Source organism: Nanorana parkeri, unplaced genomic scaffold (genome assembly GCF_000935625.1).
Source record: "Nanorana parkeri isolate BGI_ZX_2015 unplaced genomic scaffold, ASM93562v1 scaffold235, whole genome shotgun sequence".
NCBI classification, from domain to species: Eukaryota; Metazoa; Chordata; class Amphibia; order Anura; family Dicroglossidae; genus Nanorana; species Nanorana parkeri.
The window spans coordinates 158,479-219,990 of NW_017306503.1; the positions used below are offsets into that span (position 1 = coordinate 158,479).

The 61,512-nt window shown below is 42.7% G+C and overlaps 2 protein-coding genes across 2 annotated transcripts in view; both read right to left on the reverse strand.

Annotated features, from left to right (window-relative positions):
- LOC108786931 (interstitial collagenase-like) overlaps positions 1-4,944 on the reverse strand; it is an 8,475-nt gene extending 3,531 nt beyond the window's left edge. Inside the window, exons 1-3 of the mRNA XM_018556353.1 lie at positions 4,822-4,944; positions 3,210-3,430; positions 1-69 (exon numbers count right to left, since the gene is read on the reverse strand). The exon at positions 1-69 is cut by the window's left edge and continues 80 nt beyond it. Of these exons, the coding sequence (XP_018411855.1) occupies positions 1-69; positions 3,210-3,430; positions 4,822-4,944 (413 nt within the window). The remainder of the gene's footprint in view (positions 70-3,209; positions 3,431-4,821) is intronic.
- An 18,306-nt stretch (positions 4,945-23,250) lies between these two features.
- On the reverse strand, positions 23,251-60,693 carry LOC108786940 (matrix metalloproteinase-20-like). The gene is made up of 9 exons (XM_018556364.1): positions 60,455-60,693; positions 54,551-54,699; positions 53,090-53,215; positions 47,600-47,761; positions 46,177-46,303; positions 31,694-31,827; positions 29,700-29,856; positions 26,316-26,419; positions 23,251-23,351 (listed from the first exon to the last, which is right to left on the reverse strand). Exons 1-9 carry the CDS (start codon positions 60,676-60,678, stop codon positions 23,251-23,253), a joined length of 1,284 nt encoding a protein of 427 aa, XP_018411866.1. The 5' UTR covers positions 60,679-60,693.
- Positions 60,694-61,512: the final 819 nt, after the last annotated feature.

The following is a 61,512-nucleotide window of genomic DNA, read 5'->3' on the forward strand; positions in this document are numbered from 1 at the left end:
ACATCGAAAGCTCGCTTTATTGAGTCATCAACCACATTCATAGGCAGGTCAGGAGTGTGATTCAGGAATCTGCGCAAAAAAAGCAATGCAACAATAGAAATTTAGTAGCACATAATCAGGAACCTCAGCAAGATAAGGTAAAAAATACATATACAGTGTCTTTATACACACGCATTTATAAACAGGTCATATATCTATTGCACAAGAATATTGTAGCTATGAACTGATTGCTAAGGCAACACTTGTGTTTTAGCTTTCATCTAATTTAGCAGAATAATCCTGTTTATTAGCAGTTATACAAACCATGTCATGGTTTTAGACATTTCCTATTTACTTGCCCTGGTTAAAGGAAAAACAGTGTTTCCAGGTAGTGCAGAGATATACGGACCACCATGGCTAAGACTGTAACCACTTCCTGCTGTGTGCCTGTGGACTTCCCTATGTATTATCAGTTATCAGATATAATCACAATGGCAGTGTAATAGGAAGTAATGCTGTGCAAAGACCCAGCAACAGCACACCATAGATCCTGCATAGCCCACCTGAGACTCTCTATGGCGGCTCTGCAGGGTCCCAGGTGGGCTGGTCATCGGGGTCCCTTTCCCTGTACCTCCTCCCAACTCTTCTTACCTGCTGCTGCTGGGGCCTGGCCTCCTCCACCCTCTCTCTTGACACCTCTGCCATGCCGCCCCTGGTACAGCTGATACCCATGTAAGAGGCCCCCCAGTCTGCCCAGACCCATCACATGGGTAGCGGCCATACCCCCTGATGGCGGTGTTCTAGTTTGTGACTACGTTAGAATGTGTGACCGGTGACGTGGTCACACGTTTTATCGTAATCCCGCCCAGTTTTTTGGCGGTGGAATGTGTGACCACCAATAGATGAAGCATTCCAATGCTTTCTCAGCTGTTCCTGGGCAGATCGGTTCTCCTGCACATGCGCTTTGCGATGCCGATCTGCCCTGGAACAGCTGATCGGTCCTGAAATGTCACTTCTCTCCGACTCTGCGACTGCGGTCTCACGTCCCACCATACTCACAAAGTCGGATAGAAGTGACATTTCAGGACCGATCAGCTGTTCCAGGGCAGATCGGTTCTCCTGCACATGCGCTTTGCGATGCCGATCTGCCCTGGAACAGCTGAGAAAGCTTTGGCCCTGATGGTAATCATTTAATCAGATAAATAGATTATAATAGGGAACATTACAGATTAATGTTCCCCATTATAATCCACTTTCCTAAATAAATGAAATCGCAGCACACAACCCTCGGCATCCCCCACGCCCCCTCCCCTCGCTGTTTGGACTCACCCAGCCAGAGCATCACAGGATCGCAGCAAGAAGGTGTCGGTGTGCCTGTTACTGCCTGTTACTAGGGACACGGCCAGGAGTGAAGGTGTGTCACAGGACCCGCCCCCTTACTGAGAAGCCCGTCGGCAGTGCGGGGCCCCGGTTTTCTAACACCGGGACCCTGCACTGCCCCATTTTCCACTGGGGGGGTGCCCAGGCCCGCACCCTTCTGAGCCCCCCACAGCTTCAGGCCCCGGTGCGGCTGCACTGGCAGTATTTCCGCCCCTGTTACCGGTAAACCCCTTGAGATGGGCGCTGTAATGACTGAGTATGGCGCTGCTCTGATCAATGTAGGAAGCAAGATGTCACCAGCACATTGGAGAAATGTGTCCAAACAAAACATCTATTTATTGATGTATATTGTCACAAGAAGGGCAACATTTCAGGACCACGCAGTGTCCCTTCCTCAGGCTCACTATAAATTATACTTGCTCTTCTTGTGACAATATGCATCATTAAATAGATGTTTTGTTTTGGGGCCACAAAAATATTTTTAGTAGCGTGACAAAGGGTTAAAGCTTCTGACAATGCTTTTACTGAAGTCAGTATCTTCCTGTCTTAGTAACGTCCGCACTTCCTATTTCTTGCATTGGCAGAATAAATAAAGAAGGAGGAATCTCCCTAGTAGGGTCACAGACAACCTTACTTACATAACACATTAATGCATATATAGTTTTGTCAGGAAACTGATGATATTGTCATGCAAAAGTGATTCTTTTTAATGCATTCTATAGATAACAAACATAAAACTTAAAAATTGACTTTTTTTTTTGATCAGTGTTAGTTTAATAAAAATAGTGTTAGTGTACATAAAACATATAAATGTTATTCTATAATGTGTGCTGTTTAAAATGACTCCAAAATTATGATTGTGGTAGAAAGCACTGCAAACTTATTACAAATAAAATATATGCTTTTTTTCAATGTGACACTAAAAAAACCTAAACGATTAAAAAAAAAAAAAAGAAGTAAATAATAATAGTTAGAGAAATACAAATAAAATCAACATAATATGATAAATAGCTTTTTTGCTTGCCAGGTAGCTTTAATTAATATCATATACAGTTTGCATATCCCTTTGATCTGTGTAGATGAATGGAACAGAGTAAATACATAAGTAACAATGTTACTTTGTATCTCTAGCCCCCATTTAAATAGTGTTTATAAACAATGAACGGTCTGTTTTTTAACAGCAGAAGCTGTAATATCTCCTGTATTCACACAGCAACTCCCGGCTGCCATTTTGACAGTCAGTAATGCTAGCAAATGCAAAGGAGGAGCATCAGCTGGATAAAAGGACAGGGTGTATTATACATACCCTCTGTAATTTGATAAAGTTTTTTTGGGTGTGTGTAGCATGCCCAATGTCCACAACTGGTTAAAGTCAAACACAAGCTTTATGAGTCCCTCAATCACCTCACTATTTCCCCTTCTTCCTTTCATACTTAAAAAAGTTCTGTTATTCCAGTAGAATCCTGGCTGATCATGAAATGTTCAGGTTTCTCTTCCTCATTTTCTGGCTTTCCCTTGCCTCCAGGGATGGGCCATCCGTAATGCTGCAGAAAATGACGCTTAAGTTGTGATGCGTGAGTAGCAGACTCTGCAGCATTCTGCTATAAGGCTTAAAGGAAACAAGCTAAATAAAGCTGGACACCATTCAACCTGGAAGAAGACCAGCAGCCAGTGGAAGAGGAAAACATAGAGGACAAAACTGGAATGTATGTAGAGCGTGAGAAATACTTTGCAAACATGAATGAAGGATATTTTTTTTATATTCTAGAGTGAGATTTTAAACAATCAGAATCTTTCTTGAACTGGTATGACTTTAGCAGAAAGTATTCTATCATCCATGGGAATCCTACCTGTAGGTCAGGGAATTTAGTCTCCACGTTGGTCTTCCAGGGATACCAGTAATTTCTGCCAAGTCAGGCATGCCACATCTGGGAGTTTTCATCATCTTCATTGTTTTGGTGTCCAACCTCCCTGTTACACGCATTCCAAAGAATTTTTGCATTTCTCTCATCCTTTCTGCAAATGTATTTCTTGATTTGTTTTTTAATGTGTAGAAATTTTTTAGGTAAGCCTTGTCAAAAAGAGAAATTTTGATAACTTACAGCAGTAGCACAGTTGGTACCAGCTTATGTACCATAAAAATAAAAACCAATACATACAGTATGCAACATATGTATAAACAAACAATATAAAAAATATAATTTAATTATTATTATTATACAGTAAACCAGATCTAATCTCGAAATCCAGGTCCACATAAAGTAAACCTGTCACTTTGCCTTCAAGTGGGCCTTCTCACCCATCAGGTGTTATGGTGGCCATACAACATTTGCCAATTTAATTTTGTCCCCCTCATCTCCACCTTTTGAAATGACTTGGCTAATTGAACCACAAACAGCTTTTCGTGAATGCTGAGATGCAATGTAATTAAACAGAACATTTTACCTGGAATTCTTTATCTAACACCCCCCTGTTCTATTTTGAACAACTTTATCTGGTCCTCCAAAACCATCCCATATCCAACAAACCATTGCCTGTAGACTTAAAACATATGGAAGACCTGACCAGTTCTTTGAAATCAATGGATTCCAGGTTCTTTAATACTTGGTTTAATTGGATGGAGTAGTACTTTGCTGTAGCTGAGCCTAGCCGACCCGGCCTCTATTATGCCTATCTTTCCCAAGTAATAGGTCTCTAACTCCTCTACTATATCATCTACAACCAGTCCCTCCCTCCCTTCATAATTAACATCCCACAGTAGGGGACAATGTCATCCACTGTCTAGTTTGGCTTAAGTAAATCTGCCAATAAAAGCTGTACTTGTGAAGACGTTTGTAAAAATATATACCAATCAAGCAGAAACCCTCTGCCAAAGTCTCTTCTAAACAATTTGTGGGAGTGTCTACTATGTCTGTGCTCAGCAGTTGCTCCTGTTGTGTCCTATAGTGATGTAGGAGTTAGCACAGCACACAGTGGGGGGGGGTCATACTTTTTTGATTAATTAATCCAGATCAAACAAATATAAATTGCCTAGCAAGTATTTATTTACATTTGTACCCAAACACTCACAGCCATCATGTTTTCGAACAGCTGACTGCAACTCTAAGCTCAGCTTCCCTCAATGTCCAATACAAGATCACAAGGGACAGAGCAGTCTCCAGTAGCCTTCCATCTACTAGCTTAGGGGGGGGGGTGGCTTGCCTTGCTGTGCCTGTTTGTGGAGACACACACAGCTTAATAGCACACACTAGATTGGTTCCAAAGGATCCTGCAAGGAGCCACCCTATAATAGTATATCAGGGTCAGTGCTCAGGGGAGCAGCTGATTCTGCAGGAAACTAAAACTTATTAACATCAAAGAGCAGCATCCATTGTAAGTTATTTAATCAGCATTTAAAATAACTTAAAAACCTTTTGACTTTAATATTACTTACATTTTGCTAAACATACACAATAAACATACCTCCGCAAACTTGTGATCTTCAGGAGTCATGTTTCCTTCAGTTTTCATTGGTGGCATTGGCTTTCCAAGTATGCCATAGCAAAGTGAAAAGAGCATCAAGATTTTCACTTGGGTTTTCTGCATTGTGGCAGTCAGTGTACACAGCCTGTGCTACCTTTCACAGCTTCTTCATTTATAGTGGAGAGCAAGTCTGGCACGGGGCACATTTCACAATTTCCCAATCCTCTGAACCTCCTTCTTAATATTACATTTATTATCACATATCAGCTTGGATTGACCCATCTTGTTTGTTTTCATGTAGTTATCTTGTCTTTAGGAAACTTCCTTTTTTTTCATAATTCTGTTGGTTTACAAAACTGTATCTATTTGAAAATGTATCTCAATTGTTATATTTCCATGCAAATTAGCCAATAGGAATCTAGTTATGCATTCCTATGGTGTGTTTTTTTTTTTTTTACGGCAGCAGAACCACCCGGCCAATAGAAAATAGTTTTCTACTTTTTTTAACTATTTTTCTATTCTGCTTGGTTCCACAGAGGTGCCGAGCCAAATGCCGCTCAGCAGCATTCGGCTATTTACTCACTGCTGTTCGGCATCTATGAGAATAGACCATACAGCAGCGAGTAGCCTGCCGTAGGTTCGGCTTAGCCGATCCAGATGTTGGATAGGCTGAGTCGAACTCCTTCTGCACTTCGGGTCGACCGAACATGCTGAGCATGTTCGGCCGACCCGAAGCCACGCGAAGGCCCCCGATGTACGGCTGATTTCAGCTGATATACGGCTGGAATCAGCCGTACCAGCCTGAAGTGAATAGCCGAACAGCGTTCAGCTCACTTCGCTTGGGGTCTGTTAGTCACTCGGCTGCCTACGGCAGCTTAGTGAATAGACCCCTTAATGTTTCTAAAATCACTTTTCCGTTAACACTTTCCCTGCCACCAACATAAGGCATATAACTGAACAGAACAGCTGGCCAGGTCAGAATGCCTTACAGATTGTGAAAAATATGGCTCCTTTCCAGAGAGATCAGGTACTCACTTGTGGAGCAGCACTCTGATACCATAACAAAAACAACATTATTGACTTCAACAAGATACCCCTCAGTCCCTCTCAAGGTCTGCTGCGCTCTAACATGTTTCACCATAGGCAGGCTTAGAGGTGGAGCATCTCACAGGGATAGAGGTCTGTATGCATCTACTCTTGGTTCATTAAAACATCTGACCACAGTGTTTTCTGTATGTAGTGCCCCCATGACTTCTAGGGGCAGGAGGTGATGACATTTCACCTGAGGGATAAGTCCTTAGCCGCAAAGTGGGATGTACAAAGCAAAATTGGGTGCCAGTCACTTTAAGGATTTTATAATGCTTTATTCCATGAACAGCAAAACAGGGAGAGAGGGTTGGGGCTGCAGACATCGAGGATCAAAGAGAACTCGAGACTCACCGAATGCTTTCTAGCTTCACAGTGTGTAGGGCCTTTAAAAATGCGGTGACACTGTGTCAAAGAACTGTAGCTAGCTGGTTGGCAGACATTTTGAGATCTCACCTGGATGAGACACCAGATTTCTCTCTGAGGTCCAAGTCCATCCTAGCTTCTCCAGTACCTCTTATAGACAAATTCTTCCCTGGCTCTCCATTTCAGGAATAATTCCAGACCCCGGCTAGGTCCACACCTGACCACCGGTTGGCTTCAGGCCTGGTAAGACAGCACACAATAACGCACCTCTCCCAGGCAGGAGGCCCGGGGAAGAAAGAGGCTCTCACATGGTCAGACCCAAATATTTATGTCCTCGTCCCAGGATGCACCACTGACCATGAAACTCCTAGTGACTGGCTAGAGAGACACAGGCATCCATAGCATTTCACTATTGGTTGTTCTGCTCTGTGCAAAGGTTACACCCAGCAGCAGGCAGGTGCAATAAATAACAGAATCCTTCGAGCCAGATGAGCACAAACTATACAATCAGCTAGACTGAATGCAGTCCTAGCAAACTAGATTTAAGTAGTCACCCCACTAAGGGGAAAGTGGCTACACGTATAACCAATATTTATTAAAAAGTCGAAGTGTGAAAACCACTCACGGGACTCCAAACCGCTGCTGATGCGCAATACTGTATTTGTAGATGCACACTTTTTATTATGAGTGGTTTTAAAGCTTGTACTTTTTAATAAATATTGATTATATAGAAAGCACTAAGGTCAGATTAAAAAGTATAGAGATATCTGTCTCGATCTATAAGAGCTGTCAGAATGCCGGCAAAAGCCGGCATGTGTGTCAGCTCTGCTGTGACTTTCAGACACCCGATATTAAGGTATCGGGTGTCTGAAAAAGGTTAACCCTTTCATTAATGGATGCCTAGATAGTTAGACATCCATTACTGAATGGTAACCGCTGATTCTCAGCGGTTACCAGCCTTCTAGTGCAGCAAATAACTCGTCACGTACAGTGTACGTGAAGTCATTTGGTCCCTTTGTGGCAGGACGTACAGTGTACATCTCCCGTCACGAAGGGGTTAATGCAAGGATGCACAGCACAAGACTTTATTTGATTTGTTTATACAGATTATATGTATAACTTAATTTATATTTATATGATTTAGCACTGGTTATGTAATATTATAGCTAGGGTTTATTTTGCACTTGATATAGGCCCTTTTTGTACTGTTGATGTATTTAAAATTTTCAATGATGGAGTTTAGTATAGATCCTTTATCTGTAGCACCCCCCTTAAGCCCAGAAGCATGTGACGGACCCTGGAGGCAGGGTGGGCTGACATTTTACCTCAAGGTTAAATACTTAGATGGTTGTGGGATACGAGTTTCTAGTTGGGCGCCAGTCACTTTAAGAGATTTGAAAGATTTTATTTCTCCAGCAGCTCAAATGGGAGAGTGGCTAAGAGATACAGACACCTAGGATAGTACAGAGCTCCAGACTCACCGCACACTCTCATCTTCACATTGCAGAGAGCCTTTAAGACGCTTGTTGGGACACTGTGTGCGACAGAACTTTAGCTGGTTAGCAGACATAGCACCAAACTGCATGGACAAGACACCAGACTCCCTGCGAGGTCCAAGCCAAATTCCAGCTTCTCTGGCACCTCCTACAGCCAAAGTTCCTGCATGGTGCTCCTTCCCAGGAACATCTCCACTCCTTCTGGGAAACTCCCTCCAGCAAGGCAATACGAGTTAATGCCCCAACCTAGGTCTTACAGCATAGCACAGTTGGCTTCCCTAGTCATCAGACCTTGGAAGCCAGGATCAGCCTTGGAAGCACACACCTCCCCCAGGCAGGAGCCCGGAGAGGGAAGAGAGACTCACAAGGTCAGCCCTTGTTATTTATGTCCTACCCCAGCATCCACCACTGGCAATGAACCTCCTAGTGATTGGCCAGAGAGACACATATATTCATAACACAGCATTACTGAATTCTGCTTTATTGCCAGGTCACATTCAGCAGCGGGCAGAAGCATGTAATCTAAATGTAATGAGTCACCCCACTTAGGGCAAGGTGGTTACATACATTAGTGCAGAAACAATATATATGTAGAAGCCTAGGATAGTGATCTAGCAGATCTGTTTTCAGGATCAGAATATACAGAATCTGACAGTGATTCTTCTACAGAGGAATAATAGTATACTTCTATTAGACAGATAGAGCCTCCTGTTAGCCAAAATGAAGCCATGGAAGATGCAGCTGTAGCTATAGAAGTTGATTCTGCACCTGGATGGGAGAATGCTGCAGCTGGAGAACCTGAATGGAAGACTTCTGATTTTTATGGCCCCTAAATTCCAACTTTCATTGCAAATCCAGGAGTCAATGTTGTTATAGAGATCTTTAATGTACCTGATTTGTTTTATTTATTTCTAACTCAAGAAATTGTTAAAAAGATGGTTTTTGAGACAAACAGATTTGCTGAACACTATTTGTTCTAAACTCCCTTCCACCCAAGGGCTAACAATTGGCATTACACTAATGTCGCTGAACTTAAAAGATCCTGGGGCCTAATATTAGCAATATGGATTGTAAGCCTACCTTGCATATATTGGGACACCCATTCTGCACTAGCTGTCCCATTTTTCTCTTCCAATATATACTGAAACCACTATGAGCTACTGCACAGGCTTCTTCATTTCAATACCAATGAAAATGCAACATTCCCGGGCCAGCCCAGTCATAACAGGCTGCCCAAATTAGGTCTCCTTGTAGACAGCTTGTCTGATCATTTTGCAGAAGTGTTGCCCCCATCCAAATACATAGCAATTGATGAATCACTTCTGCTTTTCACATGACCTGTAGTCATTCACCAGTGCATTGCAAGCAGGTTTGCCCGCTATGTAATAACATTTTACAAATTATGTGAATGATACTCGGGTAACACCAAATTCTTCAGAATTTATGAGGGTAAAGGTAAAAAGATACAAGCCCCTGAATGCCCTGGAAACCTGGCAGCGGTGGTCTGCACACTGCCAGCTGACTGTGCCATGGATATAGCACAGTCCCCACTTCCCTGACACCACTGCACCCCTCCTCCACCAATTAACAGCCCCAGCACCCCTTTCCCTAGCACTTCCCACTACCCTGACACTCCAGCACCCCCCTAACCAATTAACACCCCCAGCACCCACCTACTGACACCCCCAACACCCTTCACCCACCACCTGAAATCCCCAGCACCCCTCCCCCACAACTTAACACCCCAAACACACACCAACTGACATCCCCAGCACCCCTCCCCCACCACTTAATACTCCGTCATCCTTCACCCACCACTTGGCATCCCTCCCTCACCACTTAATACCCCCAGCACCCTTCAACCACCAGCTGAGACTTCCAGCAACTCTCCCCCACCACTTAGCACCCCCAGCACATTTCACCTACCAGCTGACACCCCCAGCACCCTTCACCCACCACCTAGCTCTCCTCCCCACTTCCCTGACAACACACCAGCCTTTTCTCCCCTTTGTAAATTACACCCCATAACTGGGGGGAGGAGCCAGTGCTCACCGGGTCTCCACCACATCTTCAGCCGCTCCCCCCAGACATGGTAGGCACAGTCCCATCTCTGGTCATCTCCCTCCTCCACCTTCCAGAAGGGATCAGGGCAGAACAGCCCAAGGCAGAGTCCTGAGCCAGCCACAAAAGGAGTGATAACATACTTACACAAAATGCTGAACTGAAGACTGAACACAAGACTTACACAAAATGGCTCCTGCAGAGGAAACAGAAATTTCTGTATATTGGATGCCCATGTCCGCCTGACATGTTGTGTCTGGGTCTCAGGTGCTATTTAACTTGGGAACACAGCCTTCTATAACCAGACTTTCCAGGTCAATCCTGGACAGGTGGCAACCCTAGGAAAAAGGGGCCCAATAGATAAGCCAGTCTGAATGATAAGTTATAGCAAATACATGGCTGGTGTAGATAAAAGTGACCAGATTACTCAGTACTATGATACAACCTGTAAAAGCATGGCATGGTTCAAAAAATGCCATCAAAGTTGATTCAAGCAGCTGCTTATAATTCATTTGTGGTCTTTAAAAATGCAAATTCAGATTCAAACTTAAAGGGTTTCTAAACCCTCCATTTTATTTTGCATTTTTTTTCTTTTTTTTTTTTAACCCGCTTTAACAGCGGTTTAAACTGTTTTTGACGCGCGCTCCGGCCCGAGAATCCGAAACTGCTCAGGCGGCCGCAAAGCATCTTAGGCGTTGATTTTAATGTCACTTTAAAGTGACATTAACCCTTTCGCTGTTAAGCCCTCAGGACCCTATGTAATAGCCAGTTCACCAAACAGGTCCTCTTTATGGAGACATCAGGGGTCTCAAGACCTCTGATGTCACCTAGGGACCCCCACAGAAGCTGATGAAGCACAGATCTGCTCCATCAGCTTCTCTCCGGTGTTCTGCACCGGAGAGTGACACTGAATGCAGGAAGTGATGTAATATACATCACTTCCTGCATTCGGGGACAAGAAGAGAGATCAAAGGGATGATCAAGTAATGATCATCCCTTTGATCTCCTGTTAGAGCGTCGCCGTGCCGGTCCCAGCCGCACCGGCCACATCGGAACACGGGACCGGCAGCGGCGGCGAAGAGACGAGCAGGAGGAGGTACGGGGGGGGGGGCGGCACACACCCGCAGATCCTGCAAGCAATCGGGCGTCTCTAGATCGCTGGCTGTTTACATGCTGACGGTTTTCCCCCTGAGCGCCGCACACGAGAGGGGGGAGGGGCAGGACGTCTTAAGACGCCCTCCCGCTCTGAGCAGACGTCCATCTGGCCGTTCACAAACGGCCATGGACGTAAGGTGGTTAAAGTTTAACATTTGCTCTCTGTTAAACTTTTCTTACTTTTGATTGCAAACCTCAAAAATTAGATAAACCACAAAATAATATCCAATTTGAATGATACCTCCAACAGCTTCCAGATTCCAGCAGTGTGTGGCCATCGTTAGGAACATCCAATTATGTGTTATTTCCTTTCTAACCAAATTTTTTATTTTTTGAGATTTATAATCCAAAAGTTTTTTTTTTATGTTTGTATCGGTTTCAGTTTTGCAGTTCAAAGGTTTTGCAAACTGTATCATTATTTCATCAGCAGAAGGAAATTAAAGGAGAACTATGAGATGAGTGATTTCCACTCACCTCATAGTTCTAAGCCGACCTGTGACAATGAGACTGTCACAGGTCGGCTCAGTAGATCGGGAGGTGAGGGAACACATACCGGGTTCCCTCACCTCTCGATCCTGTCACGGCTCTCTGCCGTGACAGGGGGAGGGGCTGGATTCCCCTCTCCCCGCTCCGATCTGCCAGCGCTGACTGGCGGAACGGACGGGGGAGGGGGCGGGTACAGCTGGCTCTGCCTCTAGATAGGCAGAGCCAGCTGTCACTCACGCAGCTGGGCGGATCCCGTCATCTAAGTCGGGATCCGCTCCAGGTGCGGTGTCCCAGTATACCGCGAGCTGTAGCTCGCGGTATACTGAGCTTAGGGTACCGGGAGGACGCTAGTTTGTGTCCTCCCGTTACCCCAAGGAGAACTATGGGGAAAAACACTGACCCCATAGTTCTCCTTTAACATTCATTTATCTGGTATGCAAATAGAAAATGTACAACTTTATACTTGTTGCCATTTTATGTCTAACCTAAAACCAATAGGCATATTCCTTAATGTGCAGCTAATCAATTTAGTAAAACAACAAAAGTGACAACTAGACTGCATATGCGTGGCTTTACGTAACCATGTGTGGTAAGTACTAATGTAGCTTAATGTGAGTTTCATAAATTTGGGGATATTTGAGTATATCTTGCAGGAAAGAAATAGGAGGGGGCATTGACATAACCTCAAGAGAGGACACAGAGGTGCTGGCCCCTACATTTGTGGTACATGTGGTTTGATGGATGAAAAGCATTTGGAGGGTCCATTTACCATGATAAACTTGTAATTTGCTTGAAATTTGCAGTTGATGAAGATGTATCGTCCACCTGAATGGCAACTGCCCGAAAGTCCGGGCGTGGGTTGGCCCCCTACATAAGTGGTATGTGACAACTCAGCACGAATTGCCCTTTAAAATGTTGAATGTAACATGGTAGACCTTTCCTAGGGTGAGGGATTTATTAGCAAATGTACATTTTGGCCAAAATTGCAAATTTGCACGGAAATGGTGACAGACTACCATATGGTCTCTACTTTCGGGTTTGTACAGGTTTGTTGGGTGGAAAGAATTTTAGGGGTACTTTAACCATGCTGAACTCAACTTGTCTTTTTCCTAAAATTTGCAGATGAAAAGAAGATATGGTATCTACCAAAATGGTGATTCCACAAAGCCCTCATGTGGGTTTACCCCTACATATGTGGTGTGTAGCAACTTAGCACAAATTGCCCTCTGATGTTTTGATGTTAAGCGTTAAGTAGACCTGCAAATGTGCACTTTGGCCTTTTCTTGGCCAAAATTTCAAATTTGCACTAAACCGGTGGCAGACTAGCAGAGAATCTGTGAAGGTTCTGATTCATCCAGGTCATGGTATATCTGTAAAAAAATAAACCAAGGCAACTGGACTTGCTGTATTTTTCTTGAAGACATTTTGCTGGTCATCTGAATAGCTCTCTCAATTCAGAATGACTTCGGCAAAAATTCTCTGGGAATACATTTGGGGGGTCTATTCACAAAACTGCCGAAGGATCTAGCCGTAGCTTTGGCTGATCCTTCGGCTGATCCTCGACTGAGCCGAGGTGAAAGCCTAAGCTGGCCGGACGGCCAGGCCATTGGCCGGCTGACAGCCTGCTACTGACAGCTGGCCACTTGCAGAGACAGATTAGCGTCCCTGGTTACCAAGTAACCAGGGACGTTGATCTGTCATTACTCTCCCGGACGCTCTGTGAGTCCCCCGCTATTAGATAGCGGGTCCCGGACGCCCAGGAGAGAAACGTTTTCTCCCGGAAAGGTTTACTCTGCTCGATTGAGCAAACCTTTCCCTGCTCTGTTGTTTGTTTGTTTTTCTTCTGACATGGGAGGGGCCGTCAGTCAGAAAAAAAAAACAGCATAGGAATGTATAGCTACATTCCTATTGGCTATTTCACTTTGCAATAGCCAATAGCAAACTAGCTATTGCACCCGCCCACTGCTGCTGTCGATCAGCAGAGGGGACCTGAAGTTCTCCATCAGGTCCCCTTCTAGTGATTGACAGCAGCAGAGGGCGGGTGCAATAGCCAGCTTGCTATTGGATATTGCAAATTGAAATAGCCAATAGGAATCTAGCTATGTATTGCTATGCTGATTTTTTTTTTTATTATTCTGATGGCAGCAGCTGTCAGAATACTAAAAAAAAAAACTTGCAGATAGCAAAGAAGCTATTGCTTCCTCTGCTATCCACCATCATTTCAATCGTTTTCTATTTTTTTCTACTTGTTTTAACTGTTTTTCTATTCTGCTCAGTACTACAGAGGTACCGAGCAGAATAGCCATGCCAAATGCCGCTCGGCGGCATTCGGCTATTCACTCACTGCTGTTCGGCATCTATGAGAATAGGCCCGAAAAGCAGCAAGTAGCCTGCGGGAGGTTCAGCTCAGTCGATCCAAATGTTGGATCGGCTGAGTCAAACTTCTTCTGCACTTCGGGTCGGCCGAACATGCTGAGCATGTACGGCCGACCCGAAGCAAGCCGATGTATGGCTGATTTCAACCAATATACGGCTGAAATCAGCCGTACAAGCCTGAAGTGAATAGCCGAACAGCTTTCGGCTCACTTCACTTCGGGTCGGTTATTCCCTCGGCTGCCTACGGCAGTTTTGTGAATGGACCCTTTGGTGAATGTTGCTCCAATCAACATCTGTTAATCATAACCAGCATGGGGTCAGAGACTTCTCAGAGGTAAAGGGGGTGCGGCCCGCACTGGTGACACCAAAATGCCTGACAGTCATTTTGGTGTCACAACCTCATAAAAGTCGGGCACCCGGTCATGCACCAAGAGCCTGGCAACAGCATGAGAGAGAGGGGGGGACCGATGGCATACTTGATCCTGCTGGGTCAATATCCCCTCCTCTCTTTGCAGGCATCCACCACCAAGATGGCCGCCGGCTGTGAAGTACATCACCCCACATGCGTCATGACGTCAGACCATGGATATCATAACACATGCGCGGCGACCGCACCGGGTGACACCCACCATGTTGCACCGCTGCTTCCATTAGTCACTATGTTTGCCCTGATGAAGGGACCCTCCGTGGTTCCGAAACGTTGGCTCCTTAAAAACTGGTGACATGCTTCTTTGAAAAAAAGAACACTTGGATTTATCTCATCCTTTGAGGTGAGCCTCATTGTACAAACCTTTGCTTGAAGTTTCAGGCGGCACTTATGCTTACTAGACACTCCATCCTTAATGCAGTTCAGTAATGCTGAACCTGATAAAAATACCGGCTAACTGTTACAGATCTCCCTGCCCAGCTACCGCACCTATCACACATGTTTTCCTTCTTGTTATAAATCCAGTATATACATTGCCTTCCCTTTAATGAGGCAGTTTGAGGCTGTTGCCTCAGGCAACATCTCTTTGGGTCACATAGGAGGGTTGGCAGGCAGAGCGGCACGGCTTTTCTCTCTTAGCTAGGACAGTCAGTTTATACACAGGCTGCCAATGAGCTTTCTTATTAGACTGTCTAATATAATCTGCACACTTTATTAAATGCTGAGCAGCTGTACAGGTAGTAATCATGTCTGCCAATGTCTGGCTAAGTGGTAAACAATTTAGTAGAGGTAGTGCACCGGCTACCCCAAAGGCAGATGTATCAAAGTGTTGACTTCAACAACTCGTACTACAGACAACCCACTCTGATATGCACACCATGGATGAAATTTGGTGGAGCACAATTCCAGAATTTGTTGTCAGATGTAAAATATCATGGTGCATGTTCAGGAGAGTATATCTAAACCAAACATTTCTATAGTTTTAGATCAGGTAGGGAAACATTAAAACCCCTGTCAAGTTGTTGCTGTCTCATTAGGGACATTTTCCTTCAGAAACAAAGCACTTTCAATATGTAACAGCCCAACTAAGAGCAAAAAGAAGTTCATTGTTAGGATTTAACATATACTTTACAGGCTTGATGACCTTTTCTTCTCTATCCAAACAAGAAAACAAGTTTTCGCTTTAGGTACTCTTTAGGTTAATGACAGACAGGTCAGCATCTTCTGGCGTAAAAAGAATATTCAGTAGACATTGATGTTAACTCTTCTTATGTGAGGGCTGTGTGTACTATATAAGTAGCATAGTACTTTAATTTTGCTGCCAGAACCATTTTTGCACCCATGTAAATGCACATTTTAGGCCTGATGAGTACTTAAAACTCCTGAAATATACACTGCCTGGCCAAAAAGAAAAATTATATATAAATATGTTTTTATACTATAATTATTATTTTAAAAATAATAATCAAAACTTGTGAAAAAGGTGTTTTCTTTACGTTTTTTTTTCTGAACTTTTTCATATTTTATTCGAACTAAGTGAGGCGTTAGGTACACATGTTTGATATAATGATATAGCCCTATCTGTCCTCTAAAAAACAATATATAATATGTGTGGGTACATTTAGTAAGAAAGTATATTACTGCTGTGGAAGAATCACACAGCAAAAATGTAAAAAGTGTGTCAGTCATTTATGAACAGAAACTGAAAACTAGCTCAGTCATGAAGGGGTTAAGAAAAGAACCAAACAATGGCAACATAGCAAAACAAATAGGAGAATTCTTGGTAATCCTATTAAATCAATAATAAACTCATATGCAGATTGAATGTTGGCAATCAAGTTTATGATTAAATGACTAATATTTCAGAGCTGTTTAACTACTTCAGGGCCGGCCACAGTAAAAAAACGGCCGGCCGGGAGCTCTCTAGATCTGAGCGGGCGTCTTTAGACGTCCACTCAGACGCGCGCGCGAGCGGGAAATGGCAGATATTTAAAAAGAGGCAGCGATGCCTGTCAACATGCAAGCGATCCGCCGGCTGTAGAGCCGGCGGATCGCTTGTATGGGGTAACGATCGGTGCTCCCCATATCCCGCCGCCCCTCCCTCCGGTCCCCTCTCCTCTGCAAGAATGCGGAAGTGTTGTATAATACATCACTTCCGCATTCTTGTGTCACTCTCCAGCTTCAGAAGCTGGAAAGAAGCTGATGGAGCAGATCTGTGCTTCATCAGCTTCTCTTGGGGGGTCCTAGGTGACATTAGGGGTCTTGGAGACACCTGATGTCTCCATAAAGAGGACCTGCCACATATTGTGCTATCACATAGGGGGTTTTTATTAGCCCCCGTATGTGATAGCAATAAAGTTTAGTGGGGGGAAAAAAAGGAAAAAAAAATTAAAGTCCCCGCCTCCAAATTTAAAGTTACACATAAAAAAGAATAAACAAACAAAAAAATGTTTTAAAGTCCCCACCCATACATACACGCATGCAAACATGCGTCGGGGCGCATACGTGCAAAAAAGACGTCTGCGCCCATTACGCCGCACGTTATATATCGCCGCGAACGTCGGAGTGAGAGCAATAATTCTAGGGCCATCAATCACTGATAACACTAAACTGATGAGCGGTAAAAGCTTTTAAATTGTCGCCTATGGCCAATTTTGGGTATGGTAGTTTTCTGCGATTTCACAGGTGCGCACAATTTTAAAGCTTGACATGTTTGATGTCTATTTGCCCGACGTGACCCCAACTTTTATATTTTACCAAAAAACTGGGTAATAATAAATGTTTCCTAACATAATGTTAAAAAAATGTTCAGTAATTTTTCCTAATTTTAGTAAAAAATAAAAACCGTAGTGGTGTTTAAATACCACCAAAAGAAAGCTCTATCTGTCCCCAAAAAATGGTATAAAATTAATTTCAGTACAGCGTTGCATGACGGAATAAACATCAGTCAAAGTACCGCAGCTCTGAATACTGAAAAATGGCCTGGCCAGGAAGGGGGTCTAAACACCTGGTCTTCAAGCGGTTAAAAGGAAATAAAATCCTGCTACTTTTAACTAAGTAACACCCGTTGGGCAATATGAGGGCAAAAACTGTTATCTAAATAATGTCTGGAAATTTTTTTTGCTGAGCTGTTAGTGACCGACACAGCAGTTCCCAAAAATAAGACATGGGTTAATCACACTCACTGGTGAAATTTCGTATTAAAACGCGAAGTGCGCTATACAGAAGCATCACACACAAACCTGCTAACCTGTCATATGCACAAATCTGCATGCTATCAATACAACAGTTTAATATTATTATAATAAAGCAGAGGTGCACAATAACGCATGGCATCCAATTCAGAATTTACTTTTATTTATGTAATGCTTTTATATAGCCCACTTTAGAAAGTGATGGTAGAAAGACCATTAAAGACCATTTTTAAACTTCGCAACACCAGAAAAAAAATACAAATAGAATTATTAGGAAAATAAAATGACAAAACCTGAGGTAATCATAAAATGTTATATATACTATAATGTAAAAACACAGTAAAAATTTAGGATTTTTATTTTTAGGGATGAAGAGCGGCATTTTAATTTAAAGAGGACTTTCAACAACTGTAATAATTAACTATATGCACTCACTGGCCACTTTACTAGGTACACTTTGCTAGTACCGGGTTGGACACCCTTTTGCCTTCAGAACTGCCTTAATTCTTCATGGTATAGATTCAACAAGGTGTTTGAAACATTCCTCAGAGATCTTGGTCCATATTGACATGATAACATCACAGGCCCAAATGTGCGAAGAAAATATCCCCCACACCATTACACCACCACCAACCCCAGCCTGAACTGTTGATACAAGGCAGGATGGATCCATGCTTTTATGTTGTTTACACCAAGTTCTGACCCAACCATCTGAATGTCGCAGCTGAAATCGAGACTCATCAGACCAGGCAACGTTTTTCCAATCTTCTATTGTCCATTTATGGTGAGCCTGTGCGAATTGTAGCCTCAGTTTCCTGTTCTTAGCTGACGGGAGTGGCACTTGGTGTGGTCTTCTTCTGCTGTAGCCCATCTGATTCAAGGTTCAATGTGTTGTGTGTTCATAGTTACATAGTTACATAGTATTTGAGGTTGAATAAAGACATTAGTCCATCAAGTCCAACCTATTAGGATCTCATTCTAGGAGTACCCGTACCCCTGTATATTACGGTCCCTTAAGAAATCGTCCAAAAGTTTCTTGAACAACTCCACATTATTTGCTGAAATCACCGCCTGTGGCAGTGAGTTCCAGACCCTAACTGATCTTACTGTGAAGAACCCCCTTCGCCCCTTGTGCTGGAATTTTTTTTCCACCAATTTTAGGTGATGGCCTCTAGTTTTTGTAACGGAGTTAATTTTAAACAGTTTATCGCTAATGTTGCTACCACCATTAAACATTTTGTACATGGAAATCATATCCCCCCTTAATCTCCTCACCTCTAATGTGAACATGTTTAAATTTAGTAGCCTCGTCTCGTAGCTCTGGTCCTCCATACCCCTAATTAGTTTGGTTGCCCTTCGCTGGACTTTTTCCAACTCAAGGACATCTTTTCTTAGTACTGGTGACCAGAACTGGACCGCGTACTCCAGATGAGGTCGAACCAATGATCTATAAAGTGGCAAAATTATAGACTTGTCCCTGCAATACATCCCCTTTTTAATACAGGACAAGACCCTGCTAGCTTTGTTTACAGCAGCCTGGCACTGCAAACTACCTTTCAGTTTGTGGTCTACAATGACCCCCAAATCCTTCTCCATTTCTGACTTCCCCAGCGGCATACCCATAATTGTATAACCCATTTGTTTATTTTTAATTCCAAAGTGCATTACTTTGCATTTATCGACATTAAACCTCATCTGCCACATTAATGCCCACTCCCCTATTTTATCCAGGTCCTCCTGTAATGTTATAGTGTCTAAGTCCGTGTCTATTACCCTCCCTATTTTGGTGTCATCCGCAAACACGGAAATATCGCTGTTAACACCCTCCCCGATGTCATTAATAAATAAGTTGAACAATATGGGACCCAGCACAGAACCCTGAGGCACACCGCTCATTACATTAGCCCAGTCTGAAAAGGTGCCATTTACAGATAGCCTCTGGACACGTTCCCGTAGCCAGTTCTCTATCCACGTACACACCACCTCATCTATGCCCATATCCCTCAGCTTGTGTAGCAAGCGTTTGTGTGGTACCGTATCAAAAGCCTTTGAGAAATCCAGATATACCACATCTACCGGCTTACCTCCGTCCATATCTCTACTCACCCCCTCATAAAAAGTTAGCAGGTTAGTCAGGCAGGAACGGTCTTTCCTGAACCCGTGCTGATTGTCATTAACTATCCCGTTTTCCTGAACAAATTCTACCAGATAATCCTTTATTATGCCCTCTAGCATTTTACAAACTACCGATGTTAGACTGACTGGCCTATAGTTCCCAGGTTGGCACCTTGCCCCCTTTTTGAATATTGGGACTACCGTAGCCCTCCGCCAATCAGAGATGCTCTTCTGCATACCTCGGATGTAACAAGTTATTTGAGTTACTATTACCTTTCTATCATTTAGAACCATTCTCCTCTGACATCAACAAGGTATTTTTGTCCACACAACTGCCGCTAACTGGATATTTTCTCAGTATTTAAGATTAACGTCCCCCTTTCACACCTTTGTGGTGCACTGAGGTGCAAACCCATGTTAACTAGTGTTTCATTAAGGCGCAACACATGCGCAACACAGGTCTTTTGTTTTAGGGTGTTGGAGTGGGATTCAGAATGAATATATATATATTTATATTTATATTAGGGATGTCCCGATACCAGTACTAGCATCGGTATCTGGACCGATACAGGGCATTTTGACAAGTACTTGTCAAAATGACCCGATACATAGCGCCGAAGCTTGCGCTATGGTTTTTCTTTTTTTCCTTACGAGGCCGAGCGTCGAGTCACTGCTGCTCCAGTGGGTGGCGCTCCAGGTGGGGTCCTAATTTAGGTTTCCGGCGACTGCCCAGAGGACCCCACTCGGAGCACCGCCCACTGGAGCAGCAGTGACGCAACGCTCCTCTTCAGCTCAGCGCCGTCCTTCAGTGCCGGAGAGCAGCGGCGAGTCAGTGCTGGTCTGGTGGGCATCTCTGGGCCAGCTAAATTAGGACCCCACCTGGAGCAAGGGTGAGCACTATTAAGCATGGGATAAATGTAAATCTATGGTCTCCAGTGTATTAGCAGTGTGTACTCTATATGTGGCACATATAGAGTACACACTGCTAATACACTGGAGACCATAGATTTACAATTCTCCTCTGCTAACATGAATGGATTAAATGATCCATATGTAGCCCAGTACTATGGATCATTTAACCCATTCATGTTAGCATAGGATAATTGTAAATCTATTGTTGCAGTGCACTCTATATGTACATGTACTATGTACTACATATAGAATGCACTGCAACAATAGATTTACAATTATCCAATGCTAACATGAACAGGTTAAATGATCTGTAGTACAACTACATGTTATGTACATATTATGTACTATGGATCATTTAACCCATTCATGTTAGCAGTGCAGAATTGTAAATCTATAGCTGGAGCGCATTCTATATATAGTACATGTACAGATTCCCAATTTACTGCAGCAATAGATTTACAATGATCCCCTGCTAACATGAATGGGTTAAATGATCCGTAGTACAACTACATGTTATGTACTATTATGTACTATGGATCATGATTTAACCTATTCATGTTAGCAGGGAATAATTGTAACTCTATTACTGCAGTGTACGGGACATGTGTGCTGTATATGTACTATGGATCATGATTTAACCCATTCAGTTAGCAGGGCAGAATTGCGAGCGCCTCCCACAGGCTGAGCACCGAGACGCGATGCAGCGATCCTGCCCAGCGCCGACTACAAGAGGCACCGCGTGAGGCAACAGGGATCGGAGTGAAACTGTGAGTGAGGGAAGCTGGGACAGGGCTGGCTGTAAATCCATTGCTATAGTGTACTGGACGTGTGTAATGTATATGTAATACATATATACAGCACACACCTCCACTACACTACAGCAATAGATTTACAATTCTCCCCTGCTAACATGAATAGGTTAAATCATGATCCATAGTATATAACATGTAGTTGTACTATGGATCATTTAAAGTCACCTGTCCCTTTAAGAAAAAGGATTGGTAATTGGTATCATGGGAAGTACTTGTACTTGTACTTGGGCCTGAAAAAGTGCTATCGGGACATCCCTAATATATATATATATATATATATCACACATACATACACACACATACATACATACATACATATACACATACACATACATACACATACATACACACATATACATATACACATATATATACATATATATACACACACACACACACACACACACACACACGGAGATAAACCTTGCACCATGCTAGGTTTCATTTATCAGAATGCAATAAGACCTAGCAATACCTAATGATTTCATGTACTTTACCCCTCTGGGAAATAAGTAAAAATTTACATTTAAAATGCATACCAACCCATCTGATTAAGAAAATATTATAGGAGACACAAAGAGACTGGTTTACAATCACTGAGCATCCACAGATGAATACTTGGTTTTATGTATTATTGTTGCTGTGGTTTTGGAGAAATGAAAGGGTTGTAGGATTGTGGTCTTGGGCCATACTCAGATAACCCATAAAAACATCAGTTATATCCAATAAGAGGCAACTGTCACTTGAAAATGACAGTTCAATGTTAGAGAATTATTTTTTTTCAGGGAAATTCAGCAAGTAATTTGATTTTAAATGCCATGAGTGTTATTCACAAAGCTAGCCCAAGGATCAGCCGTAGCCTGTCGGAGGTTTTGGCTCCGCCGATCCAGATGTTGGATCGGCTGAGTCGAACTCCTCCTGCACTTCGGGTCGGCAAAACATGCAGAGCATGGCCGGCCGACCCGAAGCAAGCCGATGTATGGCTTATTTCAGCTGATGTACGGCTGAAATCAGCTGTACAAGCCTGAAGTGAATAGCCGAACAGCATTCGGCTCACTTCACTTCGGGTTGGTTATTCACACGGCTGCCTTTGGCAGCTTTGTGAATAACCCTGTATATTAAATGAACCAATTTGATTCTCATGTGCATCAGATAGCTGTGCGAGCGGCTTTGATGGTATAAATGATTTTTGATAGATTAACAAAGTTTTTTTAATATAATAGCCATGCTGTTTCTCATAACATAGTAGTAAAATTTAAAGAGAGACTATAAAACTTTGTCCGTTCAAGCCATAGTGACAATGTCTGCACATAGCCAAGCTCCTTACTGCAGCATCACTGCCTGTCTAAGCTCCGGTATCAACTGATGTCGGAGTTTGAACAAAGGGGATGAAGTCATAGCACCCCCCCTAGTGTTCGGTGAGGGTGAGGACCAGCATGGCTATTGCTTTAAAACCCCTCTTCTGCAGGGCTCCAGACCTGCAGGGAGGTTGTCAAGGAGCACAACTGGCTAAGTATGCATGCCATGGGGGTGGGCTTTGTGCAGACATTGTCAATATGCACTGAATGGGCAACAGTTTTTCTTTAAGAATATTCTAAAGAAAGGACAGTAAAGGTAAAATATAAATTGACAGTTACTTTAAAGGGGATACATATGGCCTTCACAAATACATAAATAAAAATATGCCATTGCTATATATACTCAGTTAGGATAAGATCCCAAAACTTGAACATATTTATTTTTGGTCTCATTTTGTGTTGTATATTTCCTGGCCATATATATTTCAAAATTGTTGAGTCACCAGCCCAGATATTTACAAAGTACTGGGTCTTGTTTACACTATATTGAGACCAGGTTTCTTTCTGTTGATGCAATTTTACATCTTTCATACAATTTCCTATGTTCTTGCAAATGCCTTTTGTAACAGCTTGTTTGGCTCTGACTCAACATCCAGTCCAGGAGCTGGATTTAGCAACATTGACCACATCTTCTTTCTCCATGTCGTACTTGTATGCTTTTGGGCCTGAGAAGAAGTAAATGAATCCTAAAAAGAGGAAGAAAAGAGTCATTAATCTAATATCCAATTGAAAGAACATTGTTGCAATTAAAAATGTTTAGGCATTCTCATGCTTATTTATTTTGTTTGTATTGGTATGACACAAAAAGTTGAGGAAAAAAAAAAAGCCAAACCTGACACATTTCACGCAAAACTCCAACAATTGAATGGACAAAATTATTGGCACCCTCACTTAATATTTAGTAGCACAGCCCTTGGAAAAATAACTGAAATCAATTGCTTCCTGTAACCATCAATGAGTTCCTTACACCTCTCTACGGGAACTGCTCCAAGTCTCTCAGAATGGAAGGGTTCCTTTTCACAACTGCTGTTTTGAGATCTCTCCACAGGCGCTCTATGGGATTCAAATCCGGACTCATTGCTGGATGGACAACAGTGTCAGTACAAATTAGTAAACTAAACGTGAGATTGTAGTTCATTACAGGAGTGAGCTTGGAGCAGTGGCTACTTTACAACACACACAGGGACCGTGGGGAGCAAAAGTGACCACCCTCCAGAAGGAAGAACAGTGTCAGCACCAATTCAGAGATGATTTGAGAATCTGCAGCCGAGTGATACACAAATATAGAGATACAGTTTTGTTAATAGTTAAGGTACTTGAATACAGTTTTAAGATTGACCTTCTGAGTTTAGTGTCACTTTAAACACACATGCAACAGGACTGGAAGACTTATTTGCATAATTATTCCGGTTTATGGACTGGAAAAGCCATTGAATCAGCATATCCATAACCAGACAACTAGGAGAATGGCAGTATATTATTCTCATTACAGGTTTCCTTGATTAAGTGTCAGGGTTAGGATTTAGAGAGTTTTCTTATTTAAACCAAAGGCTTTGGTTTTAGGAATTAGTTTAGTATTAAGTTTTAGGGTTAAGGTTTAGAAGTTAGAGTAAGGGCTAAGTATTAGGTTATGTGTGAAAGGGGTAACATGGTGGAAATGTACTTAGAAAAAAATGCTCAATCATGAGCAAGGAAAACTAACAGGGAAAATTCCCTTGCAAAGTGAACGGCCTATTTGCCAATTTTAATGAAGTTCCTACAGGTGAAACTCGAATAATTAGAATATGGTGCAAAGTTCATTTATTTCACTAATGCAACTTAAAAGGTGAAACCAATATATGAGATAGACTCATTACATGCAAAGCAAGATAGTTCAAGCCGTGATTTGTCATAATTGTGATGATTATGGCTTACAGCTCATGAAAACCCCAAGAACCCCAAATCCACAACCTCAAAAAAGTAGATTACATGCAATCAATAAAACAAGGATTGTACATAGAACAATATCGGACCTCTGAAAAGTACAAGCATGCATATGTACTCAGTACTTGGTTTGGGCCCCTTTTGCAGAACTTACTGCAATTACTTTTTTACTATTCTAATTATTCGAGTTTCACCTGTATGTTTGTCTGTTTCACGGGACTGTATATTTTACAATGAGTTCGTTTATTCACATTTTGTATTGTGTTAAACAGCATTATTTAAAGCTGAACTCCCTGCAAACAGTTAGTGTTATTCCACTGAGCGCAAATGCAAAATGAGTGTTACCACTGAACACCAATGCAAAATTAGTGTTACTACTGAACACCAATGCAAAATTAGTGTTACTACTGAACACCAATGCAAAATTAGTGTTACTACTGCTCACCAATGCAAATTTAAGGGGTTATTCACTATGGAGCCTAAGGATACATCTGTAGCTTCGGCTCTCTTCGGCCGCCTCTACCCTTCAGTTCAGTCAAACCGAAGGGCTGCTGTATGGGCTATTCACAATAGCCCGCACAGCAGCCAAGCGGCTCAGCGGAGCCGAAGGCATATGATTCAGCCCGGCTGAGCCTGAAGTGACAGCTAAAGCGCGGAGAAGGTCGGCTGAAGCCGACCGATCTCCACGCAAATAACAGCTGTAATGACAGTTGTAATGACAGATCAGCGTCCCCAAATGACCTGGGGACGCTGTTCTGTCATTAAACAATAACAACTGGGCAGAGCCGGGCGTGATGTCCTGGCTCCGCCCAGTTGCTATTCATTGGCCGGGACCTGCTAGAAGACTCTGGCAGGTGCTGGCCAATAGGAAACAGTTGGGCAGAGCTGGCTGTCACCACTAACTCCCACCCAATTGTTTTTATTTTTTTCTTCTTTAAAATATCTTTATTTATTTTAAAATGTTCCTATTTATTTACATTTGAAAAATAATTTTTCAACTTTTTTTTCTCACTTATTTTATATTCTGCTCAGTACCACAGAGGTACCGAGCAGAATAGCCACACCGAATGCTGCTTGGGGGCATTCGGCTATTCACTCACTGCCGTTCAGAGCCTATGAGAGTAGGGGCGAATGACAGCGAGTGAGCTGCCGGAACTTCGGCCAAGCCGATCCAGATGTTGGATCAGCTGAGTCGAAGTCCCTCTGCACTTCGGCTCTGCCGAACAGAGCATGTTCGGCTGACTGAAGGCAGCCGATGTACAGCTGATTTCAGCCGGTGTATGGCTGAAATCAGCCGTACTGAACCAGAGTGAATAGCTGAACGTCGTTCAGCTCACTTCACTTCGGCTTGGTTATTCACTCGACTGCCTTTGGCAGCTTTGTGAATAACCCCCTTAGTGTTACCAGTGAGCAACGATGCAAGATTAGTGTTACTACAAATTTAGTGGTTTTTTCATTATGTCATGCACATATTTAGTATACTGTACTGTTTGATATTTTTCCTAGTGTTTGTGTTAGTTATATCTACATATTGATTGCTTTATCTACAACTCACTGATGACACTAATGTACTGCAAGCTGTATTAACATTTATTCAAGAGTTCCTTCATTGTAAAAAGGTTGAGAAAGGCTAGAATAGATATTAAGCATGAGGTGGTTTTAATTTATTGTAAAATCAGTTTTAAATTCCCCTACAATATTTTATTTGATTTATTTGGGTCACTCACCATTTACTTCAACTGCTGCATCCACATTTCCCTCCACCCCAGAAAACTCATCGTCAATGCTTTTCGGGTAATCTTTCTCCATGACCTGGTTTGCTTCATCATAACTGCAGAGAGAGAAAAACACTTATATAACTGGAAACCATCTGAGTGGGCAACTTATTAAGTTACAGTGGAAGTATGAGCAAAATCAAAAGCTACAATATATGTCACAGTCCAGCAATAGAATGAACACAGACGTTTCTGTTCCAGAGTCCCCAATGCAACAAAGTTCTATTATCTGCCAATCCTACCAGTAGATTTGTTGATTTACTACTTCTTGTAATAGGGTGACAACATTGATTCGATTTGCAAAAATAAGAAAATTAGCTCTAAGACTTTGCACACCTTTAGTTATGATGCAATAGGAATATATTTGACTGTTTTAAACTGGACGTTTAGTTGGACCTTAATGAGCAAGTAGGCATTAGCCACTTATACTGATGATGTGGCGCATGCACTTATGGATGTGGTGTGTCAGGATTAGAAAGAATCTCTTTTATGGGCAGGGAAGGCCTCTGTGAACTCTGCATGCAGGAAGTGTCTGGTAAAAGGATATAATGGTTCAGTAATCTTTTAAGAGATAAAAAAAAATCTATATATGGAAAGGATATATTCAATTATATGAAGCACACAGTTTTTCATTGTTTGATCAAACCCGCAACCCCTGACTAATTTGTGTTTCTATTAATACTAAGTGGATTTGTGATTCTTAATCATATGAGGAAGTTGAAGAGCTTATTCGTGCATGTCTTCATCGTTTTAAAAAACAAATCATAATTTCAAAATGATTTGAAATTATTTTTGCAATTTTGGATAGAGTGTGCAAGGGATAGATCATCTGATAGATTACTATTGCTGTATTTGTCCCTATTGGAGATATACCTTTCATTTGCTGTCACAGAGACACAACAGAAGTTCAGAGATCTCTCCAAAGCAAGGAAGAAATCCTGTATTTGAACAAGTGTCCCCAACGGGAGATTCACCCTCTACTCTTGTTCTGACAACTATAACATTTTAGATTTCCCCTAACTTTCTGCCATGGGGGCAGTGGTTACCAGGAAAGAATACTGTATGAGAGTAAAATTGCTATATGGAGACACGGGAACTCTCTGTTCACTCTCACCTCTTTCACCCCTACATATCTAAAGGCATCATCATCACTACACAGGCTATCCCCCCTTCAGTCTATCATGAATGCAGCTGCCAGACTCCTTCACCTTACCAACCGCTCAGTGTCTGCATCCCCCCTCTGCCAATCCCTGCACTGGCTTCCAATTACCCAGAGGATAAAATTCAAAATATTAACAGTCACTTATAAAGCCATCCACAACTCTGCCCCCGGATATATCTCAGACCTTGTCTCAAAGTATTACCCTAACCGTCCCCTCCGCTCATCCATTGACCTCATGCTTTCCAGCTCCCTTGTCCACTCCTCCTATACTCGCCTCCAGTACTTCTCTAGAGTCTCTCCCATCCTCTGGAACTCTTTACCCCAACCTGTCCATCTATCTCCCACCTTGACTGCCTTTAGGCGTTCCCTAAAGACTCGTCTCTTCAGGGAAGCCTATCCCACCTCGACCTAACCACTGAACCTTCACATTCTCAAATAATTCATCCCCACACAGCTCCCTCCTTATGTATCATTTCCCCCTCCTCTTTCAGATTGTAAAGCGCTGCGCAAACTGTTGGCACTATATAAATCCTGTATAATAATAATCATCACCTCCATTGCCATGCAGGTACAGCTTTAGTTAGTCAGAGACTATTCTTTTAGATGACCTGGACTTTTGAAGGACTGTAAAAAATATTGACAACAGCTACTGTGTGTTGCTGCTATGATGGAGCACAGTTTGTTTTGTACTCCCTCTGCAGCATGTATTTTACATTGTTAAAAGCCAACTACACATTTAGAATTTTCTTTAAGTAGTTCCCCAGTAGATATGAGCTTTGGTTTGGTCCAAATATCCATATCTGATAATCAGGACATTATGAAGGGACAACTTAATAAGATAAAAGAATTCCAAGATGAGGCTAGATATATAGCTAAGGTGGAATTGAACCCCTTTAGTCCCTGTTCACACCTGGGTGTTTTGACGCTGAAAGCTTAAGCGTCAAAACACACAACACAAGAATTCCCATTCATTCCTATGGCCCCTGTTCACACCTGAGCGTTTAGCAGCAAGCTGTAAAAACGTTGAATGCTGGAAAAAGGTGCAGGAGCTTCTTTCAGGCAGATTCAGCGCGTTTGGGCTCCATTGATTTTAATGCCAAATGCGGCAAAAACGCGCATGTGGGGTTTTCTTCCAGGAGGGAGGAATGGGGGACAAAAGTGTGTAAGTTGGGCTGTAAATATTCCCTGATGAGATTTCCATAGGAGTTTATCTGTATTAGCAGAACCTTTTTATGTCAAATAATAACAAATCCCCTTTAGGGCCTTTGTTAACAAGCTTCAATGGACAAATGCAACATGCATTTGACATGAGCTTGAAAAGCTTCTGAGATCATTTGGAAACAATTATTTCAGGTGAAGCTGATCTGTATTTGACCTCCTTCTGATATCCATTTAACCCCTTTCAGCTGCTTTTGCATTCATTCAGGCTTTTATGGGGAGAGAAGCCTTTGAGAAGGGTATTAAGGCCCATAGACACTGACCCCTATAGTATATTGTATTGTTTGTTGCACATTGACATTGCCATGCTCAGGCACTTCTAGTTATTTCCTTTTGTGGAGCTTATAAGTATTTGCAATATGTGCATTTTCAGTGGACACAGCTCCATATTATTGAGTTCAGGTTTTTCTAGGGAAGGGTATTGTTAATCCTAAAGCATGAAAAGATATTATAGACAACTGTGCACTTACAACCTTGTGGCAACAGTTTGGGGACTGTGCCTCTGTGAACAAAGCCAGGTCCATAGAGGCATGGTTTGATAAGTTTGGTGTGTATCAATTTGAATGGCATGCATTCTTTGGATCACCACTGGGATGAATTTGAATTGGAACACCGACTGCAAACCAGATCTTCTTATACAACACCAGTGCCTGACCTCACAATTGCTCTTTTGGCTAAATTAATAGAAATTCCCACAGTCACACTCCAAAATGACATGGAAAGCTTTCTCAGAAGAGTGGAGGCTGTTATAGCCACAGAAGACTAAGGGACAACTCCATATTTTTGCCCATGGTTTTGGAATGGGATGTTCAACAAACTCATATAGGTGGTATCCACAAACCTTTGACCATATAATGTATATCCCATAAAAGGTCCATAATTGGTTAACCAGCCACTGAAATTAAAGAAATGCATTTGCAACTATCCAGAACATTTAATGTGTGTTGAAAATATACCTGTAGAAATCTTCTCCAACAAAGAAGAGTGTTTTCTTACTGTTCTTCAAGTGGACAGCAGCATCTACTTTCTGCACATTACTGGGAAATCCATAGTCATAGATTAACCTGGGAGGTCCTTGCATCTGGAGACCTCTTGTTGCCCAGAAATGGGGACCTGAGGAAGAGTTAAAACACATTTTAGATCACGGCTGGCTCCGCCTAGCTGTCAGAAGCAGGCTGTCGCTCGGCCAGCTTCGGCTTTCAGCACGGCTCAGCCAAACCAATGCATGTGCGTTCGGCTCGGCTGAGCCGCTCGGCCACGATCAGGAGCTGTACGGGCTATTGTGAATAGCCCGTACAGCACCCCTTCGGTTCTACTGAACCGAAGGGGTCCTGGGGCCGAAGCTAGCCAAAGGATCGGCCGAAGCTACGGCCAGATCCTTCGGCAGCTTCGTGAATAGACCCCCAAGTCCTCAGTAGTATCTAAACTCGTGTAAACATGAACCCATTACAGGTTATTATATAGCATACTATCTGAACAGTTTTTGGTCAAAATCATGAATTAAACTCCATTCATTGGAGTGTGGACTACAGGTATAAATACCAATAAGCTCAAGAGACTACGTAAGAATGAATTCCACTCATCTAGATTTTAACATATCCAAACACAGTCTGCGAAGCAGCATGAGAGAGACTCTTATCCACATATATGGGGATATAGTCCAATTAATTAGCAGTAAAGGGTAACAAAGGCAATATGATGCATGCTATGAAAAAGACCGTATACAAAGCAAAGGCATCGCCTCCATGCTTATTCTGATCTGCCCATGAGAATGTGTTACTTTGTATGGGTGCATTGCCTTTGCTTTGCACATGCTTTTAAAGGGATCTGTCTGTAGACTTTGGTTAATTAGACATGACTGTGTTATCTACCTCAGATCTATTTCCTTGCAAAGTCTACATGTCAATCAATCAACCTCCTCGTCCAGACACCACAATCCCATCCAGAGCTGGTTCTTCCATAAGTTAGCTTTGGCAGGATGTCTAGGGGGCCCAGCTACAACCCCCATGCCCCTGTAGTAAATCAGGTGGATATCATAACTGGTCAAAGTGCACCTGTCTACCCCTCCAAGAAGGAAACACTTGTAGACAGTTGGTGTTTGAGGGGGCAAGCAAAGTACAGACAATTCAAATCTATTGCAAATCTTATCAATGACAATTGATGGATGTAGATCTCACCATTTACCTTTATAATTTGTGTATGTGTGTTGACACCTTAAAGCCCACTCATTAACACAATGCATTAAATAAACCCCTTAAACTATCCCCTTTCTCTCTAATCTCTATTTGGAAATATTTGCAATTCCCAAATCCCATCATGCATCTGTCACTGGGAGTCATGCCTAAGGCTGTCAGAGTCGTGCAATGCTTAATGGGATTTGTAGTTGCACCACAGCTGAAGGGCCAGAGTTTGCCTACCCCTGCTCTAGTGCTACAGAATACTTACTGTTTTCATCACAGTTGTTGTAGAGGTTTTACATACAAATTTCAGCCAAATGCTTTTTTTACCTACATAAACCACTGAACCAGGCAGTTCTGGGCCCCATAGCAGCCGAATGTAGCTATATATTAAGGCAGAACAGGGCACTAGGTAAAGAAGCTTTGGCACTCTCATCCCTTCAAGGGACATTGATACGGATTTCAATAATCATGGTGCATCTGCTCTATATGGATTGCCTGTACTGGCATTGTATGACCCATCAGACCTGCATCAACCCCCATTAGCCACTCCATTTGTATTGGCTGTTAATGCCTTGTGACACACCAACTGTGCTATCTCCCTGACTGACTGCAGGAGCATGAAGGTTGTAGCTGCCCCCCACCCAGACATCCATTGAGCCCTAGGCTTCCACTGAAGTTGCTTTGTGGATGATCCAGCTCTCCATTGATGGTTTGCTGTGGCTTTAGCTATACCCTTCGGGTATATATGTACTTTGCATCGGCTGTTTTACCTTTAAAAAAATATGCAGTTCCTTTTTCTGCCACCTCATAAGCAGCATCCACATTGGACATGAGCTGTGGGAAGGAGCTTGCAATGGAGTTTGGTCTTGTACTGACAAATTGAGCCTGTCTCCTCCAGAAGGACCTTGAACAAAATGTATGGTTAAAAAAACACGTTACTTAGCATACTTAGTGAGCAAAATTATATATACAGTACATATACAGTATATACATGATGCATGTTGCAGAAAGGCAGTCCATTTATTTTGAATGGGCTGGCAATGCACCTTAACACATGGAATAATGCTCCTTCACTTTTTGGGCAAGGTAACACATGCAAAGCATTTACATCAGTGTATGTACATTGGGGTTTCATTAAGAATGCATGGCACCGCACGGCAACACAAACTGTATATATAGTTTGTTATCTTGTGTTAATGCAGCTTCTTTATCACAAGAACGAAGGTATAAATCCAGTTAAAATTTTGTGAACATGGCAACGTTTCATCCTCACAAGTATGGCAACTGTAAGCATAATTCTTTCTAAATGCAGAGATGGCTATAGGAAGATGATGCTATGTCATACAAGGGTATATATTGCTATATTGCCATAATTTTGTAGCCCTTTTTAAAGAAGGACTATATGTTAATGGATAGATGGCAATGTTCAATAAATATTTGCAAGTATACAGATCTCCTACATGTTTGTGAAGCCCTCTCAGGGCTACAGTATATGGGTCATCAAAGGTGGCTTTGTGATTCTGCTGCAGCCACAATGGTACACTGTCATTCCTCTTGTTTCCAAAACTAAACATCTTTTACAGAGCACTACATAACTAACGCATTGTGATGCCTTTTAGAATAAATGATATTCGTAAGGTTGATGGGCAGTGTACAACCACAAATACTGTACAATTGATCGACTTTTGAATAACCAGCAGGCTAGAAAACTTCGGCCGATCGTACGATTTTCGCAAGGTTGGTGGCGTTTCCGTACGTAAAAATTTGTTTGATTTACACTGCACATGCGCAGACGAAAATACATGTGGTCGATTACCGCAATTTGTCCCGGTGCTTTCTTTTAATTACCACTGATCCAACCTTGTGATGATCGGGGCAGAATGGGACTGCCGTATGAAAACAATGGTTCGATCATCGGGCGAAAAGTGTCGTCCGATGAACGCAAGGTATATGGGCAGCTTTACTGACACTTTTGTTGGACAGCTTGGCCTGCAGGTAAATGTGGATGAAAGTATCAGTAAAGTATCAGTCTGTGAAATAAAAAATAATATATGGATTACTATCAATACATGAATTAATGCTAAGGTATCAGAATGACATATTTGTAATGACTGGGTCCTTTCTTAGAATAATAACAATATGTTTCTTGGCACGGAATCATCCAAAAATGTTTGCAATTATGAAAGGTGACTATTTGAAGAACTATGAGGATGAGAACAAAACCTTGGGAGATCTGCATATGCCTCACAGTCTAGTAGTTGGACAATTTTGTATGCTTAAACATCTCCTGTAGACAAAGCCAACTGCCTCATCTAAGCAGCCAATATTAATTCAATCCTTCTATTTTATTCTAATTTTATAGGGCCAAAATAAGAATGGGTCTGGAGCCTGTTAGAATCAGGGGCGTCCCAAACTTTTTTTTTTCTTTTTTGTTCCATAATCTTTTATTACAGTTTTATAACATACATAAAACAATGCAGTTCAGATTATCATAGTACAAAAACATACATAATCGGGATAATACACGACGACAGAGGAGAAAAAAAAAAATTAACAAAACAAAAAGCAAATAGAACCTCCAAGTGAGAGAATCATCTTTAGGCAACATCAGAACTTGATTGGCCTAGTGCTTATGGAGCTTGCTTAGCTGTAAGGAGTAAACAGACATAAATGGGAAATGAGAGCTCGGCTTGGAGGCCACATACTTAGACTCAGAAGGAAGACAGATATGAGGTATGGATAAAATAAGCTAAAATCAAAAAAAGTGTATAAGCTAGAAGGATAGCCGGACAGCCAGACAGTCCTTCCCCATTGCCAGAAAATCCACCAGGAGTGACAACAACAGACCAGACACCAACAATACTCACAACACACACAATTATGCTTCTCTCCTCTCCCCCTAGGAATGGGGAAAGGAAAGGGGTGGGATCCTACCGGACCTCCCCACACATCTATAGAACCCCTCTCCCGCCTAAGCAGGGGTGGTCACACCCCGAATCCACTATGAAGGTCAAGAGCAAAATCCAGTCAAGACAGGTTGTGTAGAATCCCCAAAATGCCTATGCAGTGCACAGGAAATCTTAGGGGGAGTGGTGATGGTGTGTCGTGTACCCAGTCGTCGTTTTGAAGTCCAACCAGCATGCCCAGGTTGTGGTAAATTTACCCAGCGTGTCTCTGGATGTGTGGATGAGTTCCTTAATCTCCTGGACTCTATTCAGTCTTCTAAACCATTCTCCAATGGTTGGTGTGCGCAAAGAACGTCAATGCACCGGGACACACATGCGGGCAGCATTTACCATATGCATGGCCAACGAAGCCGAGTATGATTTATCCATCAGCGTAGTATGGAGACGAATCGACGATGGAAAACGTTGACAACGTTTTCCATCGTCGATTTTAATCGACTTAATCGAATAACTGTTGCAGCTCTAATGGTGAAGTAGAAACTGAGCTGGGGTAAAATCTACCTCGATGCCAGAGACCTCCGTAATGATTTGATGTACCGACTTCTAGAAGGGTTGAAGGGCAGCACATTCCCACCACACATGCACCAGCGTTCCCTCTTCCAGGGCGCACCGCCAACAGCGGTCGCTCACAGACAATGAAAACTTGTGCAGTAGAGAGGGGACCCTATACCATCGAGTCCACAACTTAAAGCCTGTTTCTTGTATGTGGGTGTTGAAGGAGCATTTATGTATCCTGGAGTTGATCACCTCCCAGTTCTCCTCTGAAAGCTGTATTCCCAAATCCTGCTCCCATTGAACACAGGCCGAATCCGAGTTAGGTCTGGAATCAACCTCCAAGAACTGATATTAACTGGAAACAAGGTGTCTAAGAGGACCTGACTGAGTGCAAAGGGTCTCGAGAGGAGTTAGGGGCCTGGCGAACTAAAGCCTGCGCGAGGAGGAGGTGAGAAAATGTCTAAATTTGAAAGTATGACCAAAACGGCAGTTTATACGGAAGAGCATCATTGTGAAAAAAAGAAAGCTCCCGAAAAAAATCCTCCACGGAAAAACTTATCCGCGTATGCCTTGGGGGTGGACCAACATCCCCTCAGGAGGAACCCAGATAAGCCCAGGGGAAAATCCGGGTTCCTCAATATAGGCGTCAGGGGGCCCGGCGAGGAGGAGATTGCATACTTTTTACTTGCCAGAGTAAAATACCGCAACGTCGCTCCCATGACTGGATGGTTACGAACCAAGGGCGGAAATCCCTTGGGGCCAATCCAAGGGAGGGACTCCAAAAGACTGGAGACCCAGAATTGCTCCAGTGGAATCCATGCTTTAAAAGAAGCATGAACATTCCAATCCACAATTCTGACCAGGTGGCATGCCAAAAAGTATTTCTTCACGTCGGGAAGGCCGATTCCGCCCAAGTGTTTGGGTCTTGAGGGAGCTTCAAGACTTATTCTAGCAGTGTGATTGCTCCAAAGGAAGGAATGGAACATCGATTTAATAGACTTGAAAAACGCTTCAGGGACCGAGACGGTAATAGCCTGCGTAACATACAATAGTCTTGGTAAGGCATTCATCTTCAGGGTCGCAGCACGTCCCAGCCAGGAGAGGTGGGGCTTATCCCACGACCGCAGGTCGCGTTGCAGATCCCGCTAAATAGGGAGATAATTCAGAGAGTAAAGTTGATCAAGTTTCATCGGTATTTGAATCCCCAGATATGGTAAAGCTGTGGGCTGCCAAACAAAGGGAAAGTTGTCTCCACAACGTGCCACCACCTCCTCAGGTAGAGATACATTAATTGCAAAGGATTTGGAGTAGTTGATTTTAAGGTTGGATAGTGAGCGAAAGAGAGAAAGCTCCTTAAGAAGGTTAGGTAAGGAAGTATGTGGGTCCAATAGGAAGAGGAGGATGCCGTCTGCGAACGCTGCCAATTTATGTTCCTGACCCCCAACCACCACCCCTTTAATCGTTGGTTGCGCTCTCAAACAGCGTAGGAGGGGCTCGAGTTAGTATAAAAATGAGAGGCGCTTTAATATCCCAAATATAAAGACAGTAACCATGAAAGGATATAGACTGAATATTAAATTGCAAGAATATATACTAAATATAACTAATCTAATACCCCCTGAAGACCTCTGTCTCCCCAGATCTAATGCCATACAATACGATTACCTCGGAATCTGTAACCACCCCATACATATGTATCACGATGTACCTACATAAAACTGCTACATGTTCTCCTACCAAGATAATGGTCTGCGCACCACGTTGTGTAATGTTTTATTCTGTTGGATGTACTGTGTGTTAAAACAATAAAAACATTTATATGGAAAAAATGAGAGGCGAAAGGGGACACCACTGTCTCATCCCGTTAGATATCCGGAAGGTGTCCGACAGGTGGCCGTTGACTTTAACTCTGGCCGTAGGAGAGGAGTACAAGAACATGATCCTCGAGCGCATTGCATTGCCAAGGCCAATGGCCCCCAACACAGCTGCCATATAATCCCAGGCCACTCTGTTGAACGCCTTCTCCACATCCAACAAGAGGAAGAAGCCCTCGCTTCCCATAGAGGTAAGATAGTGCTGGAGATTCAAGACTCACAGCGTATTGTCACGGGCCTCTCAGCCCGGCACAAAGCCCACCTGATCTAAGGAGATCAGCGAAGGAAGAAGTGGGAGCATGCGATTAGCCAAAATATTTGCAAATAATTTTACATCACCATTTACAAGGGATATACAGTAGGACGATAATTAGAAACTAACGTGGGATCCTTTCCCTCTTTATGGAGAACTGTGATATGGGCCTCAACTAGTTGAGCCGAGGGCCGAGACGAAGGCTCCGGGGAGGTCACATAGTTGAAAGCCTTAACAAATCTAGGACCAAAAAGTTCAGCGAAAGTTTTAAAGTACTGAACAGGCAGGCCATCAGGACCCAGACTTTTACCGGGTTTCATCACTTTCAAAGTGCATGTGAACTCCTCCGGTGTCACGGGTTCCTCCAACTGATCCACAATCTGTTGCGAGACGGGGGAAGGTTGAAGTCAGAACATCGTGAATTCCCTGGGCACGCTTAAGGGGATCAGCAGTAAGCAGATTATAAAGGTGTTCATAGTACTGTTGGAACTGAGATGCAATCCTCTCTGATCTAGAGTGAGTGGCACCTGAAGAATTGTTGATGGAATGAACCATCATAGTTGTTCTTTTTTCGCAAAGACAACAAGCCAGAAGCCTACCACATTTGTTGACTTGTTTTGTTGCCTTGTTCGTAGAAAAGTTTCTGTGATAGAAGGAGATGGCGTCGGGTCTGTTTACCCAGAAGTTCCAATAAATCAGCACGATTTTGGATTAGGGTCTGAAGTGTGTCGGCGGACTGCGAGCTCTTGTGAGCCACCTCCAGGTCACTAATGTGGGAAATTAGGGTAGACACTGCCACCTGATGTTCCTTTTTTAAGAGAGCAGCCAAGAACCCCCCTCTTATCACGCATTTGTGAGCTTCCCATTGGGACATAGGAGAAGAGTCTGATTAAGCTCAAAGTATGTAGACAGGCTCGAATGAAAGTGCTGTAAGAGGACAGGGTCACTCAAGAGGGAGGGGTTAAGTCGCCACAATTTAGTACGGACATCTCGATCTTAAACACTTACTACAGGGTTGTGTTCAGACAGGAACATAGGTTCAATAGAGGAGCTATGCAGGAAGGTCAGGTCCGGTTGGGAGAGAAAAATGTAATCAATACGTGAGTATCTGTCGTGAGGGGGCGAGTAAAAAGTGTAGTCCTTCACCCCCGGATGCAATGTTCTCAAGGTGTCGTGGAGATTCAGTTGGAGTAAGCATTGTTTGATTTGTCTCAAAGCTCTGAAGGGGACAGAAGAGGAACCTGTTGACGAATCTAGTAGTGGTGCCAAAGGGACATTAAAGTGTCCTCCAAGAAGTAGCAAGCCCTCCCCGAACCCATTCAGTTTGGCGATCATTGTGCGGAAAAAGGATACCTGATGTCTGTTTGGACAGTAAATATTAGCTAAAGTGATTGGTCTACCACCAAGTTTGACTTTCAAAAAGAGGAATATACCTTCCTCGTCCGTCATTTGCCCAGAGAGAGAGAACGGCAAAAAGAATGGCCACTCCCATAGATTTGGAAGAGTCGCTAGAGGCATGGTACATGTGTGGAAATCTATGGTTGTAAATCTTAGGAACGCTTCCCCTCCGGAAGTGGGTCTCCTGCAGAAATTCTTGCAATACTTGGTATCTCTTTTCCGGAATATTGAGTCCCTTAACATTGAGAGAAAGTATCTTGCATTGAGTGCGATCACCCGGCATTGTAAGACAGGATGGACAAAGAGCAAAAAAAAAAAGGGGGGGGGCGAGTTTGGTAGTTAGCTTACCTGAGGAGAGGTAGGGAGAGCCTATTGTCAAAAGTGGTGTAAAAATACATCAGGAGGGCGGGGGAAGAAAACAAATTCACTACCATAAAGAGCACCCCGGCATGGTCAGTGGGAAGATACAACCCACTGAGGGGGGTTGGCCAGGAGTCGACAAAAATCTCCGTAAACGGACTCCACAGGGGGGGGGAAAGGTACTTATATAATAAACTTGAACGATATTAGTGTTAACTGAGATGGGGGAACAAGTGTAAAATATACAAGCAAGGATCTAAGCTCTCCTACTACCTTTCTTATGAGGTAGAGCATATCATGCCTCCATATACATAGCAACTCAAGCTAGAGACCAGGGGAGAGGCAGTCAAGAAAGGGCGCATCCACTCTTCCCCCAGAGCACGGTTTGGGAAAGGGGGACGTAAAGGAGGGTAAGGGAAAGAGCGGGATTAGCGGGAGAAGGAACACATGAGGCAGGATCGGGTATATACGGTGTGGGGAAGAGTGGAAAACACAGTCCCAAGCAATGTACCCCCCTAAGCCACCTTACAGTCAAAGACCTTCAGGTCCATCCACTAGCAAGACCTTCTAGTCTGCCCTGGTCCAGGGAGATCCAGAGGAACTCAGTCAAAATAATAAGGCACCGGACCGTATCAGGAATCTCCCTGAATCTGGAGTAAATCCCATGTCGCGCGGATATCCATGACCCAATGCCATAGGTTAAGCTATAGTAGTATCGGCAATACTATAAGTTATGCTGTAGTTACTGATAGCCATAACCTAATGCTATAAAGCTATAGGAAATCAGGGACATTGTACATCACAGCCAATACTTACAACTATGCATATGCCATAAGGTTATATACTGTGTAAAATAAAGACAGAATATAGCGGAATGATTACATCCTTCCAAGATTACCATGAATCTCCCTGGGTCTGGATTAAATCCAATGTCATATGGAAGTAGCACAGATAGCAGTAACCTAATGCTATAAGGCTATAGGAAATCAGGGTCATCCTGCAGTACAGCCAATACTTACAACTATGCATATGCTATAAGTTTATATACTGTGTAAGAAAAAAATTGAATATAGCTGAGGTGTATTACTGAGATAACCAGGGATCACAGCTTACTGAGATAACCAGGGATCTCTCTGGATCTGGAGTAAAACCCACGTCATATGGAGATATTACAGATAGCAATAACCCAATGCTAACCCAATGCTATAAAGTTATAGGAAATCAGGGTCAGCACACCCAACACTTACAACTATGCATATGCTAAAAGGTTATACACTGTGTAGAACAAAAACCGAATATAGTGGAATTATTACATGCATCTGAGATAACCAGGAATCTGCCTGGAGCTGGAGTAGGTCCAATGTCATACGGAAATAGTACAGATAGCTATAAGGAAATCAGTGTCTTCGAATGGCACAGTCAGCACTTGCAACTATGCATTTGCCACAAGGTTATATGCTGTGTAAAACAAAAACAGAATATAGCGGAATGCATACATCCTCCTGAAATAACAGAAAAACTGAAAAACGTGTGAGCTAAAAACCCCAGCAACAGGCACAGAAGCTCAATAGGTAAGGCCTAGCAGACCTCGGCCCGCAAATGGGGGACTGAGCCTGGTCACGGATGCAGGGAGGCACGTCCATCGGGCCGAAGCAGTAATGCATTCAGGTCTCAGCACAATAGACTAGGAAAAGGATACTTCCAAGCAGCTTAATCGCCGGGGGTCAGCTGGCCATCCAATAGTAGAAAAATAGTTGTTTTACTCCTGGAGATTCAACGCTCTGAGTCTTTTACCCTTACCAGGGTCTGTCTACCAGATCAGTAACCAAGAGAATGCTAAACGGAAAAAATTGAAAGGTGGACCGACTACAGTAACTAGTGTAGGGGGTCCAAGGGTTAACTAGAGATCGGGAAAGACCAATTATTGAATTTTGTTTGGAAAATGTATTAGTTATAAAAATAGAAAAAGGACACAGCCAACACCTTGCAATCAACCGATTAAAAACAGTATGACAAACAGTGCAAAAAACATCAATGCTGACTGTAATAATTAAATCATTTAGTATGATGATCTAACCCTATAGATATATTCACACACATCAATATCTAGACCACAAAAATCAGCTTCTAGGTTTGGGTATATTGTACACTCCAAGCAAGGATTAACCCTATGTCATCTAGTTAGCGCATCAATATACGTGGGGGGGGGGGGGCAAACACAAACAGTTGCCACTTTGTTTCCTTTGTATATGCCTGGGTTCGGCGATAGAAAAAATAATGATGAAAGTAGCCTTTTATTTGGTGGATGTATTCCCGTGGTGTATAGACTGGATACTTAGTAATTAAGGGTTTATCAGGAAAAAAAGTGTAGACTTTAATTTTAAAATAGAATTACCATTAGAAGCATCACTACTAACTCTAAAAGAATTTAATTTCTTAAAGGTAGGACAGTACAATACCCCCACCTTCTACATAATCCCGAAAATACACAAAAATCCCGATAACCCCCCAGGGAGGCCAATTGTCTCAGCAATGGGAGGGCCCTTAGAAAATCTGGGCAAATTCCTAGACACTTAGAGAACTATGGGGTCAGTGTTTTTCCCCATAGTTCTCCTTAGGGTAACGGGAGGACACAAACTAGCGTCCTCCCGTTACCCTAAGCTCAGTATACCGCAACCTACAGCTCGCGGTATATTGAGACGCCGGAGCGGATCCCGGCGTAGATGACTGGATCCGCCCAGCTGCGTGAGTGACAGCTGGCTCTGCCTATCTAGAGGCAGAGCCAGCTGTACCCGCCCCTCCCCCGTCCGTTCTGCCAGTCAGCGCTAGCAGATCGGAGCGGGGAGAGGGGAATCCAGCCCTCCCCCTGTCACGGCAGAGAGCCCTGGCAGGATCGAGAGGTGAGCGAACCTGGTATGTGTTCGCTCACCTCCCGATCTGAGCCGACCTGTGACAGTCTCATTGTCACAGGTCGGCTAGAACTATGAGGTGAGTGGAAATCACTCATCTCATAGTTCTCCTTTAATTGAAAAATATGGTCCTATAGTTACCTTCTTATATCCGTGATACCAAAGACGTCCTGAACAAATTACCAGACTTGGAGATAAGAAAGGACACCCTGTTGGTGGGGATAGATGTGGAATCTTTATACATGTCGATCCCCCACAACTGGGGTCTAAAAGCGGTAGAAAATTTTCTAGAAAAACATTACCCCGAGATGGCCCGACAAAATGAGTTCAGAGCTCCTAGAAGCTCCTAGAATTTGCCTTAGAGAATAACTATTTCCAATACTCAGGCAACTTCTATAGGCAGATAAGAGGAACAGTGATGGGAGCCCCATAAGTCCCTCCTATGCCTGCCTACATCTGGGCGTGTGGGAGTCACAGGTGGTTTACGAACATCCATTATACCTGAGACACACAGACGTCTGGCTCAGGTATATTGATGACATGCTGCTGCTGTGGAATGGTGAAGAAGACCTCCTTAAAACATTTGTTTCAGATTTAAATACGATTTAAATACGAATCAAAGAAACCTAAAATTCACCTTCACTTACAGTAGAGACCAATTGTCCTTTTTAGATTTATTTATTGGAGAATAGGTAGTTAACCCTTGGACCCCCTAGACTAGTTAGTCGGTCCGCCTTTCAATCTTTTTGTTCAGCTGGCCATCCACTCTCCTGTGATATTGGGGTTTGCGGCCCTCCTCCATGGGTTGGCGAGAACCCCCGGGTAGCTCTGGATTCGCCATACTTTCCGCCAAGGAATCCCACGAGGGAGGCAGTTGGAACTCCTGAAGCCACTCTGGAACAGACACCATCGGGATCCGCAAGGAGGTGCAGAAGTGATCGAGGTCTTCTGGGGTGCGAAGCAAAGCCGTACGGCACTGGTGGGAGGCAGAGAGACCAAACGGGAACCGCCACCGCTAAAGAATGCGGTGTTCACTGAGAGTGGTCAGCAGAGGTCTCAGTGCTCTGCGGTTGCTGAGCGTGATGGATGAGAGATCCTGGATAAGGCCTATCGCTGATCTTTGATATGAGAGCACTTCTCGATCTCTTGCTTTTTGTAGGATATCTTCCTTAAGCTGGAAGCTCAACAAGCAACATATAACATCCCTCAGAGGATCCATATCCCTGCCACGAGGGCGAAGGGCACGATGTGCCCGCTCAAACTCCACAGGGGAGTCCGGCTGCCTTTCCAGAAGCTCATTGAAGAGGGATTGCAGGGCCCGTCTAAGTTGGTTGGCCTCTACCGACTCCGGCAGGCCTCGGAGATTTTGGCGACTGCCCCTATTATCAAGATCCTCCATGTGGCGTTGAAGAGCGATCAAGTGGGTATTATGGCAGATTGCCACACGCTGAGAGTCTCTAAGCTGATTTGCCTGGTGGGCCATCGTTCCTTCCACAGTAGATAGACGGCCTGAAGGTCCTTACGTACACCGGAGATGGCCGCCGAGAGGACGTCTTTGATATCCGAAGCAACGCTGCGGAGATCTGACATTTTGGGCATTTGGGAAAGGAGATTGTGGAACTCCCGAGTATGGATGGGACTTTCTCCACCTTCCGCCTGAGAGAACATGTTCGGACGTTCCGGCCACGCAGACCGTGACCGCGAGTCCTGTGAAGGTGTCAGTTGCTCCCACCTATGGGTTCGGAACATTGCCGGCAGGTTTGGATCCGGCTGAGATGGCGGAGATTTGTCAGGAGGCACAAATCGACCGATTTTTCCCCATTGTGCAGTAGAAAAAGCTCAAATAGATGTAAATTTTCCCCCTTGGAGCTGGAGAGGCTCTAGCCCGCGGCCATCCGCGTTGCGTGCCTTGCCACGCCCCGTCCCAAACTTGTTTGCCACCTGAGGCTGGGGGGGCAGCGTCCAGCCGAGATGCTGGCAATAACTGATTGCCAGGAGCTCAGCAGGACGCGGGCAAGAGCGTCCCATGTTGATAAGACCTGGGCTGAGACATCTCCCTGCCTGCCTACTAGCAAACTGGGATGCTGTGGCTGGAAAGGGGGCAGCAAACATTGTGCAGCGGAGCAGCCATGCCATTCTGCCTCCTGCCTCTCATGAGGTGCCGCCTGAGGGTATTAAAGCCTACTGCAGATACATTCAAGTGTTGGTATTTTTATACTTGCAGCATTTTTCTTTTTTTCTTTGACAGGGCCTATTTAAGGTCTAGTAGATTCATTTAAAAAAAAAGGATGAAATTGCATAAAATGGACATTGAATAACATGGAGACATTTTTATTGGATCAAAGCGAACTGTGAAGCTGATGGCATAATCCACCATTTCCTTTCAACTTGTTTTTACATTTTTGGCTGTAATTTTTTTTGTTTATTGCTTTTAACCAACACTCATAAGATTGTATAATAATAATGATATTATTAATGTGTGTGTGGTCAAGGTTATCCATTGATAATTCAGAGAAATACAGGAGAAATTGAAGCTGAATGGTCTTAAAGTGACATTAAACCCTCAGATTTTTGAACATAAACCAAATACTGTAATGTGTGCCTTACTGTAATCCATGGTTGTTTCCCTTCTCTTCCTTTTAAATCCTCATGTCTTCTCATGCTTGGGGAGAACTTCCCTTTTCAGCTCAGGGCCTCTTCCTGTAGTGCTGGCTCAGGTTACAAGCCTATACAAACTTATACACAGACACTGTGTATGCATTCCTGAGACAAGGCAGTCTGCTGCAAAACAGAAGTTCTGCAGAGCATGAGAACAGATACAGATTTAAAAGGAAGAGCAGCAGAGAGAAGGGAAACAACCATGGATTACAGTAAGGCACACATTACAGTATTGTTTTATGTTAAACAATCTGAGGGTTTAATGTCACTTTAAGCATGGCTGGGTAGAAATCAGCAGTTCTCATATAGACATTTGATATCCTGTAGAAATGATGACCTTGTGCAATGTAGTTTTAATGTGGTATTATGTTTTAATTGAAGCAATGCTGTTGTGTTTCTGCTTTTTTTTGTTTCATTATGAAATGTCAAGCTCTTCCCTTTCTTAAGAGCCAAGAGTTAGACCAATGGCCAATTGGTTATTAAAATAATTTTATCAGAAAATACAAAAATAAATGCCATAAATATTATACCACACCTAATAAACTATTAACAATAATGTGTATAAAAATGATACATTTTTTAACACATAACCTAACTCTACATACATTGAAGAATTAGTGGGGCCTCGTTCTATAGCTAATATACATCTATTTCTATACAAGTTAATATCTAACAATAAATTGGACAGATAAGCAGCCAATAGTAATTAAAACCTTCTATTTTATAAGGCCAAAATAAAAATGGGTCTGGTGGTGTCAGAGCCTTGCCTGTCAGAATCAGGGGCACCCTATTAGAGGCAGCAGGGAATCCCTATTAGAGGCAGCCGAGGGCCGCAGCATCTCGCCAAGATGCTGCCAACCAGTGACATCACTGGTGGCCAGGAGCTCAGCAGGATGCAGGCCAGAGCATCTCAGGTTGATAAGAGCTGGGCTAAAAATAAACTGGAACAGCCGCACTGTTATAAACCTTCAGTACCAGGTGTATGTGAGACTACAAAAATCTGCAGAACATGTATAGCAATCAGCAGAAGAAAAAGTGAAAAGTATGTCAATATATCACCCATTGGTGTTTACAAAAATATCACTATACATTATATTTGGTCTAATTCAGGGGCAGACGCTAGTCAAACTGGTTACCAGGTAGTGGTAAGCTGGGGTAATTCATAAAATTGTATCCAATAGGTATGGGGTAGCCAAACTCCGGCCCTCCAGCTGTGGTGCAACTACAAATCCCATTAGGCATTGCAAGGCTCTGGCAACCAGATGCATGATGGGATTTGAAGTTTCCCCACGGCTGGATGGCAGGAGGTTGTCTACCCCTGTTGTAGGTTGACATATATATCCTTCAAATGAATCAATCCCAGATGTATTACTTATCCCATGCATCTGCCAAGAGATGTCACACTCCAGTTTGTCACCATATATGGAGCACAATACTCCCTCAGGCAACGGATGCTTGATTAATACATTGCACATCAAATGTTGAACAGAGAGCTGTGCCTTATGTCCACAAATACATCCCCAAGCTTCATATTTCTCAATATTGCTTATGCAATACAAGCTTTCATCAAACTGACTATGGGACAATGAAAAAGCAGCAATGTGTCAATGAGGTCCCCCATGTTAGACTGATACTCTGTAGTGCATTAGAGCCCCGACTGACTCACATTGCTGCCCTCCTTCTCTCAGTTTGAGTCCTGCTATGCAGCTTGATACATTTGTAAATGGATTAAATGGTGATTTTTTGTCATCTAGCTGGAGTTTAGATTTTAAAGCTGAACTTCGGGCACAAAAAGTTTGATTTTCATATATTTCTCAGTAGCCACAAAAAATTAAAATCCACTATATGTGCACCAAATGCCTTTACAAAGCCAGTTTTTACCTTGAAGCAGTGACACCATCACTGTGCTGCACAGAGCCTGTGCAGGGAGCAGAGCTGTGGGAGGGATCCAGCAGGCTCCACCCACTACAGACTGCCTGTAGAAAACTACAGGAGGGGGCGGATACAAGACCAGTCACTGCACAAGAAGAGAGAGCAGCAGTGACCAGTGTTTATTACAGGAAGATCCTGCACAGAGATTACTGCACAGATCTGGAAGAAATACCCAAAACACACTGAGATTTAAATAGGAATACACATGACTCTTTTATGTATACCATTGTTGGTTTTCTTAGCTTAAAGTCCTTTGAGCCTTACAAGGTTTTTGTTTTTTTGTTTTTAATCTTACAGTTGACCTTAAATGCAGAAAAAGCGCAATTTTTTGTATCTTTTTTTATGTATATTATGGATGTATTATATATCTGTTGTATGATATTTATCACAAGAAACTCTTGTGCTCACCTGTCTTTAAAGAATAAAAGTTCATTTCCTAAAACTGTCACAGCATCAAATGACAAGTTGGAGTCACAGTGATCTGGCTTAGGTGGTGGAGGTAACACAGGCTTTTCTTGTGCAGAATTTTGGGCTCCTAAAATAAAATTAGAGACAGCAATATATACGTACATATAACGACAGCTGACCACTCTAAAACTGGACCACGCAAAAGACAAAGGCACATCAGTGATATTTGACAGGGGCATCTATAGTCTATTGTAAAGAAAGAGGGAGGGAAATATGGGCACTGCTCTTGTTTTAATAATAGGATATTTGGATGGGGATATAAAAACCCCTCTGCTATTCATAATAAAGCGGTCCTTGATTTTACTGCAATGTCCACTTTTTAAATACCCTTCCCCCTTAATAAAACGTCCATAAATTGACCTGTAGGTGAAAAAGTTAGCTATGATACCCACCATTCCTCCGGCTTCGGTAGTACAGGCGGTGACGTCATCCTCCTGCCAATGACATCCTGTGAAAGAGTGAGCACTCCAAATCTTCCAAGTAGATACTGTAACACAGTGTTTGGAGCATCTTCTCAGCATTATTTGGAGTATTCCACATCACATTACTTCTCACTGGAAGAAGGCTGATGTCACGATTGCCTAGGTACCATGAGCATGACCCCAGGGAAAGTATAATATCTAAATTTTCTCCCTCCACCTACAGGTCTTAGAAAAAAAAGATTTTGCACTTCAGCCATGCACTTTAAGCACTGACCATATAGAATATACACTGCTTGTTCAAAAAAATAAAGTCACATACTCTAGTATTTCGTTGGACTTCCTTTAGTTTTGATTACTGCACGCATATCATTTCAATAAGCTTGGGCAATGTCACAACATGTATTTCCATCCAGAGTTGCATTCATTTTCACCAAGATCTTGTAATGATGATGGGAGTGTCGGATCACTGTGTAAAGTCTTCCCCAGCACATCCAAAAGATTTTCAATGGGGTTAAGTTCTGGATTCTGTGATGGCCAATCCATGTGTGGAAATGATGTCTCATGCTCCCTGAAATATTCTTTCACAATTTGAGCCCGATGAATGCTGGCATTGTCATCTTGGAATATACCCGTGCCATCAGGGAAAATAAAATCCATTGATGGAGAAAACTTGGCCATTCAGTGTTCTCAGGTAGGCAGCTGACCTCATTTTTTGGGGACATAACTTTGTTGAACCTGACCAACTGAAGCAACCCCAGATCATAACACTGCCTGAAATCCAGGTGGTGACTTATTTTTGGCCAGGCAGTGTATATTAACATTCCCTAATCACTGGGCATCCTGCTGAGGAGCATTAATTTATAGATTACAACTGGGAAATGATTAAGGGGAATTTAGTAGCACATATAAGTAGAAGCAGCTGAACAATAAATGGAACACACCGTACAATGCTTGTATCCCTTTCACATCATCTTTAGGCAAGCGAAATCCAATGGGGTATTGATATTTGTAAGTAGGATACATCAGAGCTGATGGATCACTGGAATGGCCAAGCCCCAATGCATGGCCAAATTCATGAGCAGCCACTGTGAATAGATTAAATCCTGCAACAAAATTTACAGAGAGGTTTACATCACTGATATACCACCGTAATGAATTTGTGAAAATGAAATAAGCTGTATACTGTAATGGGGGTTGTTAGGTAGCCCACAAGGATGACAGACCACACGCAGGTTCTGCTCAATCTACTACGTTTATTGCTGAACACACGGGGTCAATAAATAAAGCAACATCTCATGGCCATTACCTCTTATGATACAAGTACATGTAAACCCAATAACTAAAAGTTTTAACAGGTCAATGTGAATTCTAAAGCATTTTTTCTTTAAATTACAATAAATGCGCATTGACAAATGTACATTTTAAATCTGCAGCTTTCAGTAAAATAATACCTAGGTGATCTTGCCATGAAGGTGCTTGTTCAGGCTCTTCTGGTTATACAGGTCCTGTATGTTATAACAACTAGAAGCAAAGTATCTGTAAAGTACCTACCATATAGCGCTGTTAGGAAGTGAGTGTATGCCCAGTAGTGGAATGCTGTGGCTATGGTTCCATCCATGTCTAATTCTGAGGAAAGGGAGTATTTATCATTCCAAAATGTGTATATTGACAGCTGCGCAGCACTATGCACTCAACCTGCATGCGCAGGTTCTCTCCCACACCCACTACCTTGCTGACCATGAGCATGCAGTGCCTTTATACGGGATCCTTGTAACTGCTTTCCAGGCATTACCAGCCACATCGAGGAAGACATTTAAAGGGTAACTCTGCAGCAGTGCAGTTCCAGAAGAATGCATTTAACTTTAGATGGAACTGTAGATAGAGCGACAGGTAATAAGCTGCAGCCAAAGCAATCCACTACTGTGTATACACTCACTTCCTAACAGTGCTATATGGTGAATGCTTTATAGATACTTTATTTCTAGTTGGGAAAATACAGTACTTTAAAGTGACACTAAACTCAGCAGTTAAATGTTATAAATGCATCCAAGTAACCTAACTATTAACAATACTGGTTCTTATTTGTGCATCACTCCATTACGGCAGTGAGCTTGGAGCGGTGGCTACTTTACAACACACACAGGGACCAAGGGGAACAAAAGTGGGGACAGTGTCAGCACCAATTCAGAGATGATTTGAGGATGTACAGTCAAATAATACATAAATAAAGTACAGTACATGTTAATAATTAGGGTACTTGAATGCATTTTTAAGATTTAACTCCTGAGTTTAGTGTCACCTAGATGGATGTCCTGGTGATATAGTTCAGAAGGGAGATGGATGTCATATATGTACATATTAGGGATGCACAGATACTTTGAGTACCAGTGCAGATACTTGGCATTTTCATGAGAACTACCAGGGTTGCAGCGGTTGCAGCTGGGACCTGGCTCTGGCACTCCACCACTGTCCTGAAATCATTAGTCTGTATTGTTTTAGAAAACTGTCACATGACAATAAACAAAAATGTATCAGTACTCGTACTTGTAAGTACTCGCAAAACTGGTGCATCACTTTATTTATATTTATAAAAACAAAATCGTACATTAATACATAGATGTACAAATCCCAGGAGCTCCGTGTGCTCCTTACAAATGACAGCGGCCTCCTAACTTCTGAATTTTTCTCTAGTCTAGTATTGGAGCTCAAAAGTATTGGAACATGTACTCGTACTTGTACCAAGCACTGTACTTGGTATCTGTGCAACCCTAGTACATATCCGGTCAGGTCCGTAAAAGTGGACCCGTACACAAACTTTTTTGTGTATAGTCTAAAATGGATCTGGAAGAGGCAGATATGGGTGGAGTGGCACATCCACTTACATTCGCCCAGTCACACAATTTAGTCAGCACTAGTGATGTGCCCACATCAAAAAATACTTTCAATGTTCCTCCTTTTGGACGAGGATGGCAGCAAGTCTCATCCGACAGGGGCGTCCTACACAAACATGCAAAAGACAACAGAAAAGACAGCACCTTCTACTCGTGAAATATATAAGGTTTATTGTTAAAAGAAACAAAAATACTCACAATTGGAGCATATAATCATGCATGCAATGAATTAATATCCAACACACGTCTCCCATCATCAGGAATAAACAATGCAAAGGTGATTGATCAAATCAATAGACCAGACTGGCTGGTCACTGTAACCAGGCTAACGCATTCCAGGGTGCATCACCTTCATCAGATTCTAGTAATACTAATATCTCTACCACTTCCAGTATATATACCATTAGAGTTTAACAGAGCAATCAGAAGTTACTTACCAGGATACAGGTCATCATGTGATAACTGGGGGTCAGGTGTGAAAGTTTATCACTCTGTTGGTAAAGTCTCTTATAACCTCCAGTCTCAATACCAGCCTGTCCAGAAATAATTGCCTTATATAGTTCATTGTAGGCTAATAAAAAAGGTTTCCTTACATGGAAACGTTTTTCCATATGTTTGCCGGCTGCGCATACGGTTAACTACGCATGTGCTAAAATGCTACTAATTCACGGATATCCCAACAATATGTTACATTACTAACAGTTAATCATAAGATGTGCATGTGTATGGCAATAATAGCATGCATGCTCAGAGTTTAGCCCAGTCTGTGTTCCACTGCAAACACAAGTAGACCTAACCATTATTTCAGACTAATGCTGGGCACACACCTTACAACCATCGCAAGACGTTTGTCTTGCGATGGTTGTAAGGTACTTAAAAAAACGTACAATCTGCCTATCTTGGACAGGCAGATCGTACTTGCGATGATCGCAAGCTGCGCCCCGCTGAGGGGCGGGCTTCCGATGACTGCAATGCCGAACGGGCAGTGTGCGCTTGCGCACACCGGACCGTCCGGCTTTTATCTTACGAACATGCTACACACCCGCCAAACATCGTACGATGCTCGGCGGGTTTTCGAACATGTTCGTAAGTTAAAAGTCATGGGATCTTACAGTAGTAGAGGTCGCACGGCTTCCACACACCTTGCGATAATCGTACGATCGCGGGATTTCCCGCGATTATCGTACGATTATCGCAAGGTGTGTGGGGACCTTTACTATGCCTGAGAGGAGGATTCACACTGCACATCAGCATTCCTGTGACTGAAAACCTGAGCACAGATGCATGCTGATGGGAGCTGGTAGATGTAGGTGATACATTCTTGTTTCACAGACTCCACCCACAGGGTTGATGTTAGATTGGAATAAAGGTCTTAACTTATTAGATTATTAAAGCTACAATATAAAAAACTAAAACTGCCGTAAAAGGCATTATAAAACCATGTAAATTCATGCGACATAACTAAAAAAACAACTTTGAAAAAAACATTGTGACATAACCCTCAATGGATCCATTAAGGTTTATGTCACAATATCTCTATGGTGATATCCATTGAGGTTTATGTCACAATGTTTTAAAGTTGTTGTTTTTTTAGTTATGTCGCATGAATTTACATGGGTTTTATAATGCTTTTTACGGCAGTTTTAGTTTTTATATTGTAGGTTTAATAATCTAATAAGTTAAGACCTTTATTCCAATCTAATATCAACCCTGTGGGTGGAGTCTGTGAAATAAGAGTGTATCACCTAAATCTACCAACTCCCATCAGCATGCATCTGTGCTCAGGTTTTCAGTCACAGGAACGCTAATGTGCAGTATGAATCTCCCTCTCAGGCATAGTGAGTCTGAAATAATGGTTAGGTCCAGTCGCTTTTGCAGTGGAACACAGACTGGGCTAAACCCTGAGCATGCATGCTATTATTGCCGTACGCATGCAAAGGTAACCGGATGCGCAGGTGCAGCCAGCAAACAGAAAAACATTTCCATATAAGCAAACCTTTTTTATTAGCCTAAAATAATCTATATATGGTGAATTGTTTTTTTTCTGGACAGCCTGGTATTGAGACTGGATGTTATAAGAGACTTCACCAACAGAGTGATGAACTTTCACACCTGACCCCCAGTTACAACATGATGACCTGTATCCTGGTAAGTAATTCTGAATGGTCAGTTTATTTCTAGTGGTAGAGATATTAGTATTACTAGACTCTGGTGAAGGGGATGCACCCCGGAACGCCTTAGTCTGGTTACAGTGACCAGCTGCTCCGGTCTATCGATTTGATCAATCACCTTTGCATCATATTCCTGATGATGGGAGACTTGTGTCGGATATGGATTTGTTACATGCATGATTATATGCTCCAATTCTGAGTATTCTTATCTTGTTTCTTTTAACAATAAACAACACGGAGAGGGCGTTGTCTTTTCTGTTGTTTTTTGTACTTGCATTCGCCCACCCAGAGTGATGCAATGCAGGTAATTATTTTATCCATGTAATCATAAGCCAAATGCGGACTGACAGAACGGAGAAGATAGGCAGCACTAAGGTTAAAAACATTTAAAAACCAGAATTTTTTAAAAGAGAATAAAAAGGCATTTATTTAGAATACACAGTTCTTTAACAAACTAAATGTCATGCAGTTGGGGTTAACATCTTCTGTAATGATTAATGTGCTTTATGATTGATGTTTTTGTCCTGAGATCTATGATTAACATAACTATAATTATAGAAATTGCAAGCGACTGCAGTTTGAGCCCTGCAGTTCATAGTTCATTTCAACCCGTTGTAGGGAACCAGTCTCAATGTAGAGGCAAACTCGCAGTCTCTTCAACAAAAATGCCAGCTTTAGTTCCAGACAGCAATCAGTTGACAAAAAAAAAAAGGTTACAGGCATCCAGCCAAAAATGTAAATTGTCATAAACAAATAAAAGTCTGCTCCACTGAGCCTTACTGGGTATTAGCGATAGTCCGCTGAGCTGGGCCCGTTTCCTTTATGGGAACATTTACAGTCCTTCGACAGAACCCTGTCCTGCTGACAGGCTTGGCTCCAAAAACATAACTTGCTGCATTCAGCACACTGTCTCTCCTTGCACTGAGACACACACACTTCCCCCCAAGCTAGGTGCAGCTGCACACTAATGAAGTTCTGTGCAGTCTTCACTAAACTACGGTCCATGGAACTAGGAGTCTGTCCCACCCAGAGCTCTATCAGACTCCTAGTAACACCAGCCCCAGGATTTGTTTTACCAATACAAGGTAAAGAGCTATTTTTTCTTTACCTCCACTTCTATGCTGGCATTACCTTAGATGATGAATCTAAGGATCCGTGGAGAAATGTATCTACCATCTATCACTTTTCCTGCCAACCTGGCAGGTTTTACTGGCACCATGTTACACCGTAAACAACACATAGAAAGCATCCAATATAGAATCCAAGTAGAAGTTAATTTAATGTAGGAACCTTGTGTCTTGTAGGATAAGGCGCACAACTTTTTCCACAATAAATAAAGTCCATGGTAATAATCACATTATGTACATACCGTTAGAACCTGATGTCCACCTCTCAGCGTTGTCAAAATGAGTATCTCCTCCAAGTCCTTCACCTGGTGCAAAAGCATGGGCCAAAGTTCCCCGAGGTCCATCAAATGGATAGGAGTCTCCATGATCTAATATTAAAATAACAGGATCAGCCAGAATTACTGCTCATGATGATGACCAGTAACAACCATTTTCATAAATGCTTTAGTTATTTATCATGCTTTTTTCATGTTTGTATGTGTGCTTTTATATATTACGGTCCATAGTGGCTATTGGAAAAGTATTGACCATGTCAGGAGCTAAGTCCTGTCCTTAGAGTGGATTTAAAGCTAAAATATTTTCTTTAGTCTTGTGCAGTATGGCGTCAGGTTTGTACTGCTTAATATATTCCACTGGGAATGTACACCCTCTCTGTTCATGGAACTAAAAATGAGTGGAAATCATAAATGTTGAGTTGCCACCGGAAGAGGGAAAGTCTCCTAGATAATAGTGCTTGCAGCATTTTGATCGCAGAGCCTGATAGGTGATGGTGAGGGACCAGTTTCCCATCAGATGCACCTTCCCTGTGATTGACAGTGGATGGCAGTGGGCGATTTCCATAGGCACTCATGGGCTCTCTAGTGACTATGGAATCTGCAATCTGCTGTCAATCACAGGGAGGCATACCTGATGTAGAGCTAGTGTCTCAGCATCACCAATCAGGCTCTACCCACTGTCAGTATAAAATAAGGGCGACCTGATGGGGAACTAGCACCTCGACTTAATCAGGCTGTATTGCCTTAACACCCATCAGGTTCTGCCCACCCAACAGCTCAACTATTTGGCTGCTGCTTCTGCCTGTGTGGCAGGCAGAGTAGCATGGGAGGGAGCTTAGTAACGCTTAGCCTGTGATTCTGTTAGCCTCAGTGTTACTGAGCTGCAATGTGGACAGTGTGTCCAGTATGGATACTCTAGCCTCAGTGCCCTTCCCCTCCATGCAACAAATACATGCACATTTTTCTGACATGTACATGAATCTGTCCCAAGTAGCAATATTTGTTGCTGGAATGGGAGACACTGTTCGTATGATTGTTTACAAAACTTTTTATGAATTCCAGAGAATAGATCTTAAATACTTTATGCAGCTTACTATCCCCGCACTATGCTGTCATGACTGCCATGGGCTATTACAGTGGAGCTGTCCTCCTTGGTATCTCTACTAATTACCTTAAAGCCCCTCACTCTAGACCAAGCTCCATCTCAGGGCCCATTTACACCTGTTGTGTTATAGCAACACACGGTAAAACTGTGTGTCACCCTTGGCATGGCAATGGATGTTACATATGGTAGTGCATTGTGGTGCCATTCATCGTGGATACACCGACAAATTGTAGAATTTCCTACGCAGACAGCACCTATTTTATAATGAGTTTAGGTGTGTTGAATCTCTTTTAATGTGATATTCTACATGATTGGTACAATACCTCCCAATTCAAAAGAAATCATGATATCCGCTTCCCCTTGATTTGTTTTGACAAAGGTTAAAGGTGCAGCATCACTCCAGGCTTTCAGGCCCATGTCCATGGCTCGATCCACTTCTATTTTACTCATGGTGGGTGTGTATTTGGTGACTCTGAAAGGGAAAGATGGTATCTCATCAGTGAAAATGTGACATATTCAGTAACAATTTCTAAAAATGGATCACCTAAAGGAAAGTTGCAGTCAGAAAACAAAACTCACCAAAGACCATAAAGTGGACCTAGTATCAGTTTTATATTTTCATGTTAAGTGCATGCATGCTAAGTAATGCTAAAGTCCTGGACTGACATACCATTTCAGAGATGACACAACTATATAAATCCTGGTGCCTGTGCAATTCACCCCTTCTATCATGTGACATCTAGTGGTCTAGTGGCCGTAATGTAATAGCACAACCCTACATTCAAAATGAGAAAAACTATACTTATAACATTTGTTTTTGCCATTATTTGCCTAACGGATATTGACATGGCAAATGGCCCTGCAAATTGTTTATAAATAGGCCGCTAAGTGTATGAAACCAAGATAATAATTCTTAACACTCTCCTTTAACACAGACATTATTTTCAGCAATAATCTTAAAATTAAATGAATAATGATAACAGAAAAGGAAAACAGTACAAAGCATGCTGTCCCTAACATTAGTGACTGGTGTAGAAGTGATTGCTTACGTAGAAGTTTAGTGGAAAATGTCTCAATTGTCTACCTCGTCAGTCTAAGTAAGAGACCAATTCACCATTGCTTACTGTCCAAGGAACCCCTAACAACCTCAGGAGGAACCCTAGTGTTCCATGGAACCTTGGCTGAGAAAGTCTGCTCTAGATTGTTTGGTGTTTAAGTAGAAGATTTTCCAAATAGTTAACAACTCCTGTTTACAAAATTGCCTCATATTGTGAAAAAAAACACAATGACTTGCATCATAGTAAGCACACAATTGCATGACCATGTCTTGTGGATTCTTTAATTACAGTATGCATTTCTTTTGGTTAACCACCTTTCGACAGCTATTAGGCAATTAAGGCGGCCTAAAATTAGGAAGAACATCTTGAATATGGGGAAAGATTAGAAGCTCTGTCAAGTAATTTTGCTGTTTGTGTTCTCTATGAATCCAGGTGACCACTGTCACTAAGACATAGATATAGAAAATCCAAACTTTAAGCTGCTACCAGAACAAGAGGTGAGGCAAAATCTTCCAATGGGGATACCCTTTCTAATGAAGACTGTGTAAGAGGGGAATTCTCCTCATTTTGTAGAGATTTCCTCCCATTTCCTACTGAATCTCTGGACAGTAAGAGGAGGGTTTTGTCTCTTTCCTACTTTATCTAAAATAAAAAAAATTGGCTTTGCATACACTATATTGCAAGAAAACACATATCCAGAGGAGAACTAAGGTACACTATATTGCCAAAAGTATTGGGACACCCCTCCAAATCATTATATTTAGGTGTTCCGTGAAATTTCCTTGCTACTAAATATTCTACGGTCAACTGTTAGTGATATTGCAACAAAGTGGAAACAACTTGGAACAACAGCAACTCAGCCACAAAGTGGTAGGCCACTTAAAATGACAGAGCGGGGTCAGAGCATGCTGAAGTTCACAGTGCGCTCAGAAGTTGCCAACCGTCTGCAGAGTCAATAGCTACAGACCTCCAAACTTCATGTGGCCTTCAGATTGGCACAACAACAGTGCGTAGAGCGCTTCATGGAATGGGTTTCCATGGCTGAGCAGCTGCATCCAAGCCTTACATCACTAAGTGCAATGCAAAGCGTTGGATGCAATGGTGTAAAGCACGCCGCCACTGGACTCTAGAGAAGTGGAGACGTGTTCTCTGGAGTGACAAATCACGCTTCTCTGTCTGGCAATCTGATGGACGTGTCTGGGTTTGGCGGTTGCCAGAAGAACGGTACCTGACTGACTGCATTGTGCCAAGTGTAAAGTTTGGTGGAGGGGGGATTATGGTGTGGGGCAGTTTTTCAGGGGTTGGGCTTGGCCCCTTATTTCCATTGAAGGGAACTCTTAAAGCATCAGCAGACCAAGACATTTTGGATAATTTCATGCTCCCAACTTTTTGGGAACAGTTTGGGGATGGCCCCTTCCTGTTCCAACATGACTGTGCACCAGGGCACAAAGCAAGGTCCATAAAGACATATACGAGTGAGTTTGGGGTGGAGGAACTTGACTGGCCTGCACAGAGTCCTGACCTCAAACCGATAAAACACCTTTGGGATCAATTAGAGCGGAGACTGCGAGCCCGGCCTTCTCGTCCAACATCAGTACCTGACCTCACAAATGCGCTTCTGGAAGAATGGTCAAACATTCCCATAGACACACTCCTAAACCTTGTGGACGCCTTCCTAGAAGAGTTGAAGCTGTTATAGCTGCAAAGGGTGGGCCAACTCATTATTTAACCCTACGGACTAAGACTGGGATGCCATTACAGTTCATGTGCGTGTAAAGGCCGGCGTCCCAATACTTTTGGTAATATAGTGTATGTGGAGTCTGAATTATGAAGCTGCAATGGGACTTAAAGTGACTCTCTTAACTTAAAGGAGAACTATGGGGTTAAGGCTTTTCCCCATAGTTTTCCTTAGGGTAACCGGAGGACACAAACTAGCGTCCTCCCGTCACCCTAAGCTCACTATACCGCAAGCTACAGCTCGCGGCATACTGAGACGCTGCAGTATACCGCGAGCTGTAGCTGCGGCATACTGAGAAGTCGCAGCTGAAGTGGATCCCGACAATTATGTTTGGATCTGCCCAGCTGCGTGAGAGACATCTAGAGGCAGAGCCAGCTGTAACCCCCCGTCCGTCCGTCCGTTCCGCCAGTCAGCGCTGGAGGATCGGGGGGGAGGGGGAAATCCAGACCCTCCCCTGTCACGGCAGAGAGCTGTGACAGGATCGTGAAGTGAGCGAACGCCGGTATGTGTTCGCTCACTTCCCGATCCCTGAGCCGGCCTGTGACAGTCTCATTGTCACATTGTCACAGGTCGGCTAGAACAATGAGGAAGTTGTCATTTTCTGGTGCTTTCAAAACCCCACTTCTTCTTTCTTTAAAATAAATTTTTTTGCATAGAACAATGAGGTGAGTGAAAAGCACTCACCTCATAGTTCTCCTTTAACAAAAATTTGCTACTGGAATACCTAGCGATTTAGGAGACCTCTTGCATAAAAGAATTGCAGAAAAATCAATATGTATGTGGACAGCATTAGAAACTTTTTTTACATCTCTGTAAAGCCCAATTCCAGCCTGGGCAAAAGACAGAGTAAAGCACCCCCAAGCAGCACGTTAAAATAAAAATTAGTTACAGCTGCGATATTCACTCATCTCCGGCACTGCCTGAAGACTCCCTGATCCAGGGCCACTGCTTTTCCATAACGGCTCCAGGCCCCACCCTGGGCCCACAGGAGAATGTTGTAGAGGATTGTGCCATGTCATTATGTGGTGCCTGTCTCTGCAGCAATTAGGAACCACCTACTGACAGAGGGTGATGAGGACCTGTGACATCAATGGACTAGATGGAAGACATCTAGAAAAAAGGTATCTATATTTATTTATTAATAAAAAAGGAATACTCACCCGATCCTTGGAGTTGGCTTGATGATAGACTGGTCTTCCAGAGTCCCTCCACCCCAGCTGTCTAAGATCTCTGGGTCATCATGTTCTATACACAGTGTATAGGACATGACGACAGCAGCATAGGAGGAGAAAGACTGGCAGGAGTGCTGTGACATCCATCTCCAACGTTCAGGCAAATATAATGAGTGCACTGCAACCAATCGGCTTCTATCTTTAATTTTCAAATCTTAACTGAACAAACTGAAGAGAGATGCTGATTGGTTACTGTGCACAGCTGCTCCGGTTTTGATAAATTCCCCCAAATGTTTTTATTGTAGTCCCTAGACGAAAATGCAGTTAAGCCTTGCAGTGTGAGGGTAGCCCTACTGCAAGGGTAATGAAGATATTTCCCGGAGTTGTTCTTTAAATAAATAAATATATAATACAGCAGATACCTATTGTTAGGATCCAGAGCGCCTCCAGGTGGCGCTGGAGCTAAGCCCTGTAGTTAGTGGGCTCACCTGCAGGATTCTCTAGGTATCCAGGAGCAGCTAGGTGCCAGACCACCACTGGGTGGTGCTGGGACCTGCAGCTCCAGTGCTCACCTGCGGGTGTTCCCCAGCTGCCAGTACTTAGCCATCACCTGGGGCTTCCTGGGAGGATATTTAAACCCTCCCTGCAGTCAGGATGGTGGCTCAGTATTGTTTCCTGTGAGTCCTGAACCTTGAACCCTGTTTGTTTCCTGTGAGTCCTGATACCAGTCCTGAACCTTGAACCCTGTTTGTTTCCTGTGAGTCCTGATACCAGTCCTGAACCTTGAACCCTGTTTGCTACCTGTAAACCCTGTTGTTGGTTGTTGCTGTTAGTCTGCTGTGTATATTAAACAATCTATACATATATAACATACTTGCCTGGTCCGTATACCATACTTGCCTGGTCCAAGTGGTCACACGTGTTTGGTCTGCCTGTATGGGTACCTGCGGAGGTCTGGGGTCACCCATGCCGGTATCCCTGAGACCTATTTTGATTGCTTATGGTTGCACTTAACATATAGCTCTAAAATCTTACAGCAATAGATCTGATATTAGGTGTGAAAAGCATTTCTTTGACCCTAAATTGTGTTTCTAGAAAAGTGAAATTCTGTTTCTAGAAAAGTATTATGTAGGCACATATGTTTTATCATTTTAAAGCCTGACTCCAGACATAAAAAATGTGTTTTAAATAATGAGAAGGAAAGAGTTACAATAACTGTCAGATTGTTATCTCTGTAACCCCACTATGGAGATTTTTCCCTCAATTCCTCTCCTTAAAGTTCCCGTACAAGAAATATGGGGGAGTAAATGTCACCAGGGCACAAAGGCAGTAATATAGCCATTGTCAGACATTATAACCCTACTAAAAACTAAACAAAACTGTAAGGGGGCTATTCACAAAGCTGCCCAAGGCAGCCGAGTGAATAACCCAGCCAAAGGGAAGTGAGCCGAACTACGTTCGGCTATTCAATCCGGCTCAGTACGGCTGATTTTAGCCGTACATCGGGTAAAATCAACTGTACATCGGCTGCCCTTCAGTCAGCCGAACATATAGTGAATAGCGCGTACAACAGCCCTCCAGTTCGACTGAACCAAAAAGCTCCGGCAGGCCGAAGAATCAGCCGAAGCTACGGCTGGATCCTTCGGCTCGTTCATGAATAACCCCCTAAGTCACCAGCACTCCAAAGGTTCTCCAAGCAAAGTTCTTTTTATTCCATGTGTAAAGTTACATCACCAAGTGTAGCTGTACTTAGTGATGTAACTTTACACATGGAATAAAAAGAACTTTGCTTTGAGAACCTTTGGAGTCCTGGTGACTTGTTGTTTTGTTTATCTGATCCAGTGGCGCCATCCACTGTCATTTCAGCAAATTGGAAGTTGGGGCCTTTTCGGTCAGGAGTGCGGTGGGATCCCCTACATGACTTTACTAAAAACTAACTTTCTATGTTTTTGTTGTTACGCCCTGGCAGGAAGTCAAGAGAATCTGTCCATTACGGACACATAAGGCAATAAAAACCTGGTCATTCAAAAAGAAAAGCATTTCTTGTTTGTGCTTTAAAATCATAGCCAAGGTGTTTTGAAGCCCCTTTATTACCCATCTTTACTCTGCTGTCATTGCTCATGTGTGACCAAAAGCATACACACACACAGTCTTGACTGGTCACACAGGATCGAGGTATGAATAATGGGATCTGTCTGCTTGAGCAGTTGAGAGATATGGTGCTCAGTTTGCATCTTTTCTTCTTTCCTCAGTAATCACCTGTATGTCAGAGTATTCTTTTGCCATTTGGGTTCTCCGGGGAAGTGATGATAATTGGCTATATCTGGCATGCCACAGCGCGGTTTCTTCATTACCGCCAGGGTCGAATAGTCCAGTTTTCCAGTCACTTGTAAACCAAAAAACTCTTGCATTTTCTTGAGTTTTCTTGACACCAGAACATCATGCGTCACCATTTCAGCCATGCGAGTTTTCCTTTCATCCATGTAATATTTATCAAGGTATTTCTACAATTGACAATAACATAAATATCACAGTTAACGTGGACAGGCAGGGAATACTGTGAAAAGCAGTTAGTAATTATGTGCTGGCAGTTATTTATTGCCTGGATTAGATTAATATTAAAGTGACACTAAACTCAGGAGTTAAGTCTTAAAAATTCCTTCATGTACCTTGGCTATTAACAAAAATGTGCTTATTTGTGTATCACTCGGCTGTAGAGCCTCAAATCATCTCTGAAATGGTGCTGGCACTGTCCTTCCTTCTGGGGGGTGGCTATTTTTGTTCCCCATGGTCCCTGTGTGTGTTGTACATTAGCCACTGCACCAAGCTCACTCCCATTTACATACTGTATAGTGGAGCAGCCAAATTGTGAGGGACTATTTGTTGTATGAGGTTTACAGGTATATCGGTCTTGCTAGTATTGATGATTTAGTAGGTTTTTATTGATATTGCTGCCAGTGATAACTAGGAAGATTCAGGAGGAGAGTAAGGTAAAATAAAAAAATTAAAAAGTTGATTTTCTAATTTTAACTTTGCACTTATCAAGCCAAATAAACTTTACTTGTAATATATTCATGTGTGATCACCTCATTTTTGTAAGATTATTCTAAATATAACTGATCAAAAAAAACTCCATATTTGTTATATTTTAGAAAAACAACAGTATTTATTAAAGTTTTAATGTTTTTTTTTACCTAACATTCCCCAAAAACTAACAGTTACCCAATTAATCAACCCAAAGTTAGAGGGAATTCAACCACTGAATATTTTCTATTGTATTTTCAATATAGTTTTAGCATGTTTCTTACTTTTTTTTT

What these genes read in the sequence shown, in the direction of transcription:
- LOC108786940 (XM_018556364.1), bottom strand. Translation starts at nt 60,678, where the DNA reads ATGGATGAAAGGAAAACTCGCATGGCTGAAATGGTGACGCATGATGTT. An exon ending in AAGAATACTCTGACATACAG is followed by an intron (nt 54,700 to 60,454) that starts GTGATTACTGAG and finishes TTTCCCTTTCAG; the next exon opens with AGTCACCAAATACACACCCA. An exon ending in CTTTTATTCTTTAAAGACAG is followed by an intron (nt 31,828 to 46,176) that starts GTGAGCACAAGA and finishes ATTTTGTTCAAG; the next exon opens with GTCCTTCTGGAGGAGACAGG.